The 72,089-nt window shown below is 41.9% G+C and overlaps 2 protein-coding genes across 3 annotated transcripts; one reads left to right on the top strand and one right to left on the bottom strand.

Moving 5' to 3' along the window:
- The first annotated feature begins 37,483 nt into the window (after positions 1-37,483).
- Positions 37,484-46,333, top strand: LOC120054424 (ras-related protein Rab-3A). Its single transcript, XM_039001841.1, has 4 exons — positions 37,484-37,720; positions 42,021-42,139; positions 45,613-45,737; positions 46,143-46,333. The coding sequence occupies exons 1-4, from the start codon at positions 37,496-37,498 to the stop codon at positions 46,331-46,333; spliced, it is 660 nt and encodes a 219-aa protein (XP_038857769.1). The 5' UTR covers positions 37,484-37,495.
- Positions 46,334-50,623: 4,290 nt separating this feature from the next.
- Positions 50,624-52,212, bottom strand: LOC120054423 (transcription factor jun-D-like). Of its 2 annotated transcripts, XM_039001840.1 has the most exons (2): positions 52,110-52,212; positions 50,624-51,887 (listed from the first exon to the last, which is right to left on the bottom strand). In XM_039001840.1, exon 2 carries the CDS (start codon positions 51,766-51,768, stop codon positions 51,100-51,102), a length of 669 nt encoding a protein of 222 aa, XP_038857768.1. In that variant the 5' UTR covers positions 51,769-51,887; positions 52,110-52,212; the 3' UTR covers positions 50,624-51,099. The 2 variants fall into 2 exon arrangements, with proteins under 2 accessions (XP_038857768.1, XP_038857767.1); XM_039001839.1 differs by having other exon boundaries at positions 50,624-52,212.
- Positions 52,213-72,089: the final 19,877 nt, after the last annotated feature.

The following is a 72,089-nucleotide window of genomic DNA, read 5'->3' as shown; positions in this document are numbered from 1 at the left end:
TCTGGAAGTAATGAACTTTGTAATCCCAACAGCCAGTAGAAGACCCAGACAGATGCAAAATATGCATAGGACTGCTACAAGACCCGGACTCCTTGATAAGTCATGGCTCCCATCACTTTGTAAAGCTAAGGAATAAATAACAGTGAAAAAGTATAGTTACGCAAATACATGAATCAGTTGTCTTAAAAGTCGTCAACTGAATTGATTAATTCTGTGGCATTTACAAAACATGAAAAATGTTGTTCTCTTGAAAACTGAATTATAATAGAAACTAGGTGCCCATTGGTAACAGCTTTACCGCTAAGACTCACTGTCTGCAGGGATTCATTTGATGAATTCAATAATAAATTATTTGAATCTGAAACACACACCTGTGCTTGAGCTCATGTTCCCTGTGGTAAAATCGGAGTTTGGTGACAAAGTTGACGAGAAGTTTGAGGATGTGGAGTCATGAGAAGTTGTTCCAGTTAGTGTCTGATTTGTAGAAGTGTCAGCTGTAAAACCTGTAGAGGTGGTGCTGCCATTGGATGGTTGTGATGGAGTCAGTGTCTGAGAGGATTGGGAAGGCTCAGTTGTCGGTGATGATTCCAATGGGACTCCAGTGTTACCAGTAGGAGCTGAATCGGGTGTTTCACTGACTATGGGACTTGTTCTACTGGCTTTTGAGGCAGGGACCACTGTGGTGGTGACAGACAATGTTGGGGTAGTCTCGGTGATAGCCTTCGATGAAGACAAGGTTAGGGCTCCAGTGGACCCTGCATTAAAGGAGTGTTATTATTGGATCTTTTCACATTTACAAACTAGGCATGCATACATATATTTATCATATTTAGTTATGCTCTGTAACTAGGTCATCCCTGATAACAATTTTTTTGTTGTTAAACACATTGAGACAAAACCTGGTATGCATTCGGGTAGTCTCTCGCGATAGACTGTTACTGGCCAGCTGTTACTGGCCAGCGCACAAGCAACATTTGGTTCTGCACTTGGTGCTGAGATTAGCATTTGAGTAGCACAATTGGGTCGATCTGGGGTGTCAAAAAGAAATGTAATGTGGAAAAGTCTAGCTCCCTTCTGATTTTCTAATGAAGAACAACACTTCACATTTGCATATAATGAAAGTAATATCCCGTCATTTGCATTGAAGAAGAGACGGAGATATTGAGGACGTAGGTCGGGGGTGCCTTGTAAGGATCCGACAGCGAGTGAGTAATCCGACTCTACCATCAGTCCTATTAGCCAAGTGCAATCATTGGATAATAAAATGGATGAGGTCCGATCAAGACTATCCTACCAACGGGACATTAAATACTGTAATATCTTATGTTTCACTGAGTCATGGCTGAACGACAACATGTATAAATACAGCTGGCTAGGTATACGGTGCATCGGCAAGATAGAACAGCTGCCTCCAGTAAGACAAAGGGTGGCGGTCTGTGTCTATTTGTAAATAACAGGTGTTCCATGAAATCTAGTATTAAGGAGCTCTCAAGGTTTTGCTCGCCTGAGGTAGAGTATCTCATGATAAGCTGTAGACCACACTATTTACCAAGGAATTTTTCAGCAATATTTTTCGTAGCTGTCTATTTACCACCACAAACCGATGCTGGCAATAAGACCGCACTCAACAAGCTGTATAAGCAAACAAGAAAATGCTCATCCAAAGGCGGCACTCCTAGTGGCCCGGGGACTTTGATGCAGGGAAACTTTTAAATCTGTTTTACCTCATTTCTACCAGCATGTTACATGTGCAACCAGAGGGGAAAAAAAACTCTAGACCACCTTTATTCCACTCACAGAGAAGCGACAAAGCTCTCCCTCGCCCTCCATTTGGCAAATCTGACCATAACTCTATCCTCCTGATTCCTGCTTACAAGCGAAAACTAAATTACTATGGCATTGAGGAGTACACCACATCAGTCACTGGCTTCTTCAATAAGTGCATCGGTGACATCGTCCCCACAGTGACCTTATGTACTTACCCCAACCAGAAGCCATGGATTACAGGCAACATCCGCACGGAGCTAAAGGGTAGAGCTGCCGCTTTCAAGGAGCGGGACTCTAACCCGGACGCTTATAAGAAATTTCGTTATGTCCTCCGAAAAACCATCAAACAGGCAAAGCGTCAATACAAGACTAAGATCGAATTGTACTACACCGGCTCCGACGCTCGTCGGATGTGGCATGGCTTGCAAACTATTACGGACTACAAAGGGAAGCACAGCCGCGAGCTGCCCAGTGACACAAGCCTACCAGACAAGCGAAATTACTTCTATGCTCACTTCAAGGCAAGCAACACTGAAGCATGCATGAGAGCATCAGCTGTTCCAGACGACTGTGTGATCACACTTTCCGTAGCCAATGTGAGTAAGACCTTTAAACAGGTCGACATTCACAAGGCTGCAGGGCCAGACATATTACCAGGACGTGTACTCCGAGCATGCGCTGACCAACTTGCAAGTGTCTTCACTGACATTTTCAACCTGTCCCTGACCGAGTCTGTAATACCAACATGTTTCAAGCAGACCACCATAGTACCTGTGCCCAAGAACACCAAGGTAACCTGCCTAAATTACTATTGACCCATAGCACTCACGTCTGTAGGCTGGTCATGGATCACATCACCACCATTATCCCAGAAACCCTAGACTCACTCCAATTTGCATACCGCCCCAACAGATCGACAGATAATGCAATCTCTATTGCCCTCCACACTGCCCTTTCCCACCTGGACCAAAGGAACACCTATGTGAGAATGCTATTCATTGACTACAGCTCAGCGTTCAACACCATAGTGCCCTCAAAGATCGTCACTAAGCTAAGGATCCTGAGACTAAACACCTCCCTCTGCAACTAGATCCTGGACTTCCTGACGGGCCGCCCCCCAGGTGGTAAGGGAAGGTAACAACACATCTGCCACGCTGATCCACAACACGGGGCCCCTCAGGGGTGCATGCTCAGTCCACTCATGTACTTCCTGTTCACCCATGACTGCATGGCCAAGCACAACTCCAACACCATTATTAAGTTTGCAGAAGACACAACAGTGGTAGGCCTGATTACCGACAATGATGAGACAGCCTATAGGGAGGAGGTCAGAGACCTGTGGTGCCAGGATAACAACCTCTCTCTCAACATGATCAAGACAAAGGAGATGATTGTGGACTACAGGAAAAGGAGGACCGAGCACGCACCCATTCTCATCGACGGGGCAGTAGTGGAGCAGGTTGAGTGCTTCAAGTTCCTTGGTGTCCACATCACCAACGAACTATCATGGTCGAAACACACCAAGACAGTCGTGAAGAGGGCACAACAATGCCTATTCCCCCTCAGGAGACCCCCCCCCACCCCCATTTTTACGCTGCTGCTACTCTCTGTATATTGTCTATGCATAGTCACTTTACCTCTTCCTACGTGTACATATTTCCTCAATTATCTTGACTAGCCTGTGCCCCTGCAACCTTGACTCTGTACCGGTACCCCCTGTATATAGCCTCGCTACTGTTATTTTATTGTTCCTCTTTAATTATTTATTTTTCAATTTTTGTATTGTTTTTTACTTCAGTTTATTTTAGTAAATACTTTAACACTTATTAAGTAAGCCAAAAATACTTAGTGATTGCCAAAGTTCTGGAGCAGGACTTTAACAGACAACCATCGATTCAACTCATCCCAAACTCATATTTGCTTGGACACACACCACTGGCCCTTTAGTTTTTGCTGCAACTTTCTTCATTAGTGACCTAATGTTCTATGGCGTAAGAAAATCCATTGATTAAATCCAGATATTTTATATAATACTTTGTAGCTGCTTGTATGTGCAATATACAGAAATAAATCTATATCACTTGACTTGAAACCACAATGTCCTGTATTGTGTGAAACACATATTTCCTGGTCATGGTTGTTTTATGGTGTGACCATAACCTCCCTTTTTTGCATAATTTTGCAGGCACAATGGAGCTCTCCATACGGTTTAGGTAAATTATTCTCAAAGGGAATAGGTTTTACGAAGAAAATTTTAAATATTAACTTACCTAGAGTGATGGCTACCAAAACAAAAGATAGAAATATAGTGACACTCATTGCTCCCGCCATGTTTCCCTAGAGGTATAGACGTGATAGTCAACTTGACAGCATGCCCACATTAATACATCCTTGAAAGCAGGATGTTGGTGAATAGCCAGGGAGGTCTGCATCTTTTATTCAGTGCATATTCAATGCCTGGAGCTGGCGAGTCACTGTTTGTTTGAACAAGTATGTTTGCTCAATAATGAAATGGTCTGCTGAAGCTAACCACCCTTAGAGCTGAGGGAGTTGAATGGCAGCCTACAGTCAAGAGGCATTAAAGTGGGATACATTTTTCCACAAAACAATTCATATCCATCAAACACCCATTCACAGGATAACTTTCTTAATGCATATTTAGTTCTGTCACCTATTATTTAATATCTACTGTTTAAAAAAATATAAAGCCACTTGATTTCCTAAAAATAGAAGTAAAACACACAAAAATAAAGCAGCATTGCATTGTTTGAGAAGATAATCACAGTTAAACATGAGGACCCTTGAAACAATTTGCTGTCCCTTCTTACTGATTACATTTATTTTGCCCATCCCACAACAGTGTACGTAGATTAGTAGAACATTGACAAAAGTAAATGATTGAGTAATCAGAGAAACTACTTGCATAGGATTTCACAGGCTTCTCGGGTCCTTCCTGTTTGAAATATACTGGTTTAGTGGATAAGGAAGTTGAACGTTGTCTTAGGATTCTTAGTCAACAGGCGGAGGAATTCCTCACTACACAAGGGTGTTTATGGATTAAATGTTAGAATACTGAATCTATAACCCCCCGTTATAGTCTGTGCCACATCGACCCTTTGATCCCTTTCATACAAATTCATATGTAGAAGTGCAATGTATTATGAAGTACGACGACTTCACATATATTTTTTCAATTATGTATTTTCTTCCAAAAATAACATTACATGTTATTCATGTTTCAAAAGTTAATTACAGCATTTAACTTGAACTTTTTCCATGTGCCTACGCTAATACAAGATCATCAAATTATATGTGTTATGGACGGACTGTGCATAATCTATAGTTTCCATTCTTCAACACATTTGCCATAAATGACCAACTGTAATAAATACATCACATTCCTCCTTTAACTTTTGATTCTGTAAATCCTTTTCAGCGTCGATTTTAGCATGTAAATCTTGGGGGGAAAAAAGAGAAGTGGAATGCATGCCAGCAAACCACTACACAACACAACACAACACTAAACAATACATGAATTGCACAATAACGGTGACAAACGGTGCCCACAAACTGTTAGGGCCTACATAAAGCTGTCCCAACAGCAGAGTCCCAACAGCAGTCCCAACATCTTACTACTGCTACACCTGGCTATCAGCGGAGCCTTGTCTGGCAGCGAAACAGTTCATTCAGCCGCATTTACTGCCTTTAAAAAAACAGCTGATATTGTTGACTTGCTTAAACAAATGTGGTTTTTAATGGCAATTGAGATGTACAAACTATGGCATAAGGAGATGATAAGAGGCAATCCGTAATTTCGATTTAAGACATTAATGAGCGAGCTAGGACGGATGTAGTCTATATGACTATTTGTTTAGCAGTTTTGAAATGTACAGCGACAGAACTCAGAACATGGGCCGTTCTTACAGTGTTCTCTCTGTACACCAAGTCAGAACCGTAGGATAAATAAATGGGGCATATAAGTAGACAATGAAAGCTCTTACATTATTTGATGATTACATTTCTCTAAAACAGGTTATAGGCTACATGTGCTCCACTAAGTCAGAACAATAGGTGAAATTAAGGGGTAAATATATCAAATTATTAGAGTGAGGCACATGGGCTACTAACATCTTACTGCACAACATACACTTTCTTAGCTACAGTATACATATCTCCCTGGCATATTAAATCAGTTGTTTTGAGCACGACACAAATCATGCTTCATTGACAGCATGGCCAATGTTGATTGTTTATCATTTTAAACTTGGAAAAGAGCCCCTTAATCCCAGATTTTGGACCACACAGCCACTATCACTGATTCCTTCCAAACCACTGATTGTTGAATTTGCGATTTCCAAATTGTTGTGTAATATCCAATGGCCGATGAGCACTGATATGTTTTATCTATAATTTCTCTTCATTATTTATCTTCATATGACAAGGATTTGCCAGTAGATTGTCGACTTGATTCATGATGATGACTGCTAGCTAAGATTTTGAAAGTATGATGTTGACATGATCAGTCTAATCAAAGCTACTATATAACGTGATTTGACGTCATATTATCTGTGGCCAATGACCTTGAGCCTTCTTGGATGGGCACTTCTAATGTAACTCTATGGCAGCACCCAAGGGGCTAGAATTTTTTAGGTCTAACCTAAGACTTGTTGGTGACGTAGTGTCCCCATGAGCGACAGAACACTGAGCCAATCACGGCGCAGTGCTCTGTATTTTCTGTTGGCTTGCCCCAACACCACAGAAAGCACTGAGCGAGGCTGAAACAACTGCATTTTGGCACTGCCTTACTCAAGAAAACAAAAAAGAGACCATGTTGTATTCTTTATTAATTCAACGATATATATATATATATATATATGCAAACTGATATGTGACACATATTAATGCCAAAATAACATGCAAATCAGGCAAGCCAAAAATGTGGGGCTTAAAACAGCTGGGCCTCTGAATGACAGGTCAAGGGCAAGATTGGTATCTTAACCAGTAGGATACCATTATGTGAATATTACACCAGAAAAGTTATGCAATACATAAAAATTCACATATAATCATATACACATTTAAATTATACACCCTGCAGTGTGCAAGAGACAACTGTTCCAAGAATGAAACATTGATCTTCAACTCTTTGGAGTTGAGTATTGAGTTCAGTACTAGGGCAATCAGACCTCACCAATCAGCCTATAGTTAGACATAACAAACAAACGGTTACAATCAGACCCTAGGATTCCAAATGTCACAATCTCAGTCAAATCAACCCTCTATATTCTCTGTCATCAGATACAATATAACATATAAGGTGGTATCATTTGTAATGTAGTGAACTTTATGCCATAATCCAGTCCGTGTATTTGTACTGTGGGATTCCAGTTCCATGTTTTACAGCAGCCAGACGGTGGGAGGGATATGATATGTGAACTATATAATGCCAGCATACTTCTAAGTAAAGTTAAACTAAAGTATACGAACGCCCCGACCTCAGTTCTTATAAACATAAGCAATCTAAATAACCGGATGTTACATAATTAAACAACAAACACATTCTACACATCATACAAGACTGTAGTACTTAGCTTATAGAACTCCCAGAACTTGTCTTTGAATTCCTGTGTGCCTTTGGATAGACTGTGTCCCTCCATTACTCCCATGCCTGCAATCAGCAAAGGGGACGGATTGGTGCATTTACTGTGTAAAAGTCTGGGATGTCTACTAAAAGACTTAACAGTACATAGTAAGTATAACAATGGAACACATACAGATGACATCCTATCACCATAGTATGCCATTTGTCATAAAGCCAAGGTAACCTTTGACTGAATCTTTAATGTCTAGTTTTGACGTACACAAATCCTTTTCTTACCTCACTAGTGTCTTGATGGAATTGAACTTTGACTCCACACACATACACACTTAAGGTAAACATGCACAAGGCGTTTTCACATTCAGTGCCAGGTTTCCCGATAGCGATGGAATTTAGGCTTATGAGTGTTTTAAGGAGTCATCTTCCCTACAATGGCCGAAGATGTAACATGCGTTTCCCAAAACACCAGTCTCTAAGCTTTCTCAATTCCAATCTTACCTTAACATTATAATTATTTCACAATAATAACATCAACTCCTAGAGAGATTCCTTACAAAACAGTTTACCAGAAGTTGTTTCTGGTGAACACGAGTTCCAAGACCAGTAACAGTTGATGACCAATCATGGGGATTAGAAAAATGGAAACCAAGCTATCTAGCTAGCTACCTACAAAAGTTGTCCGGTGAGTGTCTAACTTATTAATTAAACATGCTAATAAACTTGAACATTGTATTAGCTAAATTATGCCTAGTTAGCATTGTCATGTTTTGAGAGAGTGAAACATTTTGTTGATACCAATTTCAATCTGTCAGTGCCACTGACTGGCTAGCGCTTAGCTAGCTAATGTTAGCAATCATATTTTTGCACAACATCCTTGAAATATATTTGCGGTACACTCACTCATAACACTTTTTTTTGAGTGATACATTTGTTTATCGTCTTCAACATTGATGAGGTAAGCAAATGCATGTATAATTCTCATAAATGTAGCCCATACATTCATTATTTTTAACAAGTAGATCTTTCATGTATTTAAACTAGTAGCTAGCACATTTTGATCATCTGTTGTTCCTTATCTCTTTTTAGAATCAAATCAGTTACAAGGCAAACATACAGATTGAGGCCTCCAATCTAACTGAGGACAAAGAAATATGTATGCATGGCTTTAAAATTTAAGTTTCATTAAAAAAATGCTTGGTTGTTTGGATGACCCAATTGCTGGGTTGCATAGTTTGGTTGTTTTCTGTAAAAACAGCAAGGTTGGGTTGTTGGTGCTGGGTTATTAAGGTTGTGTTATGGATATTTAACCCAGCCAATGGGTTAATTCTCCCGCCACCAGCGCGTGAAGTCCACCAGAATGTGAGCAAGTGTGAAGACGTGGCAACTTTCTATTTTTTAATTTATTTTTTATAATCCATCTATCCATCTATAAACTTTTGTTATTGACCAAATACTTATTTTCCACCATAATTTGCAAATAAATTCATAAAAAATCCTACAATGTGATTTTCTGGATTTTTTTTCTCATTTTGTCTGTCATAGTTGAAGTGTACCTATGATGAAAATTACAGGCCTCTCTCATCTTTTTAAGTGGGAGAACTTGCACAATTGGTGGCTGACTAAATACTTTTTTGCCCCACTGTATATTTTTGTTTCATCAGACCAGAGGACATTTCTCCAAAAAGTATGATCTTTGTCCCCGTGTGCAGTTGCAAAACGTAGTCTGGCTTTTTTATGGCGGTTTTGGAGCAGTGGCTTCTTCCTTGCTGAGCGGCCTTTCGGGTTATGTCGATATAGGACTCGTTTTACTGTAGATATAGATACTTTTGTACCTGTTTCCTCCATATCTTTCAAAGGTTCTTTGCTGTTGTTCTGGGATTGATTTGCATTTTTCGAACGAAAGTACGTTCATCTCTAGGAGACAGAACGCATCACCTTCCTGAGCGGTATGACGGCTACGTGGTCCCATGGTGTTTATACTTGCGTACTATTGTTTGTACAGACGAACGTGGTACCTTCAGGCGTTTGGAAATTGCTCCCAAGGATGAACCAGACTTGTGGAGGTCTACAATTTGAGGTCTTGGCTGATTTATTTTGATTTTCCCATGATGTCAAGCAAAGAAGCACTGCGTTTGAAGGTAGGCCTTGAAATACATCCACAGGTACACCTCCAATTGACTCAAATGATGTCAATTAGCCTATCAGAAGCTTCTAAAGCCATGACATTATCTGGAATTTTCCAAGCTGTTTAAAGGCACAGTCAATTTAAAGGCACAGTCAACTTTTGACCCACTGGAATTGTGATACAGTGAATTATAAGTGAAATAATCATCTGTAAACAATTGTTGGTGTCAAAAGTAGATGTCCTAACCGACTTGCCAAAACTATAGTTTTTTAACAAGAAATTTGTGGAGTGGTTGAAAAACGAGTTTTAATGACTCCAACCTAAGTGTATGTAAACTTGCGACTTCAACTGTAAATAGGCATGTTTAATTTTGTCTGGCTTAGCATTCCAAATAAAATGAAACCTTTTTTTCTCATATGATTTAAAAAAGTAAATGTGATGTTTCCATAAATAGATTTTACCTCTCCATGGTTGCAGAATCTTGTCTATTTTTGCAAACTTTCTATTGAAATTGATAAGTATGTCATACTAAGTATGTCTACTTCACCATCCGCCCATTTTATTGGTAAACTACAAGGTAGTGTAAACACTGTCTTTTAATGATCCAATACGTAATATGGTACACTTGTCATAATTGGGTTTTAGTCCAGAGAGGCTAGAAAAGTGATCAAGATCTTCAATAAGAATGTACAGGGATCCAGATTACAGACCTTAGATCCAACAAGAACGTCTAACGGTTAGAAATCCAGGGGATAAAAACAAAAGTGTCAATGTATGCCGATGACTCAAGTTTTTTATTTTTTATTTAATAGCTAGCATTTGAAAGGCCATAATAAATAGATATGGAGACAGACAGCCTTGTTTGACTCCTCTTAAAAGCTCAATACGTTCTGAGAAGTAACCATTATTTACTATTTTACACCTGGGGTTGCTGTACATAACTTTAACCCATTGTATCAGAGATTCACCGAAATTAAAGTAATCCAGGCATTTATATAGAAATTAGAGTCGTAATTGTTGTATATTATCTACAATATATCTTCCATGTAAAACAATATCTAGTAAATGAACATGATGTGTGTCAGGCTGGGAGCAGCTCATGGGCACTTAGGGGTTGTTGTGGTAGGTTCCTTGTTCCTTGTCAGTCATTGGCTTATTGGTGAAATCAGCAATCAGACAATATCTTTAAGTAAATCAATCAAACCTTTATTAATACAATTGCAGACAGAAGTTGACAACGGAAACATAGCACGCATGTTTCCGAGTAAGTTCTGCAAAATAAAATGGGTCCAAGTTGCTTTAATATGCTTGCAGTCAACCCCTAGTGATGTAACTGCCTACGTCAACACCTTCTACTCATGAGACCAAGCCCATGCATATACAGTTATACAAACTTGCAGGAGAGAACAATAGTTGTAGCTGGTTACCCTCTAGCTGCTGGATCACTCCCTGCAGATTTCCCCGCAAGCAGCTAGGGGTTTGAACCGATAACCCGCCAGTTATTGGTCTCCCTTTCTAACCTCAAAGCTACTGCCGCCACTATTACGTTTGCTCTTTCCTCACTCCTTTGCTCAACCTTTCTTATCAGCCCTTCCCTCCTCAAAGTATGTAGTTTATTGTAGAAATATGGGTGAAACTATCCCTTAAAATCTCCCCCCTAGCGGTTAAGTGTAGCGGTTAAAGTCAGCAAGGTGGAAAAATCAGCTGTTCTGCCCTTGAGAAAAGCAGTTAACCCCCAACAACTGCTCCACAGATGCCGGAAGACGTGGATGTCGATAAAGGCAGCCCTCCACTCCTCTGATTCAAAGGGGTTGGGTTAAATGTGGAAGACACATTTTGGTTGAATGCATTCAGTTGTGCAACTGACTAGGTACCCCCTTTCTATTTTGCAGCGGATGAGATAGACCAGGAAACGCTCTTGCTTTTGGATGACTCCACTATAGCCTGATTCATAGTGCTGGGCAGTATACCGGGGCGGTCGGTAGCCTAGTGGTTAGAGTGTTGGACTAGTAACCGAAAGGTTGCAAGATCAAATCCCTGAGCTGACAAGGTAAAAATATGTTGTTCTGCCACTGAACAAGGCAGTTAACCCACTGTTCCTAGGCCGTCATTGAAAATAAGAATTTGTTCTTAACTGACTTGCCTAGTTAAATAAAGGTTAAAAAAATATATATATATTTTACGATATACTGGTATTGATGCACAGACCGGTTTGCGTTTTTGTTCTATAACGGTATTTCAATGTTTGGTTTGTTAAATGTGATACGCCGTGTGTAACATACATTTTTATAGTTTACTTTGCTACTTGAGTCATCTCTCTCCGCTCTCCCCATGCAGCTAGTTTGTCTTTTCGCAGCAAGTTGGGCCTAAATGTTGTTAGCCGCTAATGCTAATCCTATGGTCACCTAGGACACACTTATCAACACTTTGGTTCCAAAATAATAATTTTTAACACTTTGGTTTAATACGGTGAAATGATATTTGGGGCAATCGCCCAACCCTAAGCCTGAAATTAAAGAACATCAGACTTACACAGATTGTTGTTTTACACTTTCCAAACTCAATAGCAACAGATACAGGAACTATTTTATCCCACAGGCCAAAAACTTTCTGAATCTGCACATGAAATGAAATGTCTATTTATTGCTGCACTTTTGCACAATGTTTGCTCTTTTTTATCGATCTTATATCGGTTGTATGGTTTTTAATTGTTGAACCCTGACTGCACAACAAATTTCCCAATTGGGACAATAAAAATAACTTGAACTTAACGCCACCTTTTTTTATACACAAAAGGAGGTCCTCAGGACACATACATTAATACATAGGACTGTGGACACACCAGGCTTGAGCAGTAGCCGGGTCTTGCTAGGTATATGTTGAAAGATTGGTTGTGTATTTTGAAAACTGATTGTTAAAAATAATTGAGTACTTTGTGCTCACAACAGGGTCAAATGTGAGAGGGCAGCCCAGATGACCGAGTGGGTGAAGAACAACATCTAGCCGACAAACCAAGTTGCGGAGTACATGAAGGAGTCCTCAATCCAGAGGGCTCAGTGGACCAGACAGAATGGGGCCAAGACAGTCGAGATAGTCTGAGAGTATCCCACCATGCTGGAGTATCCAGCATGGTGGGTTACATTTTTACAAAAACATTAGACTTGAATTTAATTGTTTTCTGTGATTAACAAGCCTGGCTGATGGGACACAGCGCAGGGAGAGCTATAACCTCACTTGTCTGGAAAGGAAGCTGTTTGTTAATGCAATATTCACTCATAAATTGTGAGACAGGGTTTGATTGGTTCTCTCAAGTGTTTTTTTCCCTCAGGGGTTGAGACATCTCAGACCTCTCATTGTTTGAATTTGAAAATCCAAACATTATAATAGAAGGGGGTGGCGCTCGGAGCCTGAGTGTGGGTGTTTGAGTGAGAAAGACAGAGGAGAGCCAACCAGTAAGCACAGCCCCCTTCATTATGCCGACAACATCAAAGAGCCATTCCAGAATGAGGTTAGGGGGGCTTCGAGAGTTAGGTGTTAGCCAAAATAACGATTAACTGCAATAGAAAAGTAATTGTTTGTCTACTTTACTTCAGATTGCGCATGACTTCTCCATTTTACACCCAGACTGCTTGGGGAAACTCACTGAGAATTGGATCACAGTCTTCAAGGACAAAAAAACTTTGCCTCGCCAGCCGAGAGAACAAGGCCCAAGATCTTGTCTAGGAAGTGCAGGTATAGCTTGAAGTCACCCTGCTGGTGGTGCCTCAGACGATGATTCATTTTTAGTCTGAAACAATCAAGTTATTCCCTAAACATTATTCTCTCCATATACACAAGGTGACATCGCTTTAAGACTTCTGTCAGTAGTCCTCTCAACACCAGTGTACAAGATTGTCAGGAAGACATTCCAACCCGAGATTCCAAAAGACCAGAAAGTCAAAGTCCTTCATTGACTTGCAGCCTGTACATTTAAATAGTGGACAGGCATGGGGAGATTGATAGGGAAATTAGATGATACCATTTGTAAACCTTGAATGAAAAGACCAGCATTCCAAAATATGTTATGCATAACTGCACACTTCAATACATTGCTGTGTAAATGAACCTATGAGCCTCAGCCCCAAATGAATGGGAGATGTAGGCATCAACCAGGGATTGGGTGTTTATATTGATGTGTAAATGGCTAAAACAAAAATATAAACGCAACAGCAACCATTTCAAAGATTTTACAGTTACAGTTCATATAAGGAAATCAGTCAATTAAAATAAATGCATTTGTCCCTAATCTATGGATTTCACATGACTGGAAATACAGATATGCATCTGTTGGTCACAGATTACTGAGGTAGGGGTGTGGATCAGAAAACAAGTCAGTATTTGGTGTGACGACCATTTGCCTCATGCAGCGAGATATCTTCACATAGAGTTGATCAGGCTGTTGATTGTGGCCTGTGGAATGTTTTGATGAGGCTGTTTGTGGCCTGTGGAATGTTGTCACATTCCTCTTTTAATGGCTGTGTGAAGTTGCTGGATATTGGCAGGAATTGGAATACGCTGTCGTACACGTCGATCCAGAGCATCCCAAACATGCTCAATGGGTGACATGTCTGGTGAGTATGCAGGCCGTGGAAGAACTGGGACATGTTCAGCTTCCATGAATTGTGTACAGATCCTTGCGACATGGGGCCATGCATTATCATGCTGAAACATGAGGTGATGGCGGCGGATAAAGGGCACAACAATGGGTCTCAGGATCTCGTCATGGTATCTCTGTACATTCAAATTGCCATCGATAAAATGCAATTGTGTTCGTTGTCCGTAGCTTGCCTGAGCACACTTATCCTGCGTGCCAGTGGCCATTGAAGGGGAGCATTTGCCCACTGAAGTTGGCTACGAAGTCGATATGCAGTCAGGTCAAGACCCTGGTGAGGACAACGAGCATGCAGATGAGCTTCCCTAAGACGGTTTCTGACAGTTTGAGCAGAAATTCTTCGGTTATGCAAACCCACAGTTTCTGGATAAGTATCTTGTCTTGTATGTAGTGCGACAAGTGACAGGAATAAGTGTTTGTGTTCCTGTGAATTAATAGATCAATCGATGGATGAGCCATGAGTGTCTCCCTGATTCAGACGGGTTGGGTTCAATGCAGAAGACACATTTTGGTTGAATGCATTGAGTTGTGCAACTGATAAAATATCCCATTTCCTTTCATATTGCAATACTAATATGCCCTTAACACTAGAACTGCTAAAGCAGTCATTTTGACTGCTCATGAATTGAATGTTTTTATTGCTCTGTCATTTTTAAAGTCATCACCCCCTCCGTCCTTAACTTTTCCTAAATAAGTCTATGACACACTGCCATTGTTCCAATCTTAATATAACAAACTGGAGTTATAACCAGTTTAATGAGTGTACATTTTTTTATGGTTTTCACATCTTTCTCCTGACAGTAGGGCCTGCTCCACTCCTTTTCGCAACAGTGGAATGTGCTGTGCCCAGTTGATAATCACCTCAATAATTGCCTCAACTGAACCTGAACCAAAACTAATTTTACACATATAACAGATTAAATAAAAAGTAAAGTATGATGGGGAGAATGGATGAGTTGATGAGCGAGGGGGAGCAAACAATGCATAATTATGTAATCACCAATTGTGAATGAAGAAAGGGGCGTGGCTAGGGCTGTGGTTGTCACGAAATTTTGTCAGACGGTGATTGTCAACCAAATACAGTAACTGTCGGACTCACAGTAATTTACCATTAATTAACATAAACACATTTAGCATCTCCTGGCTTCCACACACGCTACAAGCCACTGATGCAGACCTTTGGAACATCTACATTTTAAAAAGTCTAATAGATCCATGTAATATAGCCTACACCTTCCCAATAAATCCATTATTTATTTTAGACCGGTCTAAAGAAGCATGATATGAGGAAAATGTATTCTATTTCAGAAGAACAGAATAGCATACTCTGTTGTCCTTATGTTAGGTCCTGATCTGGCTTTGCCAAATGGCTGTGGGCTACATTAGTTGATTTAGCAGACAAGCTTTGCTTAGAATCCCATGGCATTATTTTATAGTATTTTATAGTATGAAGAATATAGTATAAATATTTTCTCCAAAGGATTTGAGGGAGTGCACACATACAGCTATTCTGTGTTGAGAGGTTAACAAATAAATAGCTAATCCTATTTGCTTAATTTAGAGTTATTCATGTAACTTTAGTTGTTCTACAAACCTTGGGCTATATGTTTTGATTTTTAATACATTGTAAGGCTGTATGATGCGACTGTAATGATGATTTGAAAAACGTCGCTTGAAAGGCATGAGCTCAGCTTTGTTTTTTTCCCAGGCTGTACACACTTCATTAGTCTCTCATTCACAATTTGACAAGCACTTGATAATGCCTCGAATTTCCCGACTGCATCCCTTTTGTCACTGTAATGCACCCTAAACAAAATCCATGCCTTTTGTGGCCAGTGGCCGTTGTGCTCTTGGCCCGGATTGCTGCGTTATGCCCTTCTCCCTGAGTGCTGCCTCTCACTCACATGGCTCTCCATCATGTGATCGGGTCTTTCTCACAGACTACAAGTGAAGACTATGCGCGTCCTTATCCAATACCTAGGTGGATATTGAAGATATTGGATATTGAAGTCCACATTTACTTTCGACAGCCAACAAGATGAGTAGGCCTAACAAACAGCAGAAGCACTAGCCTATGTCAATCTACGATCCCCCATTGTACAAAAGTCGACCTATTCTGTACGAGAAATAAATATTCCAAACAGTCTGGGGACAGTTGTGGGATGCAATAGATCCCAAATTAATACAACCTCTAGCATTAAACTTTTTTACGCAATGTGGCTGACGCAACAGATCAGAACATTTGGCTTAAAATGTTGCTAAACTATTTCTTCAAATTATAAGTGCAGCAATGCGCACATGGCAGTAGGCTATAAGCGCAAATGTTCCATTAGCAGGAAAACACCATTATCAAAAGTGACAGGAAATGCAATTATGCATGTAATGCTTTTATTATAAAAGGTGCATTTTTATGGTGAGAAATATCTTCCCCAAACTTGAAACTAATGCGCTACTTATGTATGCCAGTTAGGCTCTAAACCCGGTGTAATGTGGATTAATGTGCTTAATTTTAAGAAGTTATTTTGCAACTTTAGTTGTGATACAAACCTTATCAAAACATATAGGCCTATGGGCTAGGCTACATAAGGTGTGCGACTATGATTTTTTTTAAAGAAAAGCACATTTTTTGTCCATTAAAATAACAGTAATACAGTGTAGACATTGTTAATGTTGTAAATTACTATTGTAGGTGGAAACGGCAGATTTTTTATGGAATATCTATATAGGCGTACAGAGGCCCATTATCAGCAACCATCACTCCTGTGTTCCAATGGCACGTTGTGTTAGCTAATCCAAGTTTATCATTTTAAAAGGCTAATTGATCATTAGAAAATCCTTTTTCAATTATGTTAGCACAGCTGAAAACTGTTGTTCTGATTAAAGAAGCAATAAAACAGACCTTCTTTAGACCAGTTGAGTATCTGGAGCATCAGCATTTGTGGGTTCGATTACAGGCTCAAAATGGCCAGAAACAAAGACTTTCTTCTGAAACTTGTCAGTCTATTCTCGTTCTGAGAAATGAAGGCTATTCCATGCGAGAAATTGCCAAGAAACTGAAGATCTCGTACAATGCTGTGTACTACTCCCTTCACAGAACAACGCAAATTGGCTCTAGGCAGAATAGAAAGGAGTGGGAGGCCCCGGTACCACTTAAAACAGACTGTCTCACGCACCCATGCTTTGCAGATCAAGTTCAGCTGAGGCTTTAGTCTGATGTTTGTTTGGACTGTTTGGTTCATGAAATAATATAAATTAATTTTAAAAATCAATCCTATCTTATGAAATAACATACTAGGCCAATAGGGCTTTGTTTCAATTTGCTATACATGTTTTAATTTCTATGTACAATTCTCTGACGTGATGTATGTTCTGAAATTGAGGCAATACAAATACATTATTTGAAATTCAACATTGTATCTTGATTGTGTGTAGGAAAAGGAAGAGGGTGGGATGGTAGAGAAATCTAAAATATATAAGCAAAATTTTAATTAGGATTACACTGAAAATAACCCAGCTGGATTGCATTAACCCAATTCTCTGTTTTGCCAATCTTGACCCAGTGCTGGGTTGTCGAAATTACCCAAAATGTTATCAGTATCCAAATTTAGTGTGTTTTCTGGTTGTTTCAGGCAATAGTTCTGAACTGGGTTTGATTGAGTTTTTGTTTGAATTATTACACATTTGTTAGTTATCTTTTAAACTTCCATTGGTTGAAATCTATTGCTCAGTTATCACTTGTCTCATGTAAATAACTCTGTAGTTGTCCCTTTAAACATCCTACGGTCAACATCCCCATAGTGTTCACATTTCTTTCATTTAAAATGGTGTAGCTTCATAAAGATTAAACCATTTATTTGGGAAATATCCAGTCTTTGCTGACTTACCATGATGATGATTTCAAGTTGTCTTGGATTTATTTGATCTGTTAAGACATTGAATAGGTGTTTAATATACACTGCTCAAAAAAATAAAGGGAACACTTAAACAACACAATGTAACTCCAAGTCAATCACACTTCTGTGAAATCAAACTGTCCACTTAGGAAGCAACACTGATTGACAATACATTTCACATGCTGTTGTGCAAATGGAATAGACAACAGGTGGAAATTATAGGCAATTAGCAAGACACCCCCAATAAAGGAGTGGTTCTGCAGGTGGTGACCACAGACGACTTCTCAGTTCCTATGCTTCCTGGCTGATGTTTTGGTCACTTTTGAATGCTGGCGGTGCTTTCACTCTAGTGGTAGCATGAGACGGAGTCTACAACCCACACAAGTGGCTCAGGTAGTGCAGCTCATCCAGGATGGCACATCAATGCGAGCTGTGGCAAGAAGGTTTGCTGTGTCTGTCAGCGTAGTGTCCAGAGCATGGAGGCGCTACCAGGAGACAGGCCAGTACTTTAGGAGACGTGGAGGAGGCCGTAGGAGGGCAACAACCCAGCAGCAGGACCGCTACCTCCGCCTTTGTGCAAGGAGGAGCACTGCCAGAGCCCTGCAAAATGACCTCCAGCAGGCCACAAATGTGCATGTGTCTGCTCAAACGGTCAGAAACAGACTCCATGAGGGTGGTATGAGGGCCCGACGTCCACAGGTGGAGGTTGTGCTTACAGCCCAACACCGTGCAGGACGTTTGGCATTTGCCAGAGAACACCAAGATTGGCAAATTCGCCACTGGCGCCCTGTGCTCTTCACAGATGAAAGCAGGTTCACACTGAGCACATGTGACAGACGTGACAGAGTCTGGAGACGCCGTGGAGAACGTTCTGCTGCCTGCAACATCCTCCAGCATGACCGGTTTGGCAGTGGGTCAGTCATGGTGTGGGGTGGCATTTCTTTGGGGAGCCGCACAGCCCTCCATGTGCTCGCCAGAGGTAGCCTGACTGCCATTAGGTACCGAGATGAGATCCTCAGACCCCTTGTGAGACCATATGCTGGTGCGGTTGGCCCTGGGTTCCTCCTAATGCAAGACAATGCTAGACCTCATGTGGCTGGAGTGTGTCAGCAGTTCCTGCAAGAGGGAGGCATTGATGCTATGGACTGGCCCGCCCGTTCCCCAGACCTGAATCCAATTGAGCACATCTGGGACATCATGTCTCGCTCCATCCACCAACGCTACGTTGCACCACAGACTGTCCAGGAGTTGGCGGATGCTTTAGTCCAGGTCTGGGAGGAGATCCCTCAGGAGACCATCCGCCACCTCATCAGGAGCATGCCCAGGCGTTGTAGGGAGGTCATACAGGCACGTGGAGGCCACACAGACTACTGAGCCTCATTTTGACTTGTTTTAAGGACATTACATCAAAGTTGGATCAGCCTGTAGTGTGGTTTTCCACTTTAATTTTGAGTGTGACTCCAAATCCAGACCTCCATGGGTTGATAAATTAGATTTCCATTGATCATTTTTGTGTGATTTTGTTGTCAGCACATTTAACTATGTAAAGAAAAAGGTATTTAATAAGAATATTTCATTCATTCAGATCTAGGATGTGTTATTTTAGTGTTCCCTTTATTTTTTTGAGCAGTGTATTTACAACATTTTGTGTTTTGTTTTTTCTGAGAAGTTCATTTAAAGTCATATGTGATTTGGTTTATGTAGATAACATTGAAATGTTTTAACACACATTAACCACAAACATGATCTAATTTGCATATTGATAGTTAGTTTGCGGCAAATTTGCATCAAACAGTAGATATGCAAATATTGAGGCGGCTTATTCCAATGCTTACCTTAACATCATGAAATATATCGAGACAAATTAGACAGTAGCCTACAAGTAGCAAAATATAGAGCCTATAGAGCCTACTGTAATTATATTTGAATGCAGTCCTCTTGGTTTTCATTTCTTTATTTGGATCCCCATTAGCTTTTGCCGAGGCAGTAGCTACTCTTCCTGGGTCTACAAAAAAAAACACAAAACAAGTACCAAAACACTGATAGACAAGTTAAGTCACACAACTTGCTTCCATCCAGCCACAACAGCATTAGTGAGGTTGGACACTGATGCTGGGCGATTAGGCCTGGCTCGCAGTCGGCGTTCCAAATCATCCCAAAGGTGTTCGATGGGGTTGAGGTCAGTGCTCTGTGCTCTGTGCAGGCCAATCAAGGTCTTTCACACCGATCTCGACAAACCATTTCTGTATGGACCTCGCTTTGTGCACGGGGGCATTGACATGCTGAACCAGGAAAGGGCCTTCCCCAAACTGTTGCCACAAAGTTGGAAGCACAGAATTGTCTGGAATGTCATTGTATGCTGTAGCATTAAGATTTCCCTTCACTCGAACTAAGGGGCCTAGCCCAAACCATGAAAAACAGCCCCAGACCATTATTCCTCCTCTGCCAAACTTAAGTTGGCACTATGCATTTGTGCAGATAGCATTCTCCTGGCATCTGTCAACCCCACATTCGTCCGTCAGACTGCCAGATGGTGAAGCGTGATTCATCACTCCAGAGAACGTGTTTCCACTGCTTCAGAGTCCAACGGCGGCGAGCTTTACACCACTCCAGCCGACGCTTGCCATTGCGCATGGTGAGCTTAGGCTTGTGTACGGCTGCTTGGTCATGGAAACCCATTTCATGAAGCTCCCGACAAACAGTTCTTGTACTGAAATTGCTTCCAGTTTGGAACTCGGTAGTCAGTGTTGCAACCGAGGACGCTTCAGCACTCGGCTGTCCTGTTCTGTGAGTTTGTGTGGCCTATCACTTAGCCATTGTTGCTCCTAGATTTTTCCACTTTAACAGCATTTACAGTTGACCGGGGCAGCTCTAACAGGGCTGACATTTTACAAATTGACTTGTTGGAAAGGTGGCATCCTATGATGGTTCCATGTTGAAAGTCACTGAGCTCTTCAGTAAGGTCATTCTACTGCCAATGTTTGTCTGTTGAGATTATGTGGCTGTGTGCTCGATTTTATACACCTGTCAGCAACGGGTGTGGCTGAACTAGCCGAATCCACTAATTGGAAGGTGTGTCCACATACTTTTGTATATATTTATGTATTTCACTGCATCAATTTGCCATTGGATATTCTCACCTCTGTGACTTCAGTCACAAATTATATCATGATCTTTCCTTTTCTCCCTGGTTTGCTGTATGATATCTCCCAGAGAAAACATACACTCTCAGCGGAGGTCTTATGTTAATATGAGCAATCATCATGCTTGATTTGCAGAGGACCAGTCATCTACAACGCATTAGCTAGCTAGCTATCTAATGCTCATGCCTGACTGGCAAAGGTTGCCCACCCTCACGGTTAATCAATATCTTTGTTGGAATTATCGAGGGTCGACCACATCTGATGTGGCAATTTAGCTGACAAAGACACATTAGATGTGTTAAAATAGTAAATAAAACGTGAGTTATCTTAATTACAACTGACTCACTTCCTCATCAACACAGGTAGGAGTTTCCCTGTCTTCCTGGTTGATATAAAGAGTCCTGAAATCACACACGGCCACAGCTACTGCCACCTAGTGCTGGCTGTAAAAATTTAGTTAGACCCTGCAGCACTTGCAGCTAGTGCAAGTGATCAGCTCAACGATACAATATTATGGAGTATATTTTACATCTGTGAATTATCTTTACTTACTGTACAGTACACTAAGGTCTACTGAATGCACAGTAACCATCTTATAAAGGAGATAGTGTTCTCTCTGCATGTCATCCTGGGGAAGCTACAAATCAACTATTATATTGCTGCTGTAGGCTGTGGCTGTCACCAGTAATGTCATTCTGTCTGAAATGTAACAGGCCCTCTAGGTCTCCATACGGGGGTATCTTATTGAAAAATGGGGTCACAAGAGAAAATCGTATGAACCGATTCTATTTCATTAGATGTAGTGCTCGTGCCTATAGGGGTTCACATCCTCATTTAGTGTGTTCTATTTGACGTGAGCCCAGAGGGTTGTAATAGTAAAGGGCAACATTCTGCAATGTAAATTCCATTACCTGCTATCCTTGGTGTTAATCCTATGGTTTAACCCCAGTCTGGAAGGGTTTGGGGTCTATTGCATTTCTACAATTCAGCAATTACATTTTTTTTATTTGTTCCCAGATGTGTGAGTTTAAATCAATTGAATCCAGCCCTGCTGGCTGACGTATAAGAGGGTCTTACAAGAAAGAAGCACTCAGGAGACAAAGCTGGGTGGCCAAGGGTGGCTGTCCTTCCCTCTGCTCCTCATCCATTCAAAATGGCAGACACTCTCCCAATACTTGCTATCATTGTTCAGAAGAGTTATTGGACCAGAAATACTGCACCACCGGTCTCTCTACTCATCACCGCGCCTATCCTCCTCCTCCTCATCACCATATCCATTAAAATGAAATAAACAGTGTATGCTACAATCAATTACTGCAATCTGTGGTAGACTCTACATGATTCAAGTAAATAATAAGTAATAATAAGTCCCAAACTAGATCTAATAATTATTTACACCAGGGACATCATTATTTAAAGAAATTGAAAGAGAGATTATTATTATTATCAACTGATGTTGAAGAGCAGGGCTATGTATGGTCATTCGATTAATAATTTCCTGACACTCTTTTGTAATAAATTATAAAGAAGCACAAGCTAGGAGGATAAATAATTAATAGGGATAGGTTTAACGCATCTTGAATATTTTAGGACGTTTCAGTGTACGTGGTCCAGGATTAGTGGCTTGAAATATCAATCAAACCCCACCAACATTGAGGGCCCGCCCTCCTCAGTAGTCAACTGTCAGTCATATGACGTTAGGGTTTCTGCAGGTGCTTGACGCGGTGGTGTATTGCGTAATAGGAGCCTAAAATACACTTAAAGGTAAGGATATAATTATTATATTCTTCATTTACACTATACTATAGCTGGTGTAGAGTTACGTTTGTTTAGAATTTTCTACGGAAATGCGCCAACAAAATAGAATAAAGGAGAAACAATAACCATCATTTGACATTCGATGCTTCCTTTTTACAGATAAATGTAATTGCAGTAGCTCGTAAATATAGTATTTCATATGGGGTTGGTTACAATTATGCCGTAATGTATGACATTTCAAGCCTCGAATAACCACAGCATCAGTGGGAGAAGAATGACCTGTCGAAATTCCAAAAATAGCTAATCGGTTACAGTAGCATATCTTATTCGCGATACCACATGTGAACCCTTCATTTGTAGTGCGAGATAATTCTTACATCAATTAAGCAATGTATAATTTACGTGAATTAATATCAGGACTGCCATATGGAAATCCAATGCGCTGTGGATAGGTACACGGGTCGCTCTGTGCTCTCAAAGACAAGGGAACGAACATACTCGTATAGGCTGATTGACTTTACACTGTTCTGTTGGCTATTTAAATCCTTGACGTCTTCATAAAACCACGGCTTTGACAGCACAAAACCTATCAGAGAGAATCGTAATGCTGTGTGTCTGAATGGGACCACATCAGCAAGCAGGGGTAGGGGACTCTAGTTACCTACTGATTGTAATCTCAGGACAGTTTACACGCACAGTTTTAAGCCACTCACCCAGGTCACCGTCTATGAGCTTTGGGATGATGCATTGTACATTTCCCCATTTTAGGTAGTTATACATCGTTATATTAATTGTCAAAATAGCAAAGCAGGCTATGTTAAATTGGACAACTAATAATAAATACTCATTTTTAAAAAGCTACTTGAGCACTTTTGCATGTTAGATTGGGACCATTTGAAATAATCATCATTTGAATGCAAGAAAGTAGATATTCTATGCTATAAAGGAAATTGTAGGCAGTTAGGACAGTTCGAAATTTACTGGGGTGGGGGGTGGTCCAAAATAGGCTGGATCAATATTCAATATGAATCCACAAGGAGAAATAGGAATAGCTGATAGGCAGTGGAGAGGCCAGGTGCGTCATTGCGCATGAAAGAACATTGAAGAAATGAGACACTCAAAAAGCTCCCCTATTGACCATATTTAGGGAAAAAAACTAGTATCCTACCTAGACTAGCCAACAACACCACAATGCAATGAATCATTTCATTATTGTTTTCAAATGAGTACTAAATTCTACTCTAGGCTGCAGTGAAAATCTCATTTGAATAACAGCGCAAAAGCCCTGTGATTTGAATGTTTCGTTCCATTTGGATCAGTTGTGGGTCTACTCTAGATATTTTATAAAGTCTAGAAAGGCACAGTAGCAGGCCATTCTGGCTGTATTTCTACCTATACTGAGATGCGCTGTCTGTTGCAGATCATCATTCTCCCAAATCGTCCTATAATAATGTGCCCACATATGCTTCCGGCAGGCCTAGTTATTCAGGAAAGCTTAGTGCACGCTCTGCCTCCTCTCCAATCCAAGTGGCTATTCCTCACACACCTAGAACCTAGCGCCTCAAAATAGCCTAAATATTTGTTATTTAACTTTTAAAATGTATTACCTTTTATATGTGACATAAACACAACCAGTCACAATGTTTTAATCTTATTAGGTTTCTTCAAAAAATCTCCCGTAGGCATGCACACTTCCGTTCAAAATATAATTCCAGCATCCTCAAAATGGCTTGACATTAACCAGGTTTCCACCCAACCTTTTCATGCGAGTAAAGTACATGTCGGATAAAAAATGTCACATCATGGGAAAGCATGCAGTTCATTAGGCTACAGATTAAATAAATTACGATGAACTTCACAGGGTGGTGAAAGTGCTGAGTGAGGAGCTTGATGCTCCTTTCAATAAAGATAGAGGGTCTTATTCTGGTAACATGATGATCGATGCTTGGATGCTGTTTGACAAATAACAATAATCTCGCAGTTTTGTCCATAATAATCTCATCATGTAGGCTATACCCACACTGTATCTGTGAGCTGTTGGCTAGAGTGCACGTGCCAATACCAGAGTGGTTATATTTGCAATACCTATGCAATATTTTTTGTGACAAAACCAGCAGTAGGCCTTGACTGCAATGGAAACCCATTCAACTTGTATTTTTTATTTGGTACATGGGAATGTAACCGCAAAAGTAATTTTTATGTGCACTACGTATTTACGCAAACTTTTATCCGCAACAAGTAAATTTGATGGAAACACAACTCTGATGGGAAAATCTGTATATTGTTTTTATGCAGATTTTAGAATATTTACATGAAAATCTGTCGCCAATTGGATGCAAACCTAGCTATTGACACCCTAAAGAGTCTGGCAAGTGCGCTAGTCTGGTGTCACTTTGATTATGCCTGTACTACATGGTTCACCAGCAGCCCCAAATGTCTAAAGAATAAGGTACAGACTAGAGGTCGACAGATTATGATTTTTCAACGCCGATACCGATTGGAGGACCAAAAAAAGCTGATACCGATTAATCGGACGATTTAAAAAAATGTATTTTTATGGCTTTATTTATTTGTAATAATGACAATTACAACAATACTGAATGAACCCTTATTTTAACTTAATATAATACATCAATCAAATCAATTTAGCCTCAAATAAATAATGAAACATGTTCAATTTGGTTTAAATAATGCAAAAACAAAGTGTTGGAGAAGAAAGTAAAAGTGCAATATGTGCCATGTAAAAAAGCTAACGTTTAAGTTCCTTGCTCAGAACATGAGAACATATGAAAGCTGGTGGTTCCTTTTAACATGAGTCTTCAATATTCCCAGGTAAGAAGTTTTAGGTTGAGGTTATTATAGGAATTATAGGACTATTTCTCTCTCTACCATTTGTATTTCATATACCTTTGACTATTGGATGTTCTTATAGGCACTTTAGTATTGCCAGTGTAACAGTATAGCTTCCGTCCCTCTCCTCGCCCCTACCTGGGCTCGAACCAGGAACACATCGACAACAGCCGCGGCCCTTGCAGAGCAAGGGGAACAACTACTTCAAGTCTCAGAGCGAGTGACGTTTGAAATGCTATTAGCGCGCACCCCGCTAACTAGCTAGCCATTTCACATCGGTTACACCAGCCTAATCTCGGGAGTTGATAGGCTTATAGTGATAAACAGCGCAGTGCTGTTTGAATGAATGCTTACGAGCCTGCTGCTGCTCAGTCAGACTGCTCTATCAAATATCAAATATAATTATAACATAATAACACAGAAATATGAGCCTTAGGTCATTTAATATGGTAAAATCCGGAAACTATAATTTCGAAAATAAAACGTTTATTCTTTCAGTGAAATATGGAACCGTTCCGAATTTTATCTAACGGATGGCATCCCTATGTCTAAATATTGCTGTTACATTGTACAACCTTCAATGTTATGTCATAATTATGTACAATTCTGGCAAATTAATTACAGCCTTTGTTAGGAATAAATGGACTTCACACAGTTCGCAATGAGCCAGGCGGCCCAAACTGTTGCATATAACCTGACTGCTTGCACGGAACGCAAGAGAAGTGACAATTTCCCTAGTTATAAGAAATTCATGTTAGCAGGCAATATTAACTAAATATGCAGGTTTAAAAATATATACTTGTGTATTGATTTTAAAGAAAGGCATTGATGTTTATGGTTAGGTACATTGGTGCAACGACAGTGCTTTTTTCGCAAATGCGCTTGTTAAATCATCACCCGTTTGTCGAAGTAGGCTGTGATTCAATGAGAAATTAATAGGCACCGCATCGATTATATGCAACGCAGGACACGCTAGATAAACTAGTAATAGCATCAACCATGTGTAGTTAACTAGTGATTATGTTAAGATTGATTGTTTTTTATAAGATAAGTTTAATGCTAGCTAGCAACTTACCTTGGCTTTTTGCTGCCCTCGCGTAACAGGTACTCCTCGTGGAGTGCAATGTAAGGCAGGTGGTTAGAGCGTTGGACTAGTAACCGGCAGGTTGCAAAAACGAATCCCCGAGCTGACAAGGTAAAAATCTGCCGTTCTGCCCCTGAACAAGGCAGTTAACCCACCGTTCCTAGGCCGTCATTGAAAATAAGAATGTGTTCTTAACTGACTTGCCTAGTTAAATAAAGGTGTAAAAATAAATATAATAAAAAAAATAAAAAAAATAGGCAAATCGGTGTCCAAAAATACCGATTACCGATTGTTATGAAAACTTGAAATCGGCCCTAATTAATCGGCCATTCCGATTAATCGGTCGACCTCTAGTACAGACCAGCCAAAACAAGCTTGTAAGAATTATACTTAAACTCCTCCCTCCTACTCATCTGAAGGTCGAGCATTTTAAGCAGCTAAGTTAGCTATCTGTGGAAAAAAGAGTTGTATTCATTCAACTTGGTCTGGACGACAGAATTTTCACGGACTCAGCCCCCAGGTACAGTTGAAGTCAGAAGTTTACATACACTTAGGTTGAAGTCATTAAAACTCGTTTTTCAATCACTCCACAAATTTCTTGTTAACAAACTATAGTTTTGGCAAGTCGGTTAGGACATCTATTTTGTGCAGGCCTACCTTCAAACCCAGTGCCTCTTTGCTTGACATCATGGGAAAATCAAATGAAATCAGCCAAGACCTCAGAAACAAAATTGTAGACCTCCACAAGTCTGGTTCATTCTTGGGAGCAATTTCCAAACGCCTGAAGGTACCACGTTCATCTGTACAAACAATAGTACGCAAGTATAAACACCATGGGACCACGCAGCCGTCATACCGCTCAGGAAGGAGATGCGTTCTGTCTCCTAGAGATGAACGTACTTTGGTGCAAAAAGTGCAAATCAATCCCAGAACAGCAGCAAAGGACCTTGTGAAGATGCTGGAGGAAACAGGCACAAAAATATCTATATCCACAGTAACGAGTCCTATATCGACATAACCCGAAAGGCCGCTCAGCAAGGAAGAAGCCACTGCTCCAAAACCGCCATAAAAAAGCCTGACTACAGTTTGCAACTGCACATGGGGACAAAGATCGTACTTTTTGGAGAAATGTCCTCCGGTCTGATGAAACAAAAACAGAACTGTTGGGCCATAATGACCATCGTTATGTTTGGGGGTGCTTTGCTGCAGGAGGGACTGGTGCACTTCACAAAATTGATGGCATCATGAGAAAGGACAATTATGTGAATATATTGAAGCAACATCTAAAGACATCAGTCAGGAAGTTAAAGCTTGGTCGCAAATGGGTCTTCCAAATGGACAATGACCCCAAGCATACTTCCAAAGTTGTGGCAAAATGGCTTAAGGACAACAAAGTCAAGGTATTGGAGTGGCCATCACAAAGCCCTGACCTCAATCCTATAGAAAATTTGTAGGCAGAACTGAAAAAGTGTGTGCGAGCAAGGAGGCCTACAAACCTGACTCAGTTACACCAGCTCTGTCAGGAGGAATGAGCCAATTAAACAATTTAAAGGCAATGATACCAAATACTAATTGAGAGTGTACGTAAACTTCTGACCCACTGGGAATGTGATGAAAGAAATAAAAGCTGAAATAAATCATTCTCTCTCCTATTATTCTGACATTTCACATTCTTAAAATAAAGTGGTGATCCTAACTGACCTAAAACAGGCAATTTTGACTAGGATTAAATGTCAGGAGTTTAAATGTATTTGGCTAAGGTGTATGTAAACTTCTGACTTCAACTGTACCTATCCAACCATTTTTAATTTGTTTGAAATATACACCAGCATAATACCAGCACTAGAGACTAATATTCACTGTTTTAAATATAAAAGTCTATCTGGTAAGAAAACATTTTTATATACCGGCGCTATTGAGTGGAACAAACTACCAGAGAAACTCAAAGCCATACCAACCACAACCCCTTTTGCCCTCAGAACAGCCTCAATTTGTCAGGGCATTGACTCTACATGGTGTCGAAATAATTCCACAGAGATGCTGGCCCATGTTGACTCCAATGCTTCCCATAGTTGTGTCAAGTTGGCTGGATGTCCTTGGGAAGTGGACCATTCTTGAAACGCATAGGAAATTGTTGAGTATAAAAACAACACAGCAGCCTTGCAATTCTCGACACAAACTGGTGCGCCTGGCACCTACTACCATACCCTGTTCAAAGGCACTTAAATATATTGTCTTGCCCATTCACCTTCTGAATGTCACACATACAGAATCCATGTCTCAATTGTTTCAAGGCTTAAAAATCTTTCTTTAACCTCCCCTTCATCTACACTGATTTAAATGGATTTAACAAGTGACATCAATAAGGGATCATAGCTTTCACCTGGATTCACCTGGTCAGTCTGTCATGGAAAGAGCAGGTGTCCTTAATGTTTTGTATACTCAGTGTATTTAATTGTATGTATTTATGAAAGAAATAGGGACCACAATGAAAATAAGTCCCCGACTATATTGTACAATCCTCATCACTTGTAAAAAATCTTTGTGCTCTGTATATATTGATTTTATGTCAGTAGAAAAAAATACATCTATCCAAACTGTGCAGCGGCCATTTGATGAATGGAAAGAGACATCTGTTAAACAACACCAAAAAGTTGAATGACATTCAGGGATTGTCAAGCCAAGCCTTCGATACTGGGAATTGCTGCACAGCTTTTTCAGGTCTCTCCAGAGATGTTCGATCGGGTTCAAGTCTGGGCTCTGGCTGGGCCACTCAAGGACATTGCGAGACTTGTCCCGAAGCCACTACTGCATGTCCTGGCTGTGTGCTTAAGGTCGTTGTCCTGTTGGAAGGTGAACATTCGCCCGAGTCTGAGGTCCTGAGCGCTCTGGAGCAGGTTTTCATCAAGCATCTCTCTGTACTTTGCGCCATTCATCTTTGCCTCTCCTGACTATTCTCCCAGTCCCTGCTGCTGAAAAGCATCCCCACAGCATGATGTTGCCACCACCATGCTTCACCGTAGGGATGGTGCCAGGTTTTCTCCAGACGTGACGCGTGGCATTCAGGCCATAGAGTTTAATCTTGGTTTCATCAGACCAGAGAATCTTGTTTCTCATGGTCTGAGAGTTATTAGGTGCCTTTTGGCAAACTCCAAGTGGGCTGTCATGTGCTTTTTCCTGAGGTGTGGCTTCTGTCTGGCCACTCTACCATAAAGGCCTGATTGATGGTTGTCCTTCTGGAATGTTCTCCCATCTCCACAGAGGAACTCTGTCAGAATGACCATCGGGTTGTTGGTCACCTCCCTGAACAATACACTTCTCCCCCGATTGTTCAGTTTGGCTGGGCGGCCAGCTCTAGGAAGAGTCTTGGTGGTTCCAAAATTCTTCCATTTAAGAATGATGGAGGCCACTGTGTTCTTGGACCTTCAATGCTGCAATAATTTTTTTGTTACCCTTCCCCAGATCTGTGCCTCGTCACAATCCTGTCTCGGAGCTCTACAAACAATTCCTTCGACCTCATGGCTTGGTTTTTGCTGTGACATGCACTGTCAACTGTGGGACCTTATATAGACAGATGTGTGCCTTTCCAAATCATGTCCAATCAATTTCATTTACCACAGATGGACTCCAGTCAAGTTGTAGAAACATCTCAAGGATGATTTCGCTTTGTCATTATGGGGTAGATTGCTGAGGATTTTAATACATTTTAGAATAATGCGGTAACTTAACAAAATGTGAAAAAAGTCAAACGGTCTGAATACTTTCCGAAGGCACATTTGATATAATTATAAATATGGCATCAAAATGTTGAAAATCAGATTTCCTCCTAGCTGATCATTGTCTGCAGCCAACTCTGATCATAGTGTAGGACTAATGAAACAGGCAGGGAAAGTGAGCTCATTCATGGTGGTCGGCGAACGCTCAACCTTCTGGTCCGTAGCCCAGCGTGGCATCAACTGTGCCACAAAAGCATGCTGAAGTGGCAAAGTATATATCCACGTTCATAAACAAAGGGTTGCTACATTTGTTATTTGTGGCCTATACATTTCAAACGGTCCCTTAAGCTACCTGGCCTACTAAACAAATGTAATCACAGATAGGATGTGGCTGGCCTATTCAACGTTTCAGAAGGACTATATTGTTGCAAATATGATCTTTTGAGTCCCATGGCAATATTATATACAGACATCGTCTAAATGTGTGCGTGAGCATTTACCTTAAATATACTTGAAAGAGATCATACTCCAATGTTATTGCTGGATTCTCTGGGGGAAATGCATCACAGAAAAAGTATTAAGGCACCTTCAATGTTTAATGGTGTAATAAGGGCTGCTATTGCCTGCCCTACAATATTATATTAGATTACAGAGCACTTTTTGTTTCCCCCCCATACTACGAAAACAAAAACTCCACTCTCTTAATTGCAGGCTTCCATTGTGATACTAGCAGGTTCATGGCATCTTCTGCTCTATAAAGAGGGAGGAAATGCTATATTTAGCTCCTTCTGATCTGCATTTGTCTTCTTAGAAAATGGAAAATGTGATTGGATGGGGGGAAAATGCCATATTAGGCAACCTTCTGGATGTTTTGGTACCTTACAGTTCTTTGGTTAATGTCTCACTATGAATTTTCATGTGATTTGATTCAGTCCAATTCGGTCCACTGTCAATTGAACGTTTATTTCCCTTTTATGTTTTTCCACTACCCAAGTAATGAATCATCACTTTTTGTTAAATGAATTCAGCCCATCCTTGAAAGAGAATGCAGGGAGTTGTCTTGGAAATGGGTGTGTCTGCTGTGGAGTATAATTTCTCAGTTCTAGCAATGTGTTGACAGATGTTTATTTTACTGGGCAAAGTTACTTTACTGTAGAGGGCCTTTTAGTGCCTCAGTACATTCAGTTCTGTGATTTCAGGATGAGAAATTCACCAATATATCGTTTATTATCTTGGCTAAGTAAGTTTAATCTTTGCTCTTGAATTAATACTGTCGGCCACTTAATTTGACAAAAGAGGATAGCTACAATGTGTTCCTAATTAGATCACCCAAGCAACTCTTTATATCTTTCATGAACTTGGGTCACCTGGGGTTGGCGTGTAGCCTAGCGGTTAAGAGCGTTGGGCAAGTAACTGAAAGGTTGCTGGTTTGAATCCCTGAGCCAATGAGGTGAAACATATGCTAATGTTACCTTGAGAAAGGCACTTAACCCTAATTGCTCCATCTGGATAAGAGCGTCTGCTTAAATGTAAATGTTTGATATAGGTTTGAAAAATACAATGTTTTATGAAGAAGCACAATGGTTTCTTCAGACTGCTTAGCTGGGAATATAAATTCAAGTATCTCACATCAATAAAGATTAAGCATATTTAGGACAGGGGTTATAACAATATTATGGACATTCTAACATCCCAAAATGTAAGTGGATTATTTATTGCCTCACATTACATGGGCCTCAGAACAACCATCCGGTGTGGAATAACCTTAGTAATTACGTAGTAATATGCTATTAAGTTATGGCACATTTCATTAGCATTTTTGTATTGTCTTGTAAGAAAATAAGTACTAGCTAGGTAACAGCCTGGACTTAACTTGACTAACTCACTAAAGTTATACCCTTATAGTTACCCTGGAATAATGCATATCTAATGTATAGCGCTGCCCAATTTGCTTTCACAAAATGTTGGTTTTGTTTTATTTGAGCCAGATTAAGCTGAGGTATACTTCAGCTCCTTTGGCAGACTGTCATTGTCTTTCTCATTAGCTTGCCTAATGCCAGGGTGTTTGGATCAGGTCTGACTCTCAGGCTTTCTGGGATCATCCTGGACTAAAACAGGATTAACAAGCTGCCAGTGGGAACCCATCCAAAAGACTGATCAAAACTGTCTGACTCATAGTGCAGCGACACAGTTTAGGACCAGCTGACATCACACATCTGTTAAGGTGTCAATCTCTTTAGGCTGAAAAGAAGAGCCAACACAGGTTTATGCCACAGAAACACAGGTTGGTGCCACAGAAGCACAGGTTGGTGCCACAGATGCACAGGTTGATGCCACAGAAACACAGGTTGATGCCACAGAAACACAGGTTGATACCACAGAAACACAGGTTGATGCCACAGAAACACAGGTTGATGCCACAGATGCACAGGTTGATGCCACAGAAACACAGGTTGATGCCACAGAAACACAGGTTGGTGCCACAGATGCACAGGTTGATGCCACAGAAACACAGGTTGATGCCACAGAAACACAGGTTGATGCCACAGAAACACAGGTTGATGCCACAGATACTTTCCTCAGTTGGGAGAGGTTGAAATGTTTATGGTAAATCACGTTGGTTGGAATTATTTTGAGTCTTCGTCTCTCATTTAACATATGGTCAAGACTCATGTCATCTTTTTTTTGTCCAAATTGTGGGATTAGTTCTCTTGGCCAGCCAGACTTGTGTCCTTAGAAAGATATAAGGAGTCTAGGGACCATCAAGTCCTGTCATGACATTGCAAGAAGCATATTTCAGTCAATAGTTGAATAGAATGCATTTGTTTAATAAGATTTAGACAAATTGCACAAATCTCTTGAAAGGGAGGTGTCAATAATGATGATTGGGTTTCCAATAGAGTGGTGAGTGGGAGGAGGAGCTCTGCGGACCCTTAAGTGTCCGGAAGCAATTTAGCCATTCATTGTATCATATTTTCTTGAGTTGCTATTTTGTGTACATATCCAGCTGTGTTGGCAAAATGACTACATATTCCATCGAGGTTGCCCATTGTCACAGTTCTAAGACCAGTCGAAACATCCAGCTATAACTCTACGCTAATGACGTCAGTGGATCTCAAAACTGAAGTTGGATCCCCGTTAAGAAGCAATGATATCCTTCGCCACTGTCGTCATACGACATGTCTCGAACCAGTCATGACCATTCAACAAAACAATAAAACAAAATGTACGTTTCTTTCCAGAAAATGTCTTAGTTACATGATTGCATAACTAGCAAAGGAGTTTTGAAGTTGAGAGTGCAGTATTTATAAAGTTTGGCAATGAGGACGAAAACTAGCTTAGTTCAGCTAGCCAGCTAAACTCAGCAAAAAAAGAAACGTCCTCTCACTGTCAACTGCATTTATTTTCAGCAAACTTCACGTGTAAATATTTGTATGAACATAAGATTCAACAACTGAGACATAAACTGAACAAGTTCCACAGACATGTGACTAACAGAACTGGAATAATGTGTCCCTGATCAAACGGGGGGTCAACATTTAAAAGTAACAGTTAGTATCTGGTGTGGCCACCAGCTGTATTAAGTACTGCAGTGCATCTCCTCCTTGTGGACTGCACCAGATTTGTCAGTTCTTGCTGTGAGATGTTACCCCACTCTTCCACCAAGGCACCTGCAAGTTCCCAGACATTTCTTGGGAGAATGCCCCTAGCCCTCACCCTCCGATCCAACAGGTCCCAGACGTGCTCAATGAGATTGAGATCCGGGCTCTTCGCTGGCCATGGCAGAACACTGACATTCCTGTCTTGCAGAAAATCACACACAGAACGAGCAGTATGGCTGGTGGCATTGTCATGCTGGAGGATCATGTCAGGATGAGCCTGCAGGAAAGGTACCACATGAGGGAGGAGGATGTCTTCCCTGTAACGCACGGCGTTGAGATTGCCTGCAATGACAACAAGCTCAGTCCGATGATGCTGTGACACACCGCCCCAGACCATGACGGACCCTTCACCTCCAAATCGATCCCGCTCCAGAGTACAGGCCTCGGTGTAACGCTCATTCCTTCGACGATAAACGTGAATACGACCATCATCCCTGGTGAGACAAAACCGCGACTCGTCAGTGAAGAGCATTTTTTGCCAGTCCTGTCTGGTCCAGCAACGGTGGGTTTGTGCCCATAGGCGACGTTGTTGCCGGTGATGTCTGGTGAGGACCAGCCTTACAACAGGCCTACAAGCCCCCAGTCCAGCCTCTCTCAGCCTATTGCGGACAGTCTGAGCACTGATGGAGGGATTGTGCATTTCTGGTGTAACTCAGGCAGTTGTTGTTGCCATCCTGTACCTGTCCCGCAGGTGTGATGTTCGGATGTACCGATCCTGTGCAGGTGTTGTTAGACGTGGTCTGCCACTGCGAGGACGATCAGCTGTCCGTCCTGTCTCCCTGTAGCGCTGTCTTAGGCGTCTCACACTACGGACATTGCAATTTATTGCCCTGGCCACCTCTGCAGTCCTCATGCCTCCTTGCAGCATGCCTAAGGCACGTTCACGCAGATGAGCAGGGACCCTGGGCATCTTTCTTTTGGTGTTTTTCAGAGTCAGTAGAAAGGCCTCTTTAGTGTCCTAAGTTTTCATAACCTTGACTTAATTGACTACCGTCTGTAAGCTGTTAGTGTCTTAACGACCGTTCCACAGGTGCATGTTCATTAATTGTTTATGGGTCATTGAACAAGCATGGGAAACAGTGTTTAAACCCTTTACAATCAAGATCTATTTGGATTTTTCCGAATTATCTTTGAAGACAGGGTCCTGTAAAAGGGACGTTTCTTTTTTTGCTGAATTTAGTTTAGCCAGGGAAAATCGGGGAAAGTGAGCTTGGGCCTTGTGCACATGTGCGCCAGCTGGGCACACTAGGCTAATGCAGGAGACAGATTAGAGTTTTTATGCCCTGATATTATCAGGAGCTGTCAGCGGAAAGTTAAACAATTCAGAGACTGAAACGAATAAATCAGATGGTTTATATTTAATGAGAGAGAATCGATATACAATCCCAAAATCAGCTGTAACTTTCAATAGTAAAGCAAGGCTTAAAATTATGTTTGAGTGAACCCAGAATACAGAGAATGAATGGTGAATTCGCTTCTGGACACAGTAGACTCCTCACCACTCTATAAGCTCTTTGTGAGGTCCAGCAACTATGTACTGGTAGGTCTAGGCCTATCATCTAAATTATGTTCTTCGGAAACAAGAGGCAAAACCACATGGCTTTGAATGTTGGGGACATTTATTATCAGGCCCACAAGCAAGCTTATTTCACTCATAACCTGAGTGTTCAAAGCTAAGAGTGTTCTTTGAGACAAACATTATTTTTCTAGTAACACTGGACAGCAAGTAAGGCAGAGTCATATGACTATCTATCATCAGAGGAAGCTTAGAGAAATCTTAGTCATCATGACTAGAAGCAGACACGTTAGAAAATACTTTGAATTTCACTCTGATATTTTGACATGTCAGGGATACACTTAAACAAGAACCTGCATGATTCAGGTTCTGGCCATTTGTGATGTATTATATTGAAGGTTGTATAGTCTGTTTTGTCAGTTTATTTTGTCAAGACTTATTTAGAATGTATTTAGAATTTGCAGTATTGATCCGGTTGCATATCAATTCCTGGCATGCTTTTTCTATTGACCTTATTTGCACTTCCTTCTCTATTCTTTACAAGAGTCCTGTGTCAAAGCTATGAACAGCACCACAGTAAATCTGAAAATAGCACTATAGGTACAGTTGCACTAAGGTCAAAGATGCACTATGTACTCCACACAGGTTAGCGTTTTTCGTCATGAAACTTGTTCTGGAGGCAGCTGTGCAGAGTGGTCACTAGCTGGCACAGCCACAAAGTCATAAAATCTGATTTTAAACCTAACCTTAACCTTAATCCTAGCCTTAACAATAATGCCGAATTCTAACCTTAAATTAAGACCAAAAAGCACATTTTTGTGCTATAGATGGAGCCTTAAGAGACCTTGAATCCTGATGGGCTGAAGTGATGTCAATGTTGCCCTAAAGAGTAGACACGATTCCCGCCACAAGATCAATATGATCCCTGCCAATGCGATCAATCACTTTACAACTATACTGTTCTATATCACGGGGGCAGATGTCCTGAGAGGACGAGCAGTCAATCCACTTGAAGTCATTTTTGTGGCATGTGGCGTAGGCTGCTCTATCTTTCAAGAATGCACTGTTGAGAGCTGACTAAATATGTACACAATGGCTCACATCTTTTGAGAGACAGAATGATTGGTCTGTAAAACCAGCAACCCATAATTAAAGAGGTGTTGTAAGTATCAGGCAGTTCAGAATGTTCCACTTTGTGCGAAAAGCTTTGATTCCTGTCAGGTGCAAGAGAAGCCGTCAGTGGACTATTTCCTCGCCCACTGATATCTTGTCACGTTGAAGGGAACCGATTTAAATGTTTCTTGATGCACTGCCTTGTCTTCTTGTGCCTCTGGTTTATCGATGTTCCAGAACTTAGTGTCTTATTGATTACTACCACTAGTTGGCCTTGGTGAACACTGATAAATTGCACTGTGATGGATGAGGTTGCTCACTTTTTGTACTAGGTGTGTTTGACAAGGGGTTTTAAGCAGGCCCTGTGTGGATATTTGGCACTTTGGATTCTGTATTGTTTCGTCTGTACTTAGAACATGGCCTCCACTGCTTATCCTAGGCTTTACCTTTTGAAGTAGGCATTTCTGAAGTGTTGGAGGCCATTTATAGAAACACAATGTAATAATAGTACTGCTCTGTGATCCGCCAAGAATCAGTATTGGAACTCTTTCCATGATACTTCCAAATACAAGGGATATTTTCAGTCAGTTGACAAACTCTCTCTCTCTAATCTTTCAGATGGCTTCAGCTACAGCTACCTATGGACAGAAGGAGTCTTCAGACCAGAACTTTGACTACATGTTCAAGATCCTCATCATTGGAAACAGCAGCGTGGGCAAGACCAGCTTTCTGTTCCGCTACGCAGACGACTCTTTTACGCCAGCCTTCGTCAGCACGGTGGGCATTGACTTCAAGGTGAAGACCATCTACAGGAACGACAAGAGGATCAAGTTACAGATCTGGGTGAGTTTTGGAGATGGCCCCTTTCATACGGTTGATATGTCCCTGTAACGAAGAATTCTGTCCCTATATTCACCCACTCAAAAACACAGCCTAAAGTTAGTTGAACTTTCAATGTGTTATCACTACACTTTCAACCATCTAAAATAACAACCAAATTCCAATGGAAAAACAATTTCAGATTTTTGGTTTAGTTGTCACCCAAATGTCTATCACTGGACTTTCAACCATTTAAAAGCACAGCAAAGTTCAAATGGGAATACAATGTCATCATTGTGCTTCATCTAATAGCAGAAACAAAGGACCTGGACTGCAGTTGAGATTAAAAGTACATAGTGCAAGTGATCAATGCCGTTCGAGATTTTGCGTAGATTATTATAGCAATAGGTAGACCTGTGATGACCTATGCATGCTATCTTGAACAAGCACGCTTTATATGATTACATAAGAAGGAATGCATAGTTACAGTAACCTAAAAATGTGGCCATGGATATGTTAGTCAATTTAGGTTGAATGTAACATTAGTTTGTAAGATAGCCTTAAAGGTGCTACACACACATGTGGAAGCTAGGTGAATTGCAACAACACTTAGGTTGAATACAAACAACTCTCCCTCCTCCTCTACATCCCATTTCCCTGCAACATGTTGGAGACTTTGTGTCTGTGGAATCTAGTGGAAACCACTCGCGCTTGAGCCTTTAACTTTCAGTTTTGTCCACCAGCTTTAAACAGCTGAAAACAAGATATTTCACAGCGATTTTGATGGTGCAATGATTCTGTTTACTATGAATTGCTTGTATTGTCACATAAAATGAAATTAGGCGAACAATTTAGAATTTTAGCAACCAGGTAATGGCATGGTGATTTTCTGTGGCTGAATGGCATTATTGGAAACTAAGACTATTCTCATGGCAGGTCTGCCAGTTTTGACTAGCAGAAGCAACTTTTCGTAGCAGGTTAGGATAATTAACATGGCAGGTTAGGAAAAGGGTTAGGGTTAGCTTAAATGCAAAAATTGTCCCCGACGCGACTTGAACATACAGTATCTCGATAAAACCAGGCCTGCCCTGAGAACAGTCTTGGTTTCCACTAATGTGATGCTGCATTTCTGTGTCTTTTTACTTTCGGTTTTGTACATCACTTTCAAACAGCTGAAAATACGATTTTATTTGTAATTTAAAATATATTTCACAGCGATTTAGATGGTGAAATGATTCTTTACACTATAAATTGCTTGTTTTGTCACATGAACAGAATCTTTTAATTTTATTATTATTTTTGTACTTTTTACCCCTTTTTCGTGATATCCAATTGGTAGTTACAGTTTTGTCCCATCGCTGCAACACCCGTACGGACTCGGTTGCGGCGAAGGTCAAGAGCCATGCATCCTCTGAAACACGACCCCGCCCAGCCGCACTGCTTCTTGACACACTGCCCGCTTAACCCGGAAGCCAGCCGCACCAATGTGTCGGAGGAAACGCCGTACAGCTGGTAACCGAAGTCAGTGTGCATGCGCCAGACCGTCACAAGACGTCGCTAGAGAGCGATGGGACAAAGACATCCCAGCCGGCCAAAATAAATGTATGTAGTGTTCTGTCCTTGAGCTGTTCTTGTCTATTAATGTTCTGTATTATGTCATGTTTTGCGTGGACCCCAGGAAGAGTAGCTGCTACTTTTGCAACAGCTAATGGGGATCCTGATAAAATACCTAACCCAGACGATGCTGGGCCAGTTGTGCACCGCCTCATGTGTCTCCTAGGATCGAACCCGGATCTGTAGTGATGCCTCTAGCACTGCGATGCAGTGCCTTAGACCGCTGCACCTCTCAGGAGGCCAACATTATAGAATTTTATCAACCAGGTAATGGCAAGTCGATTTCTGCCATTGATGATTCTGCTTGTGAGATGATAACCACGTCTCTGAGAGACGTTGATGGAAGAGAGGGGGGGTGCAGCCTGCCAATTTGACATCGAGCCAGTCTGGCTTTTGTTGACCAATAGGAAGGCTGAACAATCTTTATGTCATTTCGTGTGGGCCCAAAAACATTATATTTTAAAACATTGTGAAACACTATGATTCCACTGAAATTACAATGCACAAATATTTCATATAGCTCCTTTAACTTTAGGCTATTTACTGTATTACAAAGTAGTATTGAATTGTGTTTGGTTGACAATGCAACCAAATATCAACATATAAAAGATTTATCTACTGTATTGGATAGTTCCATCTGAACCACTGGCTTAATCCCATTCTTTAACTTTTATCTTTGGTTAACTTGTAGACATGCTAATAAGCTATTTATTGTATTTCAAAAATAATATTGAGTTACATTTAGCGGACACCCTTACCCAGAGTGACGGCATACATTTTAATACTGGTCCTACATGGGAATCGAACACATAACCCTGGCATTGCATTTGCAATGCCCCACCAACTGGGCCACATAGGAATTGTGTTTAGTTGTCAATGCAACCAGATATCAACATTTTAAAAATATTTATATTCTGTTTGGATAGTTCCATCTGTAACACTGACTTAGTCTGGCTTTAATTCCAGTTTGTCTACACATTAATAATTGATGTTAAAAATCAAATCAAACTTTAAATGCACTTCAAATAAAGTTTGATTTGGTTGATTCATTTTATTTAACTTAGATTTTTGTTTGAGATGGAGATGTGAATTAAAGCCAGACTAAGTCAGTGGCAAAGGTGGAACTATCCAAGTAGAAGATACTTCTCCTTCAAATGTTGATATTTGGCCTATTGTGTTGTCTATTTAGTTGAATTCTGGGTTGAATTCAAACAGTTGCTGTTGATGATTTTGCAAATGCTATATAGGCCTAAATAGCATCATTGATGATTGATAAAGTTCACATTTAATTTGCTCTGTTAAACCTACCCTTTGGAATAACTTTAATAGTGAATCTATTTCATTTTTAAGTGGGGTCCTCTCAACAATCATTCTCATGATAGCACATTGCTAATAATCAATGACAAATATCATAGCTAAGCAGGGCTGGCCTTGGTTAAAACCTTGGATGGAAGACCAAAGGGTAGCTGTAGATAGATCAATTAGAAGGTGCTGCCCAGACTATTTAAAAAACAATTCTGATAGTGGATATAACGTTGACAATCTGACATTTTAAAGGTACAAATTCAACATATTTTATACAAGGTTTATGTTGAAATTTGGTTACCATGATGACATAATACTGCGGTCGAAATGTCACCCTCAAAACAACAGTTTACGTTCATTACTTTTTTCAAATCCAATGTATTTCCCACATAGATTCCACATCACAATACATTGACAAATTATGTTGAAACAATGTTGATTCAACCAGTTTGTGCTGTGGGGCACTGCAGTCTCTACTGCACATCCATATTGTGTATCAAACACTGCTATAGTGGGCTGGTGAAAGAGGATACGTGTATGTGTGTTGAGGAAAGGCTTGTTCTGTTGTCAGCCTTTTCCCAGGGCAATGACTCTGAAGTGTGCACCCTCCCCCATTACTACACATTTCTCTTGAGTATATAACCCCCCCCACCACCTATACACACACTGCTCCCCATTCCCCACTTCCCAGTACAGCATACAGTCAGCTTAGCACACACTCAAGTGTAGTAAAATTGAAAAAGCTGTGTATGCTGATAATTCAAATATGACCTAAAACATAAACAAGCACATTTGTTACACACCATATAATGTACATATTTCACCCAATTTACATATTTACATGTGTATTCAGATTCATTATGCATGCTAGACTTTGCTCATAAAAAAACAAACAATTTGACTACTACCCTAAAATAAAGCCTAACCAGCATAGTGTTGTGTGTAATGGGGATTGGGGCTGATGTTGCTCCACAGTTTAGAGAGATGCAGTATTAGGGTTGTCAGGGAGGCCTCATTCCCTGAGCATTCATTAGAGCTTAGGCCGTAACTCAATCTGCCCCCTCCACCCCCCGGCTTGCCAACCAAGGAAGGGAGGAGAAATTTGGCAAGTCACAGTGGAAATGCGTCAGGAGCTGTAAAAGCTACTGATACCCCATCATCATCTGTTGGCAGCAAAAGCAGTCTGCGGGTAGACTGTTTGAAATCACCGGAGGGTTTTAATGTTCTGTCGTTATTGGTGTGCGTGGGACGATCGCTGTCAATGTCAATTTGACTGTGGTGCATGTCAATTTGGCTGTGGTGCTCGTTTTAATGCAACCTCCGTGTGTGTGTGTGTGTGTGTGTGTGTGTGTGTGTGTGTGTGTGTGTGTGTGTGTGTGTGTGTGTGTGTGTGTGATGTTTCTAGGATACGGCAGGGCAGGAGAGGTACAGGACTATCACCACCGCTTACTACCGCGGTGCCATGGGCTTCATCCTCATGTATGACATCACCAATGAGGATTCCTTTAATGCTGTGCAGGACTGGTAAGTGATTGCTCAGGAATGTGGTGTGGTCATGTGACCATATGGCAAATAGTAGTACAACAGTGGACAAACATAGACCAGTGTTCCTTAATACAGTACAGGCCTGACTGGAGGAGGTCTAATTGGCACCAAAGGTTTGTTGACCTTTTCTTCATAAAGGCCTACGGTGTGCTAGGTCCAAACACTTGTAGAATCTATACCAAGGTGCATTGAAGCTGTTCTGGCTCGTGGTGATCCAATGCAATATGTTGGTGTTTCCTTTATTTTGGCAGTTACGTGTATAGTTCTAGTTAGTTTGAGATTCAGGATTGTAACAGGGACCATGTTGACACCAAGTGGCATTTTCCACTCCTAATCACTGTCCTCAATCCTATGCAAAAATACTATTAGAAACAGTAACCGATTAAATTACCCTAACATGCTGACTACACTGGCCATGCGCATGCGTCTGCGTGCGCCATTGTGAACCAAGTATATTAATTTTGAGGCAGGTCAAAACACAGATGAAACATTCATGGACATTTAGCTAGCTAGTTTGTTGCTAACTAGTTTGTCCTGGAAGATGAACATTGGGTTGATATTTTACCAAACATGCATATGGTTCACTTTTTAGCTACTTCTTTGTATACTGAACAAAAATATAAATGCAACATGCAACAATTTCAACAATTTTACTGAGTTACAGTTCATATAAGAAAATCAGTAAATTGAAATAAATTTATTAGGCCCTAATCTGTGGATTTCACATGACTGGGCAGGGGCCCACCCATGGCTGGGGAGCCAGGCCCAGCCAATCAGAATTAGTTTTTCCCCACAAAAGGGCTTTACTACAGACAGAAACACTCCTCAGTTTCATCAGCTGTCCGGGTAGCTGGTCTCAGACAATCCCGCAGGTGAAGAAGCTGGATGTGGAGGCCCTGGGCTGGCGTGGTTACACATGGTCTGCGGTTGTGAGGCCTTTTGGACATACTGCCAAATTCTCTAAAACAACGTTGGAGGCGGCTTATGGTAGTGACATGAACATTCAATGTTCTGACAACAACTATGGTGGACTTTCCTGCAATCAACATGCCAATTGCACATTCCCTCAAAACTTGAGACATCTGTGGCATTATGTTGTGACAAAACTGCATATTTTAGAGTGGCCTTATATTGTCCCTAGCTCAAGGTGCACCTGTGTGTGTAATGATCATGCCGTTAAATCAGCTTCTTGATATGCCACACCTGTCAGGTGGATGGATTATCTTGGCAAATAAGAAATGCTCACTAACAGGGATGTAAACAAAATGTGTGCACAAAAGTAGAAGTAAATAAGCTTTTTGTGCGTATGGAACATTTCTGGGATGTTATATTTCAGCTCATGAAACAAAGGTTTAACACTTTACATGTTTAGTATATAATTTTGACCCGGAGTCAGACAAAATCACGTGTTTCTTTACTACGACGATTAATCCCCAGACAAAAAGTGTCCACGTGGGTTTGTATCTTCCTGATATCCAATGAGGAGGGGACTTGGGTTTGTATCTTCCTGATATCCAATAAGGAGGGGACTTGGGTTTGTATCTTCCTGATATCCAATAAGGAGGGGACTTGGGTTTGTATCTTCCTGATATCCAATAAGGAGGGGACGTGGGTTTGTATCTTCCTGATATCCAATAAGGAGGGGACGTGGGTTTGTATCTTCCTGATATCCAATAAGGAGGGGACGTGGGTTCGTATCTTCCTGATATCCAATAAGGAGGGGACGTGGGTTTGTATCTTCCTGATATCCAATAAGGAGGGGACGTGGGTTTGTATCTTCCTGATATCCAATAAGGAGGGGACGTGGGTTTGTATCTTCCTGATATCCAATAAGGAGGGGACGTGGGTTTGTATCTTCCTGATATCCAATAAGGAGGGGACGTGGGTTTGTATCTTCCTGATATCCAATAAGGAGGGGACGTGGGTTTGTATCTTCCTGATATCCAATAAGGAGGGGACGTGGGTTTGTATCTTCCTGATATCCAATAAGGAGGGGACGTGGGTTTGTATCTTCCTGATATCCAATGAGGAGGGGACTTGGGTTTGTATCTTCCTGATATCCAATAAGGAGGGGACGTGGGTTTGTATCTTCCTGATATCCAATAAGGAGGGGACGTGGGTTTGTATCTTCCTGATATCCAATAAGGAGGGGACGTGGGTTTGTATCTTCCTGATATCCAATGAGGAGGGGACTTGGGTTTGTATCTTCCTGATATCCAATGAGGAGGGGCCGTGGGTTCGTATCTTCCTGATATCCAATAAGGAGGGGACGTGGGTTTGTATCTTCCTGATATCCAATAAGGAGGGGACGTGGGTTTGTATCTTCCTGATATCCAATGAGGAGGGGACTTGGGTTTGTATCTTCCTGATATCCAATAAGGAGGGGCCGTGGGTTCGTATCTTCCTGATATCCAATAAGGAGGGGACGTGGGTTTGTATCTTCCTGATATCCAATAAGGAGGGGACGTGGGTTTGTATCTTCCTGATATCCAATAAGGAGGGGACGTGGGTTTGTATCTTCCTGATATCCAATGAGGAGGGGACTTGGGTTTGTATCTTCCTGATATCCAATAAGGAGGGGCCGTGGGTTCGTATCTTCCTGATATCCAATAAGGAGGGGACGTGGGTTCGTATCTTCCTGATATCCAATAAGGAGGGGACGTGGGTTTGTATCTTCCTGATATCCAATAAGGAGGGGACTTGGGTTTGTATCTTCCTGATATCCAATAAGGAGGGGACTTGGGTTTGTATCTTCCTGATATCCAATAAGGAGGGGACTTGGGTTTGTATCTTCCTGATATCCAATGAGGAGGGGACTTGGGTTTGTATCTTCCTGATATCCAATGAGGAGGGGACGTGGGTTTGTATCTTCCTGATATCCAATGAGGAGGGGACTTGGGTTTGTATCTTCCTGATATCCAATAAGGAGGGGACGTGGGTTTGTATCTTCCTGATATCCAATAAGGAGGGGACTTGCAGCACGTGGAGCGTCTCAAATAAACCCAAGTTCTATTTTAACGTTTGGCTAAGCAGACGCATGTTTACGTGGGTAAAATTATTGAATAACATGTATGTGTACATTTATTTTCAACGCTTGCTTACATAATGTGGCCAGTGAAGTTTGCGTGTAACCAAATACTATTACTCACAATAACCCAAAATAAACGTTAATCTTATCGCAAGCTGCATTATTCCAAACTCATTTTGGATGACCCTTGAATGTTGGATAAGTGCAGTGAAAATGTCACCTGAGCTTTCAATGGCTCTGCAGTGGACCATATCTCTGCAGTCTGCACACTGCAATCTATGTTCTTAGTAAGAGTGGTTTATTGAAACAATGTTTCGATCCTCAGATCATCATTGTGTCTCTTTGACCTCAAGCACCTGCTCAAAACCACTGGATGTGTGTGTAATCTTTTCCAATACTGAACCTTTCTGTATGGCTGCCATAGGTCGACCCAGATTAAGACGTACTCGTGGGACAACGCCCAGGTCCTGCTAGTAGGCAACAAGTGTGACATGGAGGACGAGAGGGTGGTGGCAGGAGACAGGGGCAGGCAGCTTTCTGAACACATGGGTGAGTTCAAGTCACACAACACCAACTCACAGTGCCCACCATAACTACATGAGCTATACAATTCAATGATACTGCTGATGTTAAGAAGTACCATTATCTGATGATTTGATTTTATCATCTGAGTTGTCAGCAACAATAACATGTATAATTAGTTTGCAATCGCTTGGTAGAAGTTCTTATCCAGAGTAAATGCGATCAGGAGGTGGAACAGCATCATAAGCAAACATAAAAAGAATTGTGCCGTATTGGCTGTTGAACACAGATCCCACCGCCACCACCAAATGTCATGACAAAACACGAAGTTTGCTCACAATAGCTTCAGAAACCAATGGGAAAGATTACTGATCACGTATGGCTAGTTTGGTAAACATTTAAATCCAACACCATTATAACACCATGTTCCAGGGTTCGAGTTCTTTGAGGCCAGTGCCAAAGATAACATCAATGTGAAACAGACGTTCGAGCGGCTGGTGGACATAATCTGCGAAAAGATGTCTGAGAGCTTGGATGCCGCTGACCCGGCAGTTACAGGGGCTAAACAAGGGCCCCAGCTCACCGAGCAGCCCGCACCCCCCCACCAGGACTGTGCATGCTAAAGCTGAGCAACCCCCCCCCCCCCTCCCCCACACCATCAACTCATCCTCAGGTCCCCTCACAACCCCCCCTTCCCCACAAATCAATGAATCACTCCATATGGGTGAATAGGTGATGTTCACTCTGTTTCTCACATGATTCTCGTGTCCTCTGCTTCCTTTACTCGGGTCCTTAATGTGGTCTTAAATTATGAACTGGAATGTCTCTATCCAGAGTCTGCCTCAAATCTTCATCATTGTTTACCTTATTTTCTCAGACTAATGGTTTTCTGATAAAAGCCTTTGTTAGAGACGGATGGAATTCCATATTAAAGTGTGTGTTGTCATAAACAGGTCAATACTTTGGAAACAGAGATATTGAAGCCTAGTGCATATATACTGTCTAAGTCCCCTGTCTCTGTGTGAAATACAAGAAAACATATATTGGATTGCATCAGTCACTGGTATAACATCATTCCAGTCTCAAATTGTTGTCCAATCAGCCTTTTTTCTTAAAAAAAAAATGTACCTTATGTTTTGTATACTGGTACCGCTTTCCTTTGTAAAGCTTTTCGCGTATGAAAAAACAGTAAGGGAAATACAAACAAATTATAGATAGGTAAAAAGAAACAGAGACATTCTTTATACAGTACCAGTCAAAAGTTTGGACACACCTACTTATTCCAGGGTTTTTCTTTATTTTTACTATTTTCTACATTGTAGAATAATAATGAAGACTTCAAAACTATGAAATAACAAATATGGAATCATGTAGTAACCAAAAAAGTGTTAAACAAATCCAAATATATTTTAGATTTGAGATTCTTCAAAGTAGCCACCCTTTGCCTTGATGACAGCTTTGCACACTCTTGGCATTTTTGACTGGTACATGTTTGGTTTAAATGTGTATGTAAATAATGTGCATTATCTAATATCTAAGGGATCCATTTGAAAAAATAGATTTTTTTAAAAAGCATAAAGAAACGATCTATGAAGATATGAGAGGTCAATGTTGTAGATTTTCTCTGAATCAATTTATTTATGGTTTAATTAATCTCATTGTCATCCCCCTATGCCCATTTACACTAAACTTCTTTGCTCCTACTACCGCTCTCAGGTACTTGCTAATACACTTACTAAGAGCTGTTAAGATTAATGCTAGTTGCATGGAAAGAGGCTGAAACCACAGAACCAGAGCATAGCTGAAGTATATCAGCATCGCTCACCTTTTACATCCATTTCAATTATCTTATTTTGTATTTTTGTGAGAAATAATGAATTACAATGTGCATGTTATATCAGAGGCAATACTTGGCTCCTTATGACTTGAAATAGGATACAAGAGACTGCACAAGTGAAGTTAAATAATATAGAAATCATACTGTGTCCTGTACAATAACATAGGTTAAAAAAATATGTTTTGCTCAGTTTTGGCGAAGGCTGTTTTTGTCCCACTGCTTGTAAGTACTTAAAGGTAGATATGACGTAGGTGCACAAGTAAACCAGGGCCAATATCCACAACAACTAAGAGCATTAAAGAGTGAGGGTAAACTTCTGCTGTTTGGATCCCGTACCTACCATGCTCAAACAGCTTGACTTGAACCCATGCGCAGATACTGTGTGGGAGTGAAGTCTTGCATCTCACTCATCGCAATATCTGCGATGCTGCGAGTGGCAATGTAATTTTGTTGACTCTACCTTTAATGCACACAAGCGTAGGCTTATGCAACAAAGAGTTTATGGGTTTGTAGTGTGTGTGTGACTGGAACAATTTGCAGTAAAATGTATGTAAAATTAAACGCTAACCCTTATGAGACTGTTTGAGTGCAATTTAGTAAACTGTTTCATTTAGGAAAGAAAAACCTTTTGCCTCTTGTCTTTGAATTGATATTCAGTCCAAGGTCTCAATCCAGGCAAGTTTCCACTCAAATTAGAGAACCACTATCTCCCTTAAGACCTTTGTGATGTTTACGAGTCAACTTTTCTATGTTGTTGACAAATGGCTGTCTTTACTAGAGTGAATGAGTGCGAAATAATCATACAAATAGATCAGTCATTCAAGCATCCTCAATTGATGAAACTGTCACATTTGTACTTCACTGAGTCATACCAAAGTTTTGATGTGGGACAATATTGATAATGTGTAACAACTGTAGTTACAATAACAACAATATTTGATCATCTTGCAATCCAGCATACATTTTCAACATAATTTTGCTCTACTATATTATGGCTGTGAGTCTGCCATCTCAGTAGTATCCAGAGACCCCCCCCCCCCCCCCCCCCCTTCTGTAAACTGTCCTCCTCCTCGCCGATGCTGTCTTCCTTTCTATGAAACAAACTGTAAATGCATTTGTCATATGTTTCATGCGTGGATTGTGTGTTGTATTGACTCCAGGCTTGCAAAAAAAGGACAAAATCTGAAACCTGTATTTTATCTGCATTAGTTCTAGGCCTGCTTGTGAATGAATGTGTCACTTTCTTTAATAAAAAGCAATATGCAGTACAACTGAACAGCATTTCAAACAGTAGAGCTTGCTGACAGTAGATCTACTATATAAAGGGTGTCGGGTATAAAAAGAGGGAATAATCATGATTTGTTGGGTTACATAAAGCCATTACTTTCAAAAAAACATTTACACAAATATACTAGTGGTTTTAAAACTCTTGTAAAATTGGTGGATTTATAGTGAGAAATGTTGTTAGGATCTTGGATGTCACCAAAGCTTGGGAGAAAAATAAACATTTGACTTGAGTGTAAATTTAGAAGAGTACAATAAGAGTATTTGAGATTATGTTTTTATTTCATTGATTTGCTACGAAGGCAACCTTCAAGGCATCCAATAAGGTTTGCGCTGTCAGGAAGGTATTGCAATTTTTCAAAAGACCCAAAGTGTTGCTTGTTTTTGGAATTTAACAACGTTTTTTTAATTTTATTTTTGTGCATCCACCGAATACTGTTCTGCAAAGTACTGTTGACTTGGTTTACATAGATTTTTACTTTGCATTTCTATTGTGGGAATACAACAACTAATGTTATAACAATAAGGGAATATGGTGTCAAAATGTTAAAATGTGAACATTACCAAATCTGCTGTACATGTTGTGGAATTCAATGACAAAAATAAAAGTTTGGCCTGTTGCAATATTGCAGTTTTCCTCATTGATGTATGTTCACCACTATCATTATGTAGTGTGCGTCTCACATAAAAATACAGAAGACACACACTCACAAACACAGCAGTTGCACCATCTCATTTGGCTCGCAACATTGCTTCCAGGAGCCTGCCAGCCCCTGCAACATCACATATTTTATAGCCCTGGTACTGATGCTGCAAATTCAAAGCAAGCTGGGACCATTTGTTATTCACTGTCTCATAGGTGTCTGGCTCATAGGTGCCTACGCTACGGTATCTATAGAGTGGTCTCTGAGGCTGCATTCAAAGCAAGCTTGGACCATCTGTTTCATAGGTGTCTGGCTGTCTACACTAAGGTGTTTATACAAGGTTTATACCTTGTCATAAAATTATCCATGAAGCATTATTACAGGTTTGATTTACAAAAACAACACCAATAGATCAACTGTGCTACCACAACTTGGTCCTATGCAAACAGTTTCATACTGTATAAAGTAACTAAAAGTAATCTTCATTTTTGTTTTGGACTAAATGATCATATGTAGACCTACCAGCATAGCCGGCACTCAATCGAACAAAGAAATTGTGTTGATACAACTAATTAGATGACATTTCTTATACTCAATCAATACATGAACTCATCTACAGCACAGGAGTCTAATTTCTGCAATAGGCCTATCGTATTACACCAGCAGAGGGCACAACACACCATGTTGATACACAATTCACTGACATATCACAGCAAACGGACTTCCTGCGAGGAATGGATACGTTTGTATCCAATATGCTAAATGCTACAATGCCACGATGGACTCCATTCTCCGGACGTGATGCCAGAGTTAGGAGTCAATTTAGGCCTAATAAAGTTGGCTAATATGCTAACTTTTAAAATTCACATAAATAAGTGGAAAAGTGTCCCATGGGCATATTGTACTAAAAGGTGTATTTATATCAAATAAATTGTAATGGTGGGTTGGACCCAAGTTATAATTTATTGGACTTTCCAAATATGTATTGAGCAATATCCTTGTGTGCCCCACCCAATCATTTAGCCTATTGTGAAAACGCAACTAGTATAAAGGCTTACTGTCGCTTGTGAAGACATTGGTGTGTAGGATCTTGTTTTGTTGCTTCTAAATTAATCAGAAAACTGAACCAACAGACAGCAAAACATGTGCCGTGTATTATCAAGCAATGTTTATTTGATAACTGAATCCAAGTAAAATAGGAATGTGAAGGGAAATATTCAGTGCAACAAAAAGGTGACAACAGTTTCACATTAAGATAACACTGAAATAAGACACTGGAGCATTGAATATAAAATGTACAAGTGCTTGCTTGTAAACGTTAAAAGGGGTAAGAAATGACGTGCACCCAATGACACCCTCTTAGGTAACATTCGAGTTTGTCAATAAACATGCAAATATTTATTTATTCAGTATAAGGCTATGATATAGTAATACAATAATGATGAACTGGTTTGATCCAGTCTTACACCCATGAGAAAGAATGTGTAAACAGAAAATGTACATTAGTGAAGTCCTTTTAGTCTGTAAAGTCGATGGCTCTACGTGCATAATTGAGATATTTGAGAGCCAACAAGAGAACAGATATTGAGCTTATTTATGCTGGTTGACCAATGTCGTCCTGCGATTAGTACACTTGAACTTGATGTGGCAACAATTGGCATCCGCTGTTCACATGATTCAAAACATTTTGTTTTAGCTGAGCCACTTGATCCCGGAGTACACTTGCCGTTGAGGCCAGGTCAGTGTTTTGAGTTTTTAGGTTATTGACTTTGTCTTCGAGTCTGGATATCCTCTCCAGTTTCCTCTTTCGGCACTTGGACGCAGCAATTCTATTCCGCAGCTTTTTCCTCTCGGCTTTAATGCGCTCCTGTGTGTCCATGTTGATAGGCGACAGTGGTGGACTGTCGCCGAAGCAGTGCAAGTCAGGGACCGTCTGCGGCTCATCTTTCAAGGATTGCAACCGGGAATGTGCTTGTTGCTGCTGTGTGCCACCTAAATGGTGAGAGGGAGGAGGTGGGAAGGGTACAGTGTCTGTGGAGTAATTGACAGTGGTGCCCAAAGGTCCATTACCATAACTGTTCAAGTTCGTATAGACGGGTAAGTCCATGTGTACAGTGACAGGAGCCACGTTGGTACTTAGGTCGAGACTGTTCGTTTGAGCGCAAGTCCCCCCGTTCAGCTGGTTCTGTTTGTGTAAATCCTCCAGAGCCTTGACGAATCCCTCGGCAAACTCCTGTTCGTCAGTTACTGACTTGGGGTAGAGGAACTGAGAGGTCGGTGTTGTTACGACCATTCCGTTGGACTGAATGAGGAGTCTCTCCAGCTCCGGGGAAGCCAGTTTCAGCAGCCCAAGGTCCGGGGAGTTGAGAATGCACTCGGCGTCGCGGAGATGGGGCTTTAGATTAGTGGCATCTACAAGGTTTAAATGAATGTCATTCTTCATCATATTTTGGTAAAAGACAAATTCTTAGATGACAGCAGCTGTAAAAAGTCAGCAGAGCCTTACGACAGAAAGAGGGGTTCCCATAACCTCTCAGTTGCTGAAGAGGAAACGATGCGTAATTTGCATAACATTAAATCAAATGCTCTTTTAAAGTTGCCCTACCCCTTCTCCAAGTTCAGGGTATAAATCACCTTTTGCCTCAAAAATGTTGTCGTTTTTTGTTTTTCCTCGTTAATAAACAATTGATAAGAAACAGTCGATGATTAATCTCCCGACTAGAGGGGTAGAAGTTCCAATGTGTGCGCTTGCATGCTGCCGCTACCTTTTCTATCCTCGTAAATTCCATTATGTCACTTCAGAGCGCGCAGATTGGACAGAAATCACGTTTTTTACGTATTTTATTTGAATAAGGGGACGTACTAGCCCCATTGCCATGGAGAAGGCGGGTAAACTGCAAACACTGCGGTGCATTGTGGTTTGATGTCATAGCAAATCTTGGATGGAGGCGTGGGGGTTGGTCAAGGCTTGTTTTCTTCCCTGTTCTATTGCTTTTGCACAGTAAAACAAGTCATTGAGTTCTGTTTGACAAATGTTTTTGCACTAAATACCCTATAACGTAATTTTTTACCTTGTCCAAAAAGTGAGGTGAAAGAAGAAAATAGCAAATGGAGAAGATACTAGGACTAAGAGTGTGGTTTTTAGAATGAGCTTTATAAAAAACACATGATATATAATGACTATTAGTGTATTCAAGGTCACACTATTTTCACTAACTGATTGACACAGTAAAGGCATATACAATGTTATAAGGTAAGAGTGACCTACTCTTATTTTCAAGTTTCAAAGTTTATTCACCACAGGGCTGATTCTGACCCGAGTTAAGTGCAAGTAAATGAAACGTAATTCCCTTTTCATGCACCTCTCTCTCTAGGCGTATTCTGACCTTTAATTTAAACACGAGAATAGCATGCTATTCAACCGCTATTCGTTTGGGGTGGAGATTTAATAAATGAAGGTGTGTCTACAGATACTTCGTATTCTGACCTTGACTCAATTCCCTTTTAATTCCACCACCTTTACGCACAAAGAAAACATTAATAAGGTCTAGCGAACTTACCGGTTCCAAGTGGAAAAAGCATCTACTTTATTTTTTTAGATTGAAATAACACCGTTCTCCATGCACTGTAATTTACAACTTAATGAGAGCTATTGATAAGAGCTAGGTAAATGAGTAATCCGTTTGGATAAGGGGATTGTAAATATACATTGTTTTAGATCTATTTTACCTTATAATCACTGGAGATGAATGTGAAACCAGTCAAATGGCAGCATTTCATGAACAGTAAAGTTTATGAAATGCTGTGCCATTATGCAGAATTTAAATTGTACTGCCTTTTTACTTGCAGGGATGGGCACCCTCGAATGTCTTAGTTATAGGCTACCCAGACTTTCTCTGTTTCCTATTTCTATCAAGGTAAATATTAGCCACAATCAGTATCGACCGTAGGGAGTCCTAACAACCACACATATTCAACTGCCAATTTACTGTTAGTTCCCTTCAGTTGTTACAGCCTACATTATTATTCAATTTAATTATATTGTTTCGTTGACCTATATTTGCTTACCTCTAAACGTTGCCACGGCCGTGTGGTTGTTGCTGAGGATTATTAGTAACAGTTGATATATATATAAAAAAAATACATGTAGGCTAATTAAATCGTTATGGAGAGGAGCGCAGACTCAACGAGCTACACAAAATACTCTGTCAAAGAGGAAGAAAAACTAACATTTGTACAAAAAATAATAATAATGAAAAATAAAACAGTAATATAATTTGATTAGATAAAGACTCAATCCTCTGAGTCAATACATGTTAGAATCACCTTTTGCAGAGATTACACCTGTGTGTCTATCTGGGTAAGTCTCGAAGAGCTTTCCACACCTGGATTGTGCAACATTTGCCCATTATTCGTTTTAAAATTCTTCAATCTCTGTCAAATTGATTGTTAATCATTCCTAAACAACAATGTTCAGGTCTTGCCATAGAATTTCAAGCAAATTTAAGTGAAAACTGTAACTCGGCCACTCAGGAACATTCACTGACTTCTTGGTAAGCAGTGTGGTGCCAGGACAACAACATCTCCCTCAACATCAGCAAGACAAAGGAGCTGATCGTGGAATACATGAAAACGTAGGGCCGAGCACGACCCCAGTCACATCGATGGGACTGTAGTGGAGATGGTTGAGAGCTTCAAGTTTCTCGGTGTCCATATCACTAAGGACCTATCATGGTTTCAAACACACCAACACAGTCATGAAGAGGACACGACAACGCCTCTACCCCCTCGGGAGGCTGAAAAGATTTGGCATGGGCCTGCAGGTCCTCAAAAAGTTTTACAGCTGCACCATTGAGAGCTCGGCATCTGACCGCAAGGCTCTACAGAGGGTAGTCTGTACGAACCAGTACATCACTGGGGCCGATTTCCCAGCCATCCAGGACCTCTATACCAGGCGGTGTCAGAGGAAGGCCCTAAAAATTGTCAAAGACTCCAGCCACGCAAGTCACAGTCTGTTCTCTCTGCTACCATACGGCAAACGGTACCGGAGCGCCGAGTCTGGGACAAAAAGGCTCCTGAACAGCTTCGACCCCAAAGCGATAATACTGCTGAACAGTTAATTTAACAGCTACCCGGACTTTCTGTGTTTCACCCTCTAATTACATGTACAATTGAAGTCAGAAGTTTACATACACTTAGGTTGGAGTCATTAAAACTCATTTTTCAACCACTCCACAAATTTCTTGTTAACAAACTATAGTTTTGGCAAGTCGGTTAGGACATCTACTTTGTGCATGACACAAGTAATTCTTCCAACAATTGTTTACAGACAGATTATTTCACTTATAATTCACTGTATCACAATTCCAGTGGGTCAGAAGTTTACATACACTAAATTGACTGTGCCTTTAAACAGCTTGTAAAATTCCAGATAATGTCATGGCTTTAGAAGCTTCTGATAGGCTAATTTACATCATTTGAGTCAATTGGAGGTGTACCTGTGGATGTATTTCAAGGCCTACCTTCAAACACAGTGCCTCTTTGCTTGACATCATGGGAAAATCAAAAAAAATCAGCCAAGACCTCAGAAAAAAATTGTAGACCTCCACAAGTCTGCTTCATCCTTGGGAGCAATTTCCAAATGCCTGAAGGTACCACGTTCAACTGTACAAATAATAGTATGCAAGTATAAACACCATGGGACCACACATCCGGCATACCGCTCAGGAAGGGGATGCGTTCTGTCTCCTAGAGATGAACGTACTTTGGTGCGAAAAGTGTCAATCAATCCCAGAACAACAGCAAAGGACCTTGTGAAGATGCTGGAGGAAACAAGTACAAAAGTATCTATATATACAGTAAAACGAGTCCTATATCGTCATAACCTGGAAAGGCCGCTCAGCAAGGAAGAAGCCACCGCTACACAACCGCCATAAAAAAGCCAGACTACGGTTTGCAACTGCACATGGGGCCAAAGATCGTACTTTTTGGAGAAATGTCCTCTGGTCTGATGAATGAAAAATAGAACTGTTTGGCCATAATGACCATCGTTATGTTTGGAGGAAAAAGGGGGAGGCTTGCAAGCCGAAGAACACCATCTCAGTAGTGAAGCACGGGGTGGCAGCATCATGTTGCTTTGCTGCAGGAGGGACTGGTGCACTTCACAAAGTAGATGGCATCATGAGTGAGGAAAATTCTGTGAATATATTGAAGCAACATCTAAAGACATCAGTCAGGAAGTTAAAGCTTGGACGCAAATGTGTCTTCCAAATGGACAATGACCCCAAGCATACTTCCTTAAGCCATTTTTTGTGGCAAAATGGCTTAAGGACAACAAAGTCAAGGTAATGGAGTGGCCATCACAAAGCCTTGACCTCAATCCTATAGAAAATTTGTAGGCAGAACTGAAAAAGCGTGTGCGAGCAAGGATGCCTACAAACCTGATTCAGTTACACCAGCTCTGTCAGGAGGAATGGGCCAAAATTCACCCAACTTATTGTGGGAAGCTTGTGGAAGGCTACCCGAAACATTTGACCCAAGTTAAACAATTTAAAGGCAATGCTACCAAATACTAATTGAGTGTATGTAAACTTTTGACCCACAGGGAATGTGATGAAAGAAATAAACCTGAAATAAATCATTCTCTCTTCTATTATTCTGACATTTCACATTCTTAAAATAAAGTGGTGATCCTAACTGACCTAAGACAGGGAATTTTTACTAAAATTAAATGTCAGGAATTGTGAAAAACTGAGTTTAAATGTATTTGGCTAAGGTGTATGTAAACTTCCGACTTCAACTGTGTGTCTGTGTATATATATATATATATATATATAAAATATATATTTGATAAGTTCAAAAATGGATGTAGCAACTACAGATTGCGCCTTTAAGTCTATCAAAAGTGTTCGAGATTGAGCATGTATCCATTAGGCCTATGGGTTTATTTTTTTATCCGCATTAATTAGATTAACCAATAAAGGCCTCACTTTTATTCCATAGGCTCGGATCCGCACTATGCAGCTGTTGCAAGAGCGCATTTTTCACTGGCTGTCCAATGGTTTAAAAAACAATGATTGATAGGCAGCTTAAACTTCTTGAATTCAACCATTATTGGGTTCAAATACACATTTAGAATTGTGAACAGCCATCTACAACAACCACAATCCGTAAGCTGCAAATAGCTAAACGAGAGAGCAGCAGTGAGATTCACATCAATGCACTATGTAGATATCAATAATAAGTGATATCCATATCGCTGTAGACTACACCACTGCTGTCATCCTTACCTCCAAGCATGTATTCAAGTTGGATAATCTTTGGATGCCGACAGCAGTCACATCATTGGAAGATATAGCTTGGACTGTAGCCTACAAAAGCCTATTCCTGCTCTTTTCCCGCGATCCATCAAACACATTTGGTGTGTCATCGTAGTGGTCTCTGACTTGTGGTCAGTCTCGCTCACGTTGAACACATTTAAAAGTGCACCTTTTTTCAATGCTGATTTGAATGCATTGAAAAAACAGAAGTGTCAGATTTTTCCCCCGCTAACATCCTTTCTGAATTTAAAAGTAATCCTCGAAGTAATCATCTAGTTTTTTTTTGAAGTATCTGTAATCTGATTACAATATTTTTGCTGGTAACAGATTACAGTTAGTTTTTTTAATAATCCCTTACATGTAACGGATTACGTCATCCGTTTCTCCCTAACCCTGGTGACAAGGTAGGGGTGGTATACAGAAGATGGTATTTTACCAAATAGGGATAAATCCATATTATGGCAACAATAGCTCAAATAAGCAAAGAGAAACGACAGTCCATCATTACTTTAAGACATGTAGGTCAGTCAATCCGGAAAATTTCAAGACCATAGAACGTTTCTTCAAGTGCAGTCGCAAAACCCATCAGGTGCTATGATGAAACTGGCTCTCATGAGGACCGCCACAGGAAACGAAGACCCAGAATTACCTCTGCTGCAGAGGATTAGTTCATTAGAGTTAACCACATGTCACGATCGTCTTGCGGAGAGAGAGAGGACCAAGGCGCAGCGTGTGCAAAATACATTCTCTTTTATTATTAGAAGGGAAAAACACGAAACGAACACTGAATACAAACTAAACAAAACAACAAACGACCGTGAAGCTAACGACGTAAGTGCATAGACAAGCAACAAACGTACAACATAGACAATTACCCACAAAACCCAAATGCCTATGGCTGCCTTAAATATGGCTCTCAATCAGAGACAATAAACCACAGCTGCCTCTAATTGAGAACCAATCTAGGCAGCCATAGACATACAAACACCTAGACAATACACTGACCCCTTAAACGTACAAACCCCTAGACAAACCAAAACACATACATTCCCCATGTCACACCCTGACCTAACTAAAATAATAATGAAAACAAAGATAACTAAGGCCAGGGTGTGACAGTATCCCCCCCCAAAGGTGCGGACTCCGACCGCACAACCTGACATTGAAGGGGAGGGTCCGGGGTGGGCCTTAATATGGCGGCGGCTCGGGTGCGGGACGTGGCCCCCACTCCACCATTGTCAATACCCGCTTTGGTGGCGCCTCTGGAGAGGCGACCCTTGTAGAAAGTCCCGGACTGAAGACCATCCCAGAGGGCACCACCGGACGGATGGGTAGCTCCGGACTGAGGGACGGCAGCTCCGGACTGAGGGACGGCAGCTCCGGACTGAGGGACGGCAGCTCCGGACTGGCTGACGGATCTGGCTGCTCATGGCTGGCTGACGGATCTGGCTGCTCATGGCTGGCTGACGGATCTGGCTGCTCATGGCTGGCTGACGGATCTGGCTGCTCATGGCTGGCTGACGGATCTGGCTGCTCATGGCTGGCTGACGGATCTGGCTGCTCATGGCTGGCTGACGGATCTGGCTGCTCATGGCTGGCTGACGGATCTGGCTGCTCATGGCTGGCTGACGGATCTGGCTGCTCATGGCTGGCTGACGGATCTGGCTGCTCATGGCTGGCTGACGGATCTGGCTGCTCATGGCTGGCTGGCGGATCTGGCTGCTCATGGCTGGCTGGCGGATCTGGCTGCTCCTGGCTGGCTGGCGGATCTGGCTGCTCCTGGCTGGCTGGCGGATCTGGCTGCTCCTGGCTGACTGGCGGCTCTGGCAGATCCTGGCTGGTTGGCGGCTCTGGCAGATCCTGGCTGGTTGGCGGCTCTGGCAGATCCTGGCTGGTTGGCGGCTCTGGCAGATCCTGGCTGGTTGGCGGCTCTGGCAGATCCTGGCTGGTTGGCGGCTCTGGCAGATCCTGGCTGGTTGGCGGCTCTGGCAGATCCTGGCTGGTTGGCGGCTCTGGCAGATCCTGGCTGGTTGGCGGCTCTGGCAGATCCTGGCTGGTTGGCGGCTCTGGCAGATCCTGGCTGGTTGGCGGCTCTGGCAGATCCTGGCTGGTTGGCGGCTCTGGCAGATCCTGGCTGACTGGCGGCTCTAGCGGCTCCTGACTGACGGGCGGCTCTAATGGCTCGGGGCAGACGGGCGGCTCTAATGGCTCGGGGCAGACGGATGGCTCAGATGGCGCTGGGCAGACGGATGGCTCAGATGGCGCTGGGCAGACGGATGGCTCAGATGGCGCTGGGCAGACGGATGGCTCAGATGGCGCTGGGCAGACGGATGGCTCAGATGGCGCTGGGCAGACGGATGGCTCAGATGGCGCTGGGCAGATGGATGGCTCAGATGGGGCTGGGCAGACGGGCAGTTCAGGCGCCGCTGGGCAGACGGCAGACTCTGGCCGGCTGAGGCGCACTGTAGGCCTGGTGCGTGGTGCCGGAACTGGTGGTACCGGGCTGGGGACACGCACCTGAAGGCTAGTGCGGGGAGAAGGAACAGGGCATACTGGACCCTGGAGACGCACATTTGGCCTAGTGCGTGGTGCCGGCACTGGTGGTACCGGGCTGGGGACACGCATCTCAGGGCTAGTGCGGGGAGCAGCAACAGGACGCACAGGACTCTGGGGACACACAGGAGGCTTGGTGCGTGGTGTAGGCACTGGTGGTAATGGGCTGGAGACACGCACCATAGGGCTAGTGCGTGGAGGAGGAACAGGGCTCTGGAGATGCACAGGAAGCCTGGTGCGTGGTGTAGGCACTGGTGGTACTGGGCTGGGGCGGGGAGGTGGCGCCGGAAATACCGGACCGTGCAGGCGTACTGGCTCCCTTGAGCACTGAGCCTGTCCAACCTTACCTGGTTGTATGCTCCCCGTCGCCCGACCAGTGCGGGGAGGTGGAATAACCCGCACCAGGCTATGTAGGCGAACCGGGGACACCATGTGTAAGGCTGGTGCCATGTAAGCCGGCCCGAGGAGACGCACTGGAGACCAGACGCGTTGAGCCGGCTTCATGGCACCTGGCTCAATGCTCAATCTAGCCCGGCCGATACGTGGAGCTGGAATGTACCGAACCAGGCTATGCACGCGTACAGGAGACACCATGCGCTCTACTGCGTAACACGGTGTCTGCCCGTACTCTCGCTCTCCACGGTAACTACAGGGAGTAGGCGCAGGTCTCCTACCTGACTTCGCCACACTCCCTTTAAGCCCCCCCCCAATAATTTTTTGGGGCTGACTCACAGGCTTCCTACCGCGTCTTCGTGCTGCCTCCATTCGCCGGTATCCCTCCTCGCACTGCGCCAGAGAATCCCAGGCGGGCTCCGGCACTCGCCCTGGGTCGATCGCCCACCTGTCGATCTCCTCCCACGTAGTGTAGCCCAGATCCTGCTCCCTTTGCCATAAATCCTGTGTGTATTGCTCCTGTTGCCGCTTGACACGCCGCTTGGTCCGATTCAGGTGGGTAATTCTGTCACGATCGTCTTGCGGAGAGAGAGAGGACCAAGGCGCAGCGTGTGCAAAATACATTCTCTTTTATTAGGAGAAGGGAAAAACACGAAAAGAACACTGAATACAAACTAAACAAAACAACAAACGACCGTGAAGCTAACGACGTAAGTGCATAGACAAGCAACAAACGTACAACATAGACAATTACCCCCAAAACCCAAATGCCTATGGCTGCCTTAAATATGGCTCTCAATCAGAGACAATAAACCACAGCTGCCTCTAATTGAGAACCAATCTAGGCAGCCATAGACATACAAACACCTAGACAATACACTGACCCCTTAAACGTACAAACCCCTAGACAAACCAAAACACATACATTCCCCATGTCACACCCTGACCTAACTAAAATAAATGAAAACAAAGATAACTAAGGCCAGGGTGTGACACCACACCTCAGATTGCAGCCCAAATAAATGCTTCACAGAGTTCAAGTAACAGACACATCTCAACATCAACTGTTCAGAGAAGAATTCATTCATCAGGCCTTTAGGGTTGAATTGCTGCAAAGAAACACACTACTAAAGGACACCAATAAGAAGAGACTTGCTTGGGCCAAGAAACACGAGCAATGGACATTAGACCAGTGGAAATCTGAGATTTTTGGGTCCAACCGCTGTGTCTTTGTGAGACGCAGAGTAGGTGAACGGATGATCTCCGCATGTGTGGTTCCAACCGTGAAGCATGGAGGAGGAGGTGTGATGGCATGGGGGTGCTTTTCTGGTGACACTGTCAGTTATTTATTTAGATTTCAAAGGCACACTTAACCAGTATGGCTACCACAGCATTCTGCAATGATATTCCATCCCATCTGGTTTGTGCTTAGTGGGATTACCATTTGTTTTCAACAGGACAATGACCCAACACACCTCCAGACTGTGTAAGGGCTATTTGACCAAGAAGGAGAGTAATGGAGTGCTGCATCAGATCACTCTGTTTGACCACAGAGTGAAGGAAAAGCAGCCAACAAGTGCTAAGCATATGTGCAAACTCCTTCAAGACTGTTGAAAAAGCATTCAAGGTGAAGCTGATTGAGACAATGCCAAGAGTGTGCAAAGCTGCCATCAAGGCAAAGGGTGGCTACTTTGAAGAATCTAAAATCAAAAATATATATTTATTTGTTTAAAAATGTTTTGGTTACTACATGGTTCCATATGTGTTATTTCATAGTTTTGATGTCTTCACTATTATTCTACAATTTAAAAAATAGTAAAAAATTAAGAAAAATCCTAGTAGTTGTGTCTGTATACTTCTGGCCCTTCTTTGGACACAGTGTTAACAAACCTCCAGACGAGCTTCAATGCCATACAACACTCCTTCTGTGGCATCCAACTGCTCTTAAATGCAAGTAAAACTAAATGCATGCTCTTCAACCGATCGTTGCCCGCACCCGCCCGCCCGTCTAGCATCACTACTCTGGACGGTTCTGACTTAGAATACGTGGACAAATACAAATACCTAGGTGTCTGGTTAGACTGTAAACTCTCCTTCCAGACTCACATTAAGCATCTCCAATCTAAAATTAAATCTAGAATCGGCTTCCTATTTCACAACAAAGCATCCTTCACTCATGCTGCCAAACATACCCTCGTAAAGCTGACTATCCTACCGATCCTTGACTTCGGCGATGTCATTTACAAAATAGCCTCCAAAACTCTACTCAGAAAATTGGATGTAGTCTATCCGTTTTGTCACCAAAGCCCCATATACTATCAAATCAATCAATCAAATGTATTTATAAAGCCCTTCCTACATCAGCTGATGTCACAAATTGCTGTACAGAAACCCAGCCTAAAACCCCAAATAGCAAGCAATGCAGGTGTAGAAGCACGTTGTAGAAGCACGGTGGCTAGGAAAAACTCCCTACCCACCACTGCGATCTGTATGCTCTCGTTGGCTGGCCCTCGCCTCATATTCGTCGCCAAACGAATAGGTAATCTATAAGTCTTTGCTAGGTAAAGCCCCGCCTTATCTCAGCTCACTGGTCACCATAGCAGCACCCACCCGTAGCACTCGCTCCAGCAGGTATATTTCACTGGTCATCCCCAAAGCCAACTTATCCTTTGGCCGCCTTTCCTTCCAGTTCTCTGCTGCCATTGACTGGAACGAATTGAAAAAAAAAAACACTGAAGCTGGAGTCTTATATCTCCCTCACTAACTTTAAGCATCAGCTGTCAGAGCAGTTTACTGATCAATGCACCTGTACACAGCCAATCTGTCAATAGCCCAACCAACTACCTCATCCCCATATTGTTATTTATTTTTTTGCTCCTTTGTACTCCTGTATCTCTACTTGCACATTCATCTTCTGCACATCTATCACTCCAGTGTTAATTGCTAGATTGTAATTAGTCGCCACTATGGCCTATTTATTGCCTTACCTCCCTAATCTTACTACATTTGCACACACTGTATATAGATTTTTCTATTGTGTTATTGACTGTACGTTTGTTTATCCCATGTGTAACTCTGTGTTGTTGTTTGTGTCGCACTGCTTTGCTTTATCTTGGCCAAGTCGCAGTTGTAAATGAGAACTTGTTCTCAACTGGCCTACCTGGTTAAATAAAGGTGAATTTCAATTTTTTTTTTGAGTGTCCAAACTTTTGACTGGTACTGTATATACATGTAAACAGAAGTTATAGTGACCAGTAGCAGGATAAATAGATCAATACCAATGTAATGGCAATCAATAATCAATGGACAGTAGTGTAATGGAGTAAGACATATAATCAATAATTTTAGCAGCAGCGTAGGTTGTGTCTTAGTTGTCTGAGTGGGTAGAAACTTGTAAATGGGCATATAGTCAGTGTGGATAGTCTGTGGGAGAGGGAGAGCAGTAGTTGTTAGTCTTATGGCCAGGGGATAGAAGCTGTTTAAGAGTCTCTTTGTCTGAGCCTTGATGCACTGGTACTGCTTGTTGGACGGCAGCATTGAAAACAGTGCATGTCTCAGGTGGCTGGAGTCTTTGTCAATTTTTGGGGGCTTTTTCAGATACCGCCTGGCATGTATTCTAAAATGTATTAACACTTTCTTTGTCCTCATCAATCTACACACAATACCCCATAATAACAAAGCAAAAACAGCTCATATACATTTTTGCAAATTTATAAAAAATTTAAACTGAAATATCACATTTACATAAGTATTCAGAACCTTTACTCAGTACTTTGTTGAAGCACCTTTGGCAGCGATTACAGTATCAGGTCTTTTTGGGTATGACGCAACAAGTTTGGCACACCTGTATTGGGGAGTTTCCCCCATTCTTCTCTGCAAATCCTGTCAAGCTCTGTCAGGTAGGATGGGGAGCGTTGCTGCACAGCTATTTTCATGTCTCTCCAGAGATGTTCGATCGGGTTCAAGTCTGGGCTCTGGCTGGTCCAATCAAGGATATTCAGAGACTTGTCCTGAAGCCACTTCTGCATTGTCTTGGCTGTGTGCTTAGTGTTGTTGTCCTGTTGGAAGGTGAACCGTCGCCTCAGTCTGAGGTCCTGAGCGCTCTGGAGCTCCTTCATCCTTCATCAAGGATCTCACTGTTGCTCTGTTCATCGTTCCCTCGATCCTGACTAGTCTCCCAGTCCCTGCCGCTGAAAAACATCCCCACAGCATGATGCTGCCACCACCATGCTTCACCGTAGGGATGGTGCCAGGTTTCCTCCAGACGTGACGCTTGGCATTCAGGCGCTTGGCATTCTTGGTTTCATCAGACCAGAGAATCTTTTTCTCATGGTCTGAGTCCTTTAGGTGCCTTATGGCAAACTCCAAGCGGGCTGTCATCCGCCTTTTACTGAGGAGTTGCTTCTGTCTGGCCACTTTACCATAAAGGCCTGATTGGTGGAGTGCTGCAGAGATGGTTATCCTTCTGGAAGGTTCTCTCATCTCCACAGAGGAACTCCGGAGCTCTGTCAGTGTGACAATCGGGTTCTTGTTAACCTCCCTGACCAAGGCCCTTCTCCCCCATTTGCTCAGATTTTATTTTTAATATATTTGCAAAAAATTGTAAAAACGTATTTTTGCTTTGTCATTATGGAGTATTGGGTGTCGATAGAAAAAAATATGTAATCCATTTTAGAATAAGGCTGTAACATAACAAAATGTGGAAAAAGTGAAGTGGTTGGAATACTTTCCGGATGCATTGTACGTCCTGGGTGGCTGGTAGCTCGCCCCCAGTGATGCGCTGGGCCGTTCGCACCACATTTTGTAGGGCCTTCCGGTCGCGGGCGGTGCAGTTGCCATACCAGACGTGATACAACCAGTCAGGATGCTCTCAATGGTGCCGCTGTAAAAGTTCCTGAGGATCTGAGGGGCCATGCCAAATCGTTTCAACCTCCTGAGGGAGAAGAGGCGTTGCCTACCTTCTTCACAACGGTTCTGGTTTGAGATAACCATGTTAAGTCCTCAGTGATATGGACACAGAGGAATTTGAAACTTTTGGCCATCTCAACTGCGACCCGTCGATGTGGATGGGGGTGTGTACCAATCCCTGTTTCCTTTAGTCCACGATCAGGTCCTTGGTTTTGCTGACGTTGAGGGACAGGTCGTTGTCCTGGAACCACACTGACAGTTCTCCAACCTCCTCCCTGTAGGCTGTCTCACCGTTGTTGGTGATCAGGCCTACCACCGTCATGTCATCAGCAAACTTGATGGAGTTGGAGTCGTGCTTGTCCACACAGTCGTGGGTAAACAGGGAGTACAGGAGGGGGCTAAGCACACACCCCCGGGGGTCCCCTATGTTGAGGGTCAGAGTGGCAGAGGTGTTGTTGGCTACTCTCACAACCTGGGGTCAGCCCTTCAGGAAGTCCAGGATCCAGTTGCAGAGGGAGGTGTTCAGTTCCAGGCTCCCAAGCTTGGTGACGAGCTTGGAGGACATTATGGTATTGAACGCTGAGCTGTAGTCGATGAACAGCATTCTCACATAGGTATTCCTCTTGCCCAGGTGGGAGAGGGCAATGTGGAGTGCAATTGAGATTGCATCGTCTATAGATCTGTTGCGGCAGTATGCAAATTGGTGTGGGTCTAGGATAATGGAGGGGATGTGTGCCATGACCAGTCTTTCAAAGCACTTTCAAAGCAGATGTTAGTGCTACAGGGCAGTAGTTATTGTGGCAGGTAGCCTTAGAGTTCTCAGGAACAGGAATGATGGAGTCAGCTTGAGACTTGGGGATTACAGACTGACAGGTTGAGAATTACCGTGAAGATGTCTGCCAGCTGGTCGGCGCATGCTCTGAGAATGTGCCCTGGAATACCGTACGGGTGCGCGGACTTGCGAGTGTTGACCAGATTAAAAACCATACTCGTCGGCCTCAGAGCGAGATCACCCAGTCATCTGGTACGGTGGGGGCCCTCGTGCACGGCTCGGTGTAGTTTTTGTTGAAAGGTGCATAAAATGCACCAAGTTCGTTTGGTAGAGGCATCGGATGGATCACAGCTAGGTCTAACTTTGTAATCTGTAATGGACTGTAGCCCCTGCCAGATGCGTCGAACGTCGGAGCCAGCATAATAATATTCCACCTTGTTCCTGTATTGTCCTCTTGCCTGTTTCATGGCTCTGCAGAGGTCGCAGCAGGACTTCTTGTACACGTTTGTGTCCTCGGCCGTAGCTTTGGTTGGCTGCAATAGCACTGTGTGCGTTAGCTGTGTCCTTTAGTTTAGAGAATACCTCAGTGTTAATACAGGGCTTTTGATTGGGGAAGCAGCAAACCTTCACTGTGGGGACAACGTCGGCAATGCATTCCCTGACGAAGCCCGAGGTGGTTAGCTCATTGGTGCTATCGGCGGATTCCCGAATATTCCAGTTGGCACTAGCAAAGCAGTCCTGTAACATAGCCTTCGATTCGGAGGGCCATCTCTCTATGGAGCGCGTCACAGGTACTTTCTGATTGAGCTTGTTTGTAAACAGGAAGCAGGAGTATAGAGACATGATCTGATTTGCCGAAAGGGGGACGAGGAAGGACTTTATCGCCTTAGCGGTGAAGGAGACGTGTTGATAGAAGTTGGGCATCACGTATCTCTGGCAACAGGTAAAGCAGCCTCCGGGTGCATGGTTTACTGCTTGTTTATAACCTCGTAGAGTTTATTAAGTGCCAGCTTGTTGTTGTCCTGAGGTGGAATATATACCACAGTCACGATAACAGATAAACTCTCTGGAGAGGTAGAAGGGTCGGCATTTGACCGTCAGGTATTCCAAGACGGGTGAACAATAGGTCGAGACTTCCACTGTGCTAGAGTCTGCACACCATCTGTTATTGATGAAGAGACATACCCCTCTGGATTTCCCTGAATCCAATGACCTGTTCACTTGTAGAATGGGGAATCCATCAAGTTGGATAGACATGGGGGGGGGGGGGTACCTTGTCAACCACTAGTATTGCTCTGTTACAAAGTGTCAATAATCCAGTTACTAATTCATGTAAAACTGCATTACACAATAGCAACAATGTGGCTATTATGTGACAGTGTAATAAGGAGATACAAGGAGGGGAGACATCTACCACTTATAGCCTGATATAGGGGTCCCCAGACACCACACACTCACATTTTAACCGCTCAATATACTAAAATCCCATTACTACTAACAGAAACATTTGATATCCAATACCCCTCGATCAGCCTCACTTGTGTAATGTCTATGTGTTGTCGCCATTTCATGTTCCATGAGTATAAGGGAGGATACAGTTCCTGCTTGGATAAGGAAAGTCCACTACGATTCCCTGAGCCAAATATCCTGTGGGTACACCCATTTCACTGCTACTTACTCCATCTACATTTATCCCCACTCAATTCAACCATAAGGCTGACCTGACGTTAATAGCAGAGCCTAGCTTGGTTGATTGAAGCACAGTGCCAAGGCTGCGTATTCAGTTCCCATGCTGCCTATTCTTCACCATCTAATACGAACTATACATCACATCTTGGATAAAACTGACCACGAACTAGCTAGAAATGTATAAAAGGATGCAGGGAATATTTGTCACCAGAGGAAGTCTTCCCTTAGTCTTCCTGCAAAGTATTTCTTAACATTAAAGACCTGTCCCAAAGGCCATACTATAATCAACATATTATTTCTACACACAAATGTCATAGAAGAGCCAATAAAGCATTTCGGACATTTACTTGTTTGTTTTATTAGACACACAACCCAATTTTTCCCCCTGTGAATGGAGCTGCTCCACCTCTACAACAAACCACTGCAGTGCATGCACTTGTAATAGATGATGCCAATCCGGTTCTCCCTGTGTTCATACAAGCCTCTGGCATGGTAAGGGTTACACCGAGGAGGAGTGTGTGCGTCACAGGTAGGCCCATCTCTGCAAGGCAACGTGGGGGCGGACCACGTCTGCCTGTGATGTCAGAGAGAGCAGCGACAGAGCTCTCTGTGGCGGAAGGGATAAAAAAAAAAAGGGAGGGGGTGAACGCTGTTCACTGAATAGGCAATATTTCTCTGTAAGAAAAGGCTGAATACAACAGTGCAAAGCGTGCGGGGGCGGTCCAGTGAAAAAACAGCCAGTAGAGGATAAAAAAAAAGGCAGTACATCTAGTATTTTTTCGTTGCAATGTGAACAGGGCTGCTGTAGCATGCTCATACTATAATATACATGCTGTTACTATAAATGTTTTTTTGGGCAAGAAAAAGACCATGAAGAAGTACATAATCACAATTTACATTCATTTTATTACATTTGAAGGCTCAATGCTCTAATGATGATTTATTTTCAATGAATAACCCAAAAAGTAATAGATGAAATGAATACGTCATGGTGGGTATACCAGCTGCTGGGAAAGTATATTATAGGGCAAGACACTATATTTGATACTGTCAAGGAATGACAATGTACAGAAGAATACAAAAGAATCTTATTCTCTCTGCGATTGAGCTATTCACCAGCTATACATCAACTCCTATGTAAGAGCATTCCACCTGCAGATTAACCTGGTTCTTTAATGTATTTAACATTTGGAGGCAAAGTAATACATTGCTTAGGAGCAGATACACATGTAGCAATGATCTTAACCTGAAAACATAATCAATTCATATTCATATTCATTGGAAGCAACCCTGTTGCTTTGGTCTCTATTCCTGGTTATAGTGGGCTGCAGTGTGCAAAGGCTTTAGTTGAAACCCAGGACTAACACATTTGAATCAGCAAGTCATGGTCTTGTTGATTAGCTGAATCAGGTATTGTATTGCTAGGCTGGGACAAAAGCCTGCACACACGGCAGCCCTCAGGGAATGAAGAACACTGCAAATGGGGCCGCTTCCAATGAACTTGTTTCCACGATGAGTCTTGATTTCACAAAGAGCTAAGGAAATCCCGAGATATTGTCTAATGTCATCTGCTGACGCTATCCTGCTTCACTAACACCAGGAACCTGGGTCATGTTTAGTAAGCACGAAATCAGAAAAAAAAATGCCCGAAACGGAGTGAAACGGGGACATATCTGATCTTGTGCAAAAAGAAATGTTTGTTTTCTGTTTCAAACTGTTTTGCTACAGTGTACCCCAATGAACACAAACCTATACTATAACTGATACTGCAACAACAGGTTAATGATACAAATAAATCAGGAGAAGAGAATCAAACCTGTATAGACAGACGGTGGATATAGACTACACATCTTTCAATGCTACAAGTCAAGGCACAGTGAGATAACACATCAGGAATGTTTGGCATCACTAATGCACGCTGGGAATGGAACACCTTTAAGCCGTGGCCAGGCCCAGGTAATGAATAGGTAGTGTGTGTTTATGTTGAGCAACATGTCATTTGCTGAGCTGTTGTATGTGAGGCATCGCCCAGGATTTATGTCCCTGATTGGAGTGGTTTAGCGTTGTTAAAAGGTATTTGGCGAGAGCATCTGTCTTCATCTAATCAAATAGTACCAGTCAAAGATTTGGACACAACTACTCATTTAAGGGTTTTTCAATATTTTTACTATTTTCTGCATTGTAGAATAATAGTGAAGACATCAAAACTATGAAATAACACATATGGAATCATGTAGTAACCAAAAAAATGTTAAACAAATCAGAATATATTTAATATTTGAGATTCTTCAAAGTAGCCAACCTTTGCCTTGATGACAGCTTTGCACACTCCTGGCATTCTCTCAACCAGCTTCACGAGGAATGCTTTTCCAACAGTCTTGAAGGAGTTCTCACATATGCTGAGCACTTGTTGGCTGCTTTTCCTTCACTCTGCGGTCCAACTCATCCCAAACCATCTCAATTGGGTTGAGGTCAGGTGATTGTGGAGGCCAGGTCATCTGATGCAGCACGCCATCGCTCTCCTTCTTGGTCAAATAGCCCTTACACAGCCTGGAAGTGTGTTTTGGGTCATTGTCTTGTTGAAAAACAAATGATAGTCCCACTAAGCCCAAACCAGATGGGATGGCATATCGCTGCAGAATGCTGTGGTAGCCATGCTGGTTAAGTGTGCCTTGAATTCTAAATAAATAACCGACAGTATCACCAGCAAAGCACCCCCACACCTCCTCCTCTATGCTTCATGGTGGGAACCACAAATCCAGAGATAATCTGTCCAACTACTCTACATCTAACAAAGATACGACAGTTGGAACCAAAAATCTTAAATTTTGACATGAAGGTGTTATTCACGCAGTCTCCTCTGAACAGTTGATGTTGAGATGTGTCTGTTACTTGAACTCTGTGAAGCATTTATTTGGGCAGCTATCTGAGATGCAATTAATTGCCGATTTCTGAGGCTGGTAACTCCAATGAACTTATCCTCTGCAACAGAGGTAACTCTGGGTCTTCCTTCCTGTGGCGGTCCTCATCATAGCGCTTGATGGTTTTTGTGACTGCACTTGAAGAAACTTTCAAAGTTTTTGACATTTTACGGATTGACTGACCTTCATGTCTTAAAGTAATGATGGACTGTCATTTCTCTTTGCTTATTTGAACAGTTCTTGACATAATATGGACTTGGTCTTTTACCAGATAGGGCTATCTTCTGTATACCACCCCAACTGATTGGCTAAAAACGCATTAAGGAAAGAAATTCCACAAATGAACTTAAGGCACACCTGTTAACTGAAAATGCATTCCAGGTGACTACCTCAAGAAGCTGGTTGAGAGAATGCCAAGAGTGTGCAAAGCTGTCATCAAGGCAAAGGGTGGCTACTTTGAAGAATCTCAAATATACTTTGATTTATTAATACTTTTTTGGTTACTACATGATTCCATATTTGTTATTTCATAGTTTTGATGTCTACACTATTATTCTACAATGTAGAAAATAGAAAAAATAAAGAAACCTTGGAATGAGTAGGTGTGTCCAAACTTTTGACTGGTTGTAGCCTCTGATACAGAACGCGTTATATCCCCTCCTATGGCAAGTCTGGGATGGCAGTAACAAGCACAAGGATGTTAATGATTGCATATCTCAGAAAATATAAATCACCTAATTAGTTTATACCTGATGCCATGTATCACAGCATGACTGCTTTGATATGTGTTTTCTACCTTAACCAAATTGTGGTTCTGCAGTGTTTTTACCGTTAGAATGAGCAAGGGCAGCAGTTTCACAGTACGTTGTCTGCCTTCACCTCTGTTCCCACAGATGTGCACTCTACCATGCCCATGACGCAGTTTCAACATGTAGATGACGTTCCACACTCACGGCTATGGGGGAATCCCTGTGTGCGAGGGGGTAGAGTAGTTTCACATGCGAGGTTAGAGGGAGCCTACGGTGGCCTGTCACACACACCCACACACAGACATGCACTCAAAGCCACAAACCCACAGCCACGCATCACAGCAGTGGTTTTGTGTTATGGCTTTGATACTGATATGTTGACTGTTATACAACATGCAATGGACAGGACAGGTGGACAATTAGCATTTAGTTAATTCATCATCATTATGTCCTTCTGAACAAGAAAAAAAACAAAACCTCAAAATACTATTACGAAATGTCAAGATTTTTTCCATTCATTCTCATCTCACTTTCTAAAAGGAAAGAGGCATGCAAATTAGTGATGTTTGAGGGAAAAACTTGATGGAAAGTAATATGCAGCCAACAACACAGCAATAATTGAACAATATTTTTATGGAAACCATGTTACTAAGATTAATATTGATGTATTAGGGAAAAACGGTGAAACAATCCATAATTTGTTTAGTGGGATCAAATGTTCTGGGTGTGTTGACTCCTACAGAAAAGGAATGACATATTAAACAGTATTTTCTCTGTAGATTTTTTCCTGAAAGTCAAAGGAACACTACATCACTGAACTAAGCCTAGAAGGAATTCTGTGATTCAGACAAAAAGTTGACCTGCCCTCAGTGCCCAAAATTGTTTAACATGCCCCTCTGATATCCAGTCACAACGAATAAGTCTTCACTTGACACCCTCTTGATAAGATCAAAGATATGGGGAATGAATAAGTAATTCCACAATGGCAAGAAACAACAATAAATGCCACTTATAGCCACACAAATATGCAAAGGTGTTTAGCACTAACAGTGAGCTCCAAAAGTATTGGGACAGTGACACATTTTTGGTTGTTTTGGCTCTGTACACCAATACTTCTGATCTCCTAAAATGGGGGGGGGGGGGGGGGGCAATGTACAAAAAGTGTTGTAATTTCTAAATGGTACCTTCAAATTAAAGCTAACAGTCTGCACTTTAACCTCGTAGTCACTCTAATTTCAAATCCAAAGTGCTGGAGCCCAGAGCCAAAACAACAACAAAATGTGTCACTGTCCCAATACTTTTGGAGCTCA

The sequence above is a fragment of the Salvelinus namaycush genome, chromosome 10, assembly GCF_016432855.1.
Source record: "Salvelinus namaycush isolate Seneca chromosome 10, SaNama_1.0, whole genome shotgun sequence".
Classification (NCBI taxonomy): Eukaryota; Metazoa; Chordata; class Actinopteri; order Salmoniformes; family Salmonidae; genus Salvelinus; species Salvelinus namaycush.
This window is presented reverse-complemented; position numbering and strand designations above follow the sequence as displayed.

Excerpts from the sequence above, each read along its gene's own strand:
- LOC120054423 (XM_039001839.1), bottom strand. The coding sequence starts at position 51,921 with ATGATGAAGAATGACATTCATTTAAACCTTGTAGATGCCACTAATCTA.
- LOC120054424 (XM_039001841.1), top strand. The coding sequence starts at position 37,496 with ATGGCTTCAGCTACAGCTACCTATGGACAGAAGGAGTCTTCAGACCAG. Across the intron at positions 42,140-45,612 it reads TTTAATGCTGTGCAGGACTG|GTCGACCCAGATTAAGACGT; the intron begins GTAAGTGATTGC and ends TGGCTGCCATAG. Across the intron at positions 45,738-46,142 it reads GCAGCTTTCTGAACACATGG|GGTTCGAGTTCTTTGAGGCC; the intron begins GTGAGTTCAAGT and ends ACCATGTTCCAG.